This window comes from Episyrphus balteatus, chromosome 4 (genome assembly GCF_945859705.1).
Source record: "Episyrphus balteatus chromosome 4, idEpiBalt1.1, whole genome shotgun sequence".
In the NCBI taxonomy this organism is placed as follows: Eukaryota; Metazoa; Arthropoda; class Insecta; order Diptera; family Syrphidae; genus Episyrphus; species Episyrphus balteatus.
The window spans coordinates 17,181,838-17,253,926 of record NC_079137.1 but is presented as its reverse complement, the minus strand read 5'-3'; the positions used below and the strand labels follow the sequence as shown (position 1 = coordinate 17,253,926).

The following is a 72,089-nucleotide window of genomic DNA, read 5'->3' as shown; positions in this document are numbered from 1 at the left end:
ATCCCGTCTTTTTAGTCACTGGGAATTATCTTTTCTCAAGTGAAAATTGAAATGAAAAAAAAATTATAACCAGTGGCAAGGAGCTGAGTTTAAAAAAATCTTGGAGGCAAAAATAGCCGAATTAAAAAATGTTTTATATAAATATTTCTATTTTTTGCATTCGACCTTATTTTTTGCCCACAATGATTTGAAAGAAAAGTCAAAAAAAACACTCCAGACTCCACCCAAATAGTACACAGATATGCTGGTAGGTTAATAACACTGGTCAACAAAATTTAACATTTTTTTTGCCACAAGAACCAAAATATACTTTTCTAGTAGCTTTTGGGGTGCTGAATCCTAATCTGAAGTCAGAAAAATTTGATTGGCCTTCGTTTTTGAAATATTACCGTTAGAAAATTCTAAAAAACGTCATTTTGGCTGTTTTCGAGCTTCTGTTTTTATGTGGAGTAATTCATTATGAATAAATTTGTAACGGTGCCTATAAGAGCTAGTTTTATTCTTTCAAAAAATGTTTCAATCTTTCCGATATCTCTTTTATTGCCCGAGATATTTAAAATTGAAGTAGCGGTCTTTGAATCAAAAACAGCACTGGCCAACCGAATTAAACTTTTTTTGCCACAAGAATCAAAATATACTTTTCTAAAGGTTTTTGGGTTGCTGAACTCGAATCCACAATCAGAAAAATTCTATTAGCCTTCGTTCTTGAAATATTACCGTTATAAAATGCAAAAAAAGGGTTTTTTTATAACGGTTATATTTCAAGAACGGAGGCTAATAGAATTTTTCTGATTGCGGATTTGAGTTCAGCAACTCGGAAACCTTCAGAGAAGTATACTTTAGTTCTTGTGGCAAAAATTCTGTGACCAGTGACTTAAACTTTAGATTAAGTTTAGTTTCTCTTTGGCTTATTAAATGAAACTTAAGATATCTCGAGCAATAAAAGAGATATCGGGAAAATTTAAACAGTTTTTGAAAGAAGAATATCTGTTCTTATAATAACCGTTACAAATTTGTTTATAGTGAATTACCCCATATAAAAACAGAAGCTCAACAAACAGTCAAAATGACGTTTTTTAGCATTTTCTAACGGTAATATTTCAAAAACGAAGGCCAATCAAATTTTTCTGACTTCAGATTCGGATTCAGCACCCCAAAATCTACTAGAAAAGTATGTTTTGGTTCTTGTGGCAAAAACCTTGTTGACCAGTGTAATATGAGGTGGTCCATACAAAGACAAATGTAAGAAATTCAATAAAAACAATCCATTTTGAATATGATCTTTTAGAATCCTAGGTTTTCTACGGTTTTGTCTATCGTTATTCTTCAATTTAACATACGTTCGTTAAGATATGGGAGATGTCCCTTTATTTTTCTACTGATTAAATCGTGTGCCGTGATCCGACCTCGAAGAATAAGAAGTACTTCTTATTCTTAGTTCGACCCCTGGTTTTTACAAAACTTTGGTATAAAATATTATTTTTCTTTTTATTAGACGTCCAAACCAAAATTTAAAAATGAAAAGTCAGATCCGAATATCTTGTCGACCTGTGTAATTTTTGGGATAGTAGGTATTGTAGACATTGTTACCAAGTTTCTTTTATTTGGGTTACGAACAAAATTTATCTTTATGAGCCCTTAACGAAAATTGAATGGAATTCGTAATTTCGGTGACCGTATTTACATAATGGCAAAAACTAATTTAATTTCTTGTGCCAGTTAGTAATTAAACTGTTGAATGAATTCATGAGCAATTACAATTCAATTATTGCAATGATATTATAAACATTTTTACTATTTGAATCGGTGATTGTTAAAACAACATAAGTGACAAATTTTTTGAAACCACTTTTATAACTGTTTTGCATTGCTTATGGGTAGAGCGTTGAGAGCAAAACCAACATGATTTGATGTTTGGATCATATAAAATTTCGAGCTAAAATACGCATTTAGTGCTAAAACAACATATCTCTTCTGCCAATTTTGAAAATGAGTATTAAAACACCTTAAGTACTTCATATTAATTTGTTTTTTTACATTCAACGCTGGAAAAACGAAGTAAGTAAACTGTTGTTTCTTATAGTTTTCGATGATTTAGTGTCAGTCAGTTGTTCGCGGTCATTCGAATGGAATTGCATCTTTCAAAATGTTCTTGTTAATAAATTAAATTGGTACCAAATGAAAAAAACTATATCTTAGGAAAAAGTTTTACTATGAATTTTTCTCTGCATTTGGATTAAGAATGTAAGATATTGCAATATTAGTATTGGTAATGCATCTTGCAATGTGTGAAGGACATATTGAATTTAATTTTTATTTTGAATATAAAATATGATACTCTGTTATTTTCCCTGAGCCATTAACTTCGACATTTTGCTCTAGAGTTTTCAAGCTATTAATACCAGCAAAGAATTAAAAACGCAAGCTAAAAAAAAAGTTCGTAAATCTTGTCTTAAAGGCTTCTAGTTTGGGTTCTATTGGTTTGATATTCAAAATCAAGGTCTTTAAACTCAGGGAAAATTAAAAACCATCATATTTTTTTCTTCAAATAAACATTAAAATTACATCAATGAGACAATCAATAAAAAGTGTTAAATGCAAAAATGCATTTTATACTACTTTGAAGTACCTACGTCACAAGGATAAAGCTTTTGCACAATATTAGTAAGACTTAACTACGTCAAAAAACAAAAAATTCATTGCTGGCCGTGGAACGTCCACTTTCGCCTATTTGTTTAATGTTCTTGTTTTTTAATATATGTATTAATAAAATTGCTGAATTATGATGGTCTTTTATTCATTTCCATTAAATTTGCTAATACTTTGGATGTAAAATGAGTGTCAAAACAACATTATTTCCAAGTAAGTAAGTAACAAGTAATTTTTGTTAAATCTTCTTTGATAAAGATATTTTTTTAAAACTTTTAGTTAGTTTCAACTCCCAACAAGGACTCTAAACCGAATTCAAAGCTAAAATTATCAATGCGACCGCGTCGTCATAAATACAGAGTTTTTTGTCTCTCCTGAAAAAAAATAAAAATGTTACTTATGCTGTTTTAACAATCACCGATTCATTTATTCTATTTATTATTTTATACATGTACAATTGTACATCCCTTATACTATGTTTCCACCTACCCTAAATCCGAGATTTAGCTTAGTAGATTTAGAATAAATCTCGAGATTTATTCTAAATCTCGAATTAAAAGTTGGTGAAAATCTTGGATTTAGGGTTGGTTAACCTAAATCCGAGGTTTAGCGAAGTGAATTTAGAATAAATCTCGAGATTTATTCTAAATGTAATAAGCTAAATCTCGGATTTAGCTATGATTCTGTTCATAGGGGCTAGTTAAAACGATCAAAAATTTTGAATGTCTCAAACTTCGTTTTTCTACAAAAAAAAAATGTATTTTGTTTAACGTTTAATTTCCTACAAGAATATTTCTATTCATTTGATATAAAATAAGTAAATTACAAAATTAAGAAAAACAAATATTTTTTTTCGTATGATAATATTAATTAATCTTACAGCGGGAATATGTCTTGCTCATTTCATAATAATAACTGCTCAGTTAGTTACAAAATTAAGAAACAAAATGTAATGATTTTTTCAAACTACGGGCTAGGGATGTTGCGAATATTCGCAACCAGGCCGGGGATCGAACTGGGGCCTTTAAATCATGAGTCGCAAACCTTACCACCTGAACCAACCTGCCATAAAAATATTGATAGCAATTTTCGTTCTAGTGCCAAGATGAAGACTAAAATGAATTTTTCACTCAAATTTTAAGAAGATTTTCTCTATAAAAATAATAAGAAATCTCCTTAAAAAAACCTTATTAATCGTTGACTTTAATAAGATTTCCTTATGAAATGTATGGACAGTAAAACAATAAGGCAATCTGTTAGTTTTTAGGGGGTCATATTTTTCTCTGTGTACCACCACCTATTTTTCATTTCTCTTATTAAGTACCTAATAAAAATTTTATTAATAACTATCAGTATTGTAATTCATTTTTATTAATTTTTATATAAGATCTTAAACATCCGAAAGTTAACATCTGCAGATGTTAACTTTCAAAAATCCGCATTCGCATCCGCGGATGCGAAAAAATCCACATCCGCAACATCCCTACTACGGACCTAAAAAATCTATTAAATGATAAGAGATTATACCCATCAATTTTCTACAGAATATGTTAACAATCGAATCGAATTTTTTAAAATTAGAATTAGACTGAACGTGAACAATGCAGTAAAGATGAAAAGCTTCGACTATGATGAGAAGGATCTTCTTTTCTATTAAGAGGTCATATTTGGTAAGTACGTTTTAGAATGGGCAAGCAATCCATTTTTCTGTGTCGGAATTGTGTTTTGTATTAAACATGTGAAATTTCAGCTTTTTATCTAAAGTGGGACTCAAAGTTTTTGTTTGATGTTGTTCTAGCTAGGTACCCAACAATTTCTGTTAATTTTTAATTTTTTTTTTTCAATTTATACAAATTTCACTTCGAGGTGTACATACTTCCGACAGGCAAAAACGATTCGTATGAAATCGGATTTACATACTAGTTTTTAAAAAGCCAGAATATTTCTATCTGTGAAATTTAAATCCACTAAATTGAATCAAGAGTTTTTGAAGGAATGGTTTTCAATTCAGAATTTTTTTTTTTTTTTTTTGACGGGAGGAAATCTTCAAAAGACACTTGGCAGTATTCGACACCAAGTAGTGTGGGACTCTTAACCACTAAAACCACCTCTTTATCAGGACCAATCTTGAGAGATCGACATCAGATTTTTCTTTCTTAACTTTGTAAAATCACTTTGGGGGATGTTTAAACTTTTAATACTTTCCCATGTTTTTTTAGACCATAAGCTCATGAGGCTTGGTTCTTCTTAATCTCCGAACATGGTTTCTAGTATTCAAGACGGACACCATTTCAGAATTGGTATGACATTGCAGTCTCTGATTATGGGATACAGCGTATTTCTTAACAACTTCTATAACCGTTTCTATTTGTAAGTCACGATGTAGATCGCTATTTCTTATGTACCAAGGTGCATTAACTATTCCACGAAGGACTTTGTTTTGGAATTTTTGGATGATTTCGGTATTTGTTTTCTTTGTACAGCCCCATAATTGGATACCATAGGTCCAAACAGGCTTTAGTACTTGATTATACAGCATTATTATGTTTTGGGTTGATAAATCAGAGTTGTTACCAAGTAACCAGTACATTTTTCTATATTTCAAGTTTAGTTCTTCTCTTTTCTTTTTGATGTGCTCTTTCCACTTTAGCTTTGCATCCAAAGTCATTCCAAGGTATTTGGCCGTATTGGCGTAAGGTACAGCTTGATTATTAATGAATATTGGAATATTGTTTATCTTTTTATTTGTAAAGTTTATATGTGAAGATTTTGTTTCATTGAGTTTAATACGCCATTTTTCGGTCCAATCTCTGACTGTGTCGACGGCATATTGCAGCTTTACTGCTCCCCTAGAGACACATTTGTCGGGTACCAAAATTGCGGTATCATCTGCAAAAGTAGCCATTATGGTGTGATTCCCAACTGGGATATCCCTTGTGTATAGTAAATACAGGGTAGGACCTAGGACACTTCCTTGTGGTACACCGGCTTCTATTTTCTTCAATTCCGAATATTCTTGATCGTACCTTACTCTAAACAATCGGTCTGAGATGTACGATTTTAATATTTCATAGTACTGTCTGGGAAGATCCCTTTGCAGTTTGTACTCAAGTCCCTCATGCCAAACCTTGTCAAAGGCTTGAGCAACATCTAAGAAAATAGCTGAACAGACTTGTTTTTCTTCTAATGCTTTTTCTATTACATTTGTTATTCTATGAACTTGGTCTATCGTGGAATGTTTATTTCTAAAGCCAAACTGATGATTTGGGATTAACCTTCTTTCTCCTATAATTTTGCTAAGTCTCTTCAGAAGCAGTTTTTCAAAAACTTTTGCCATAATTGGTATAAGCGATATTGGTCTGTAAGACGTCACTTCTGTAGGTGGCTTACCTTGCTTGGGTATGACAATAACTTCAGCAATTTTCCAATGGTGTGGGACATACCGTTGCTTAAGACGTGCATTTATTATATATTGGAGTTTTATGAAGGCTTTCAAAGGCATTTCTTTCATAACCTGAGCAGTAATAAGATCGTAACCTGGTGATTTTTTATTTGATAGTTGATGTAAACACATACTTTTTATTTCTTTTAATCTTACAATTGGTATTTCACTTTCATCTATCTTATCAACAAGCTGTAAGCTATTTTCAGCCGCGTTTGTTGGGTATGGCTTAAAAACATTCGCAAGATGCTCCGCGAAAAGGTTAGCTTTTTCTTTTGGGTTACCGATCCATTTCCCATCTTGAGATTTCAAGGGGGAGTTTAGTAACTGCGGTCTTTTCAGGCGCTTGGCTGCTTTCCATAGCGAAAAATCGGTTGAAGCATCAGTCGTTAAATTCTTTAGGAATGTACTGAGTGAATCATTTTTGAATTTATAAATTTGTTTTTTAAGATTGTTGCTTATACGGTTAAACGTTGTTTTATCATCTGGAAATCTAGTATTTTGCCATTTTCTTCGAGCTCTTCTTTTCTCTATTATCAACTCTCTTATCTCTAAAGGATATTTTATTTCATTTTGTCTTCTATTAGAAAATGTTTGAGTACTTTCTTCAGCGGCCTGTTGCACATCAGCAATAAATTGTTCCACTTCATGGTCAATTTGCTCGATTGTATCCATGGGAGATCTTAAATTTATAAAACTTAAAAGCCTTTCTCTAAAATCACTCCAGTTTGTTTTCTTATTTACAAGCTTTGGATTACTTTTTTCTATTACTTCCGATTCACTTAGTGTTAGAATCACTGGAGTATGATCTGATGACAAGTCATAATTACCTTCGACACTAATGTGATTTCGTTTGATTCCTTTAGCTACGAAAAAGTCAATAAGGTCTGGTATTTTGTTAGTATCGGAAGGCCAGTAAGTAAGTAGGCGACCTGGAGGAATAGAATTCGCAATTGTATTTACGGCCTGCTTGGAAAAGTCTTCGGCCTTTTGTTGATATAAGTCTTGAACCCCAATGAGTGTGTTTCGCATTGAAGTCTCCACCAACAAGAAAGTTATGCCCAAGAAGATTTAATAGATCTGTATAGTCATCTTCTGTCGGGGAGCGCCTTGGTGGGCAGTATATAGCTGCTATCTTAAACTCTTTCTTTTTCATACCAATACTAATAGTTGTTACTTGCATATTTTCATTAGTAAGCTTGGTTTCTTCATAATGTTTTAAGCTTTCTTTTATAAGAATCGCCGATCCACCTCTTGCCTTGTCAGCTGGATGTGGAGCGTGGTAACATGAAATGATTCAGAATTTTGGCAAAAAAACTTTAAATGACTTTTTTTCAAACTTTATCGTAAGAAAATATAAATTTATTTTAAAAAATTTTTTGGCCATAAATATTATCAGTTGAATTCCGAAGAGGAAAAGGTAATATAAAGGGTGTCCCACAGTCACAGCCCCAAATGAAAACCATAGATTCCTGAGGTTATTTTAAGTCGAAAAACTTAAGAGGTAATTTTCTCGTTTTCGTCCCTTTTTCCTTTTTCGAGTTATGACGGTTTTTATGATTTTTTATCTCTTTTCCATTAACTGGCTTTATCTTTTCCAAATTACGTCTAATTCGAAAGACTTTTGTTTCTACTACAGTTTTAGTTTGTCTCAACATTTTTTTTTGGCGGACAACCGTTTCTCCGCAATTTTGCATCAATCCCAATTTTCTTCGTTTTTCAGGTTGTTTTTTTTTTGCACTTTCATATCATTTTATTCAAAAAAACACGTACATGAATATTAATTTGTTTTGCTTATTTTAAAAGCCCATTTTAATTTCTTAAAAAAAAATATTTTTTTTCATAAAAAGACTACTGAAAGTAATTAAAAAAATAAACAAACTGAGTGAATTAAAAAAAAAAAAAATAGTTTTTAAATACAAAATTAATTTAAATGAATTATAACTTTTTCAGGGCTTCATCTATTTGTTCTTTTCTAAACCACAATAGCTCAGAAAAAGTTATTAATTCAATTTAATTAATTTTGTAATTAAAAATGATTTGTTTTTAAATCCACTCAGTTTGTTTTTTTGTTTAATTACTTTCAGTTGTAGACCAGTGCCGAAGCCTTCAAAAACATTAAAAAGTAAAAAAGCGTAGTTGAAAGAAACCCATTGGAAAAGGAGGTGAATAAAAATGAAAGGAAAAATAAATTTTGGGCGAGCCGAGTTCGGGAAGTGGGTGAGTTGAGTTTTTAATGGTAATAAATGGTATATCTCGATTTCCGGCAAAACTACAAGTCCTTTGAAAATAAATTGTATGACAAAGTTGTGGGTACAAAAAAGATCTACAACTTTTGTATCGACAATTTTTTCACATAACCTCAAAATGTATGTGAAAAATTTAAATAACCGAGTTTTAAGTTTCTTATTTTTATCTTTTTCAAAAAATAAAAATTTTCTACGAAATTTTGTGAAAACTTACCTTTTTATGTCCCAAATACACAGTAATTTATTTGATTTAAAATATTTATTTTTTTATCTTATTTTGACTTAATATAAAAAAACAACCTAATTTTCGAAAATTCACGTGTCAAAATATCTGCTTTTTTTCAAAAAGTCGGTGGGCATTTCGTTCGTTAAAATGTCTACTTTCTGATGGTGTAAAAAATTTACATTAGTATACTATAGTAAATGTTCTCGTAAAATGCAAAAAGTGAAAAAAGCTTGAATTCGAAACATTTTTTTTATCGTTGTTTACAATTTTTTACAATTACTCAAAAACCCTAAGATTTATCAATGAAACATTAGCTGCGTTCCTTTGGGAACTTTTATCTACTGCTTAGTACTTAAAATTACTTTGAACTACTTTTGCTATACTGAAAAAGTAGTTCAAAGCAACTTTAAACTTTAAGTACTAAGCAGTAGATAAATATTCCCAAAGGAACGCAGCTATTAAATCCTGGAAATTAAAAATTACTTCAATTTCATTGGATTTTTTTTGATAAAAACTGAATTTTTGCATTGAAATTGATTTTCTCAAATACTGGCAAATAAGAACTTTAAACTTTTGCTATTTAACTTTCAACAATAAGGGCTATTGAATGAAGAAAAAATAACTTTATATTTAAATGTTGAACCTAAAAAAAAAATAAGTTAGGTACATGTTTTTTCAAAAACCCTCACAAAAAATATGAATAAGCTACTACCTTTTTAAAAATGTATATTTAAATACTGTAGGTGTTGCCGTTGTGTTCAAATATTTTTTTTTGTGTTTGAAGTCAATTTATGAGATAATTGCATATATCGCTTAAACGATGGAAGATAGGTCCTCACTCCCATTTATTGTTTCTCTTTTAATTTCCTAGACAATCTTTTGGCATCAATTAATTTATGAAATTTAAGCAAAATTTTTGAAAACAATTTTTTTTTTTATCACAAAATCTTCAATTAAATTTAAAAAATTTTTAAATTTTTTTAGTTACTTTAGTTAGTTAGTTTACGTAATCGCTCTTTGTCCTGAATTCATCTCTTTTGTTTTTTTTTTTTTTGCTTAAAGTTAAAAAAAAAATAATTAGTCAATTACAACTGCAAAACTATTCCTTTACGATATAATCAGATATAAAGTGTAAAATAAGCTGATATTTCAAAGGTGATGAGCGTCCTCTACTCCTTCGCAATACTTTAGACGCAACGGTTCTCAACCTTTGAGAGTGTGCGGACCCCTAACAAAAAATATTGTCAGTTGGCGGACCCCTTTCAAGAATAAATTGAATTTATTCTTATGTATGAGAATCTTAAATTAACATCCATTAGGCCAATGGGCTATTTGTTAAATATTTTTTAGTTGAATAATTTAGTTTTATATACTTATTTGTTTTTGTTTAATTTAGTTCCTTAATTAATTTTACATATATAATCCTTTTAAGTATCAACTCTATACTGAAATTTTTTTTAAATAAAAAAAAAAAACAAAAATACAATACCTACAGGGAAACATACATTTTTGCATTGCAATGCGCGATCCCTAGCGGTGGGAAATAAATAAAAAAAATATTACATTAGTTTAAGGACTATATGCAACTTTTGTGGGGGGTAGAATTTGAATTTCCAGAAAATTAAATATCGCTCCGGCCTACAGCCCATATTATTACATAAAAAAGCACCTCATTGCCCTTTTGTAATTAAAATTATGTCGAATTCCTTTCAATTTTTAGAATCGCCTCAAAAAATTGGAATTTTTGGTGTTAAAAAGGAACATGAAAACAAACCGAATTCTTTTTGCGATTGTGTGTGTGTCATTTGACAACAATTTTTACACGAACGTCAAGCTGAAATCAAAACAATTTCTGTAAAATAAAACCAAAGGTTCCTTTGATCAATAATTTTGTTTATTATTATTGAAGTTGGTATTCCCAAATAAATAAACAACACGAAGGAATCTTTCAGCTTGACGTTTGAGAAATGTCAAATGTTCCAAGTGTGTGTGCAAATCCGTGTAAATCTCTCAAAAAAGAGGGATTAAAAAAAGTTCGAATTCTGCTTCGTTTGAGGCGAATTTTTTTTCTATGGAACATGATTTTCAGAAAAAATTCGCTTCGAGATCGCCGAAAATTCGATTTTTGCATTGAAAGGAATTCGACATTAGATGCATGTATCTTTTTATTGAGAAGGATAAGAAATCAGTGTTGCCACTTCCAAAAAAAATTTGCGCAGTAGATCCATAAAAAAAATGCAGTAGATTAAACAAATTCGCAGTAGATTTTTTATTTAACAAGCAAAATACCCGTATGTTGAACTAACAGTCAGAATACCTTTCTTATTACAACCAATTTCATGTACAGACTTTAAATTAAACATTTATATGTACTTCCTTTTAGATTTTTTTTCGCAAATCCAGACTCTATCTGTTGGGCCAAAAACACTTTAAACAGTGTTAATCTTGGTGTTTTGCAGCTTTTTTAGAGCTGGTTTGGGGTTAAGAGCAGATTTTGTACATTTCAATGGGAACGTTCAGGAAATATTAGGGACTAGATATTTAGGCAACGTCATTTTCTGAACGAAAATTTGAGTAAATTCCCTAAATTAGTTTGAATGTGATGTTATTTTCAATTTTCGAAATCTACTTAACAACTTATAGATCGCATGGGGCAGATACCAAATTTCACTTCATTTTAATAAATAAATTACATTAATTATAACCGATAATGGACATTTTACTCGTTTTTCACACAAATTATTTTAATTCTGTTAACGAAATTCAATAATTGAAAACAATCAGCTGTCATGTTGACAAAAAAAACTTTCCAAATGTTTAGGGAAAAATTTCTTGCCTAACTTTCCAGTTAGCTTTCCAATAAAATTACCTAAATTGGAAGGATTTTTTTTGACAGTTTACCAATCAGAGACCGAGAAATTACCTAAATATTTAGTCCCTAACGTTTCTGAACCTGCCCAATACTATTTATTACAAAGGAATTGGTTTATTATTTCCTTAAAACGCTTAAAATTTAAGTTGAAGAAGTGCAGTAGATTTAATTAAGTGGCAGTAGATTTATTTTTTGCAAGAAATGCAGTAGATCTACTGCAATTGCAGCAAAGTGGCAACGCTGATAAGAATACGCAATAAAATGGAGTGAGGAAATTAGTAAAAGAGATAAAAAGAACAAAGTTCGTTGAGCGTCACATTAGAATAATGTTAAAGACGTATTTCTGATGCTTTATGGAAAAGCTGCCGCGAACCCTCTGAAATCTTACGCGGACCACAGGCTATAACTTTCAGCATTATATCTGTACAGATGTTTGTAACAAAATAATAGATGCGGATAAGGATGTAATAATGTATGTCTTAGTTTTTTGCCTTATAACGTGGACCACATTAATGTACTTACATACATACTTCATTGAAATATAATTTTTATAAATACATGGCCGCTTTAGAGGGCGTTGTGAAGTTTTTGTCGGAATAAGTTTAAATCACTATCATATCCATATTTAAAGGAGCCAGAGTTATATTTATCTTTGATTAAATGCATTTCTAAAAAATTGTATTTCCGATTTTAAGACAATTAAACAAGCAATAATAAGTTACAGAATATTTTTACTAAAAAAATACAAATACAAATAATAAAAATTTTCAATAATGCATTTTAATGATAGTTATAACTGGCCCCTTGAACAAGTAGTTTAAACTAACGACTGAATCATTTTCCACAATTTATTAATTAAAAAAGGTTTTTATTTTGTATGCTAATTTTGCCTCATGATTTTGATTCATTGGGTTAGGCATTTTTTTTTATCTACATTTCATTTAAAAATGATAAACTTAAAACAAAATAAACGATGATTTTATAAAATTGTAGTACGAGTATAATTATAAAAACTTAAAGTTTTAAGTTAATAATAAGAAAAAATAAACTGTTTAAATACCATATTATTCACTAGTTAAAAAATACATCTGGATGTAAAATTGTCAAATGTCAAAAATAAATCCATATCCAAAATAGTTATCCCGATTTTAACTATGAAAACAGTTAAAAAATATTTAAAATGATTATTTTTTTCTGTGTGATAGTCAATATGATGGATTTGGATTAATTTTTGACAATTCAATTTCTTTACATCCAGATGTATTTTTTAAACTAGTGAATAATATGGCATTTAAACAGATTATTTTTTCGTTTTGGGTTCAACAGAACGCTAATAACCTATATAAACACATATTTACATTTAGTACATAGAAACACGTGTATTAAAAACATATTGTAACGAATTTCAGAACTTCTGTTTAAGATAAATGTCTGAACACACTACCTACTACACCCAAGGTAGAAATGTGAACTCACCTTTAATAATTAAGAAATTACCTACCCTCTGAACACATCCCAAAATATCCCACTAGACTGGAAGTATGAAGGCTTGGCCACACCGGAGGGTACGCGGTAGAGGTACAGGTAACGGTACGGATATTTGTATGGAAAAAATTCCAAACTGACACATCAACGTTCGGGTGTGGAATTTTTTTTAATACAAATATCGTTGCCGCTACCCTAACCGCTACCGCGTACCCTCCGGTGTGGCCAAGCCTTGAAGCGCCCCCTCCTGGAAAGGAAGTTTCGAGAAGCAAAGACGAGAACCTTCGAAGACATTCTCGAATCTCGAAATTCCGGTATAAAAGGGCAGCGTAGACACCGACCGGACAGTTTAATCTTGAAAGTGAAAGAGTACAGTACAAAGTGAAATAAAGTGTTGCGAATTGTTAGTAGTAATAGTGATTTAAAAGTGTGTTTGTTTGAGCGAATAATAAAAGTAAATTGAGTTGAAATAAAGTGTGTTCTTATTTGAACGGAAATATAAGTGGAAATTAAATAAGTTTTATTGTGAACCCGGAAAAAACATTACATTGGTGTCAGAAAAGTGGAATAAAACTTATTTATTTGTGCGAATCAGATAATTTCGCGAATAAAATAAAAAGTGCGCGTGTGTTTTAACAATAAACAAAGTGTAAAACATTTTGAAATAAGTAAAAGTGCTCGCGTTTTAAACAGTTAAAATGGGTAAAATAGTGAACGAGTTAAATGATGCTGAGCTTAAGGCCGAATTAATGAAACGAGGTCTTCCTACTGCTGGATCGAAAAATGAACTTCTTGTTCGCCTACAGGATTATTTAACCCAGAAAAACCTTAACTTGGACACGCTTAAATGCGAAATAGAAATAGCCGGAGACCAAGTAAGTGCTGGTGCTGATACGTCGAATACGATGGCTCTTCTCCTTGCCAAATTGGAAGAACAATGCAATGCACAGAAGAATTTTCTCGAACAAATTGAGAAACAACGCAAAGAGCAAAAGATTGAGTAGAAGAATTTTCTCGAACAAATCCGAAACCTCATTGAAGATAAGTTTAACGCGTTTGAGAAAAAGTTCGTTGCTCTTGAAACTTCCATCCAAAGCGTTGAAAATAAATTTCAAGAAAAAATCGAGAAAATGGAAGTAAAATTCGAGAAAATGGAAGAGAAAATCAAAAGCATTACAGAAGAGCTTGACAAAGTCCGAAAAATAAAGGTCCGAGAATATTCTGGCCAGTACTCAAGGCAGAACGAAATTCATCCTCCAACATTTGATGGACAAACTACTTGGTCGATATACAAGATGCAGTTTGAGGCAGCTGCAGTAGCAAACGATTGGGATGACAAAGACAAATGTATAGCACTGACTCTTGCCCTTAGAGGTCCTGCGGCTGAGTTATTGCAAGCCTTGCCACCAGAAAAGAATGGCGATTTTAACGCTCTTGTGCAGGCCATTGAGAGGCGCTATGGAGATGGCCATATGGGAGAAGTCTTCCGAGTTCAGCTTAGTACAAGAGTTCAGAAAAGAGGAGAAACTCTACAACAACTCCAAGCAGATGTTGAAAGGTTGGCTCACCTGGCATACCCAACAGCAAGTAACGAAATAATAAACCAGTTTGCGACAGAAGCCTTTGTTCGTGCTGTGTCTGACATAAACCTTCAGCGAGCGATTCGAACAGCTGGGAAACGCACCCTTCCTGAGGCACTAGCGTTCGCGCTTTCTATGGAAACGGGAGAACAGGCATCGCAAAGAGTTCATGGGTTAAGAGAAGTAGCATCAGAGGAATGCGAGAAAATCGCATCTCAAGGAAGCCAGCGTGCAGGAACTGTTCGATGTTGGAACTGTAACAAGACCGGACATCTCCAGCGGCAGTGCAGATTGCCACCAAGAAGAACTGCTTGCCAAAACTGTGGAATAAGAATCAACGATGTGGTTCACCGTGTACAAAGGGAGGTAAAAGGCAAACTAAAAGAAGTTCATTGTGACCACTTACATCGCTATGAAGGTGAAAGAGCGATCGATTTGTTCGGGACGAACAATCTTAAGAGGGGGGCAATGTAACGAATTTCAGAACTTCTGTTTAAGATAAATGTCTGAACACACTACCTACTACACCAAAGGTAGAAATGTGAACTCACCTTTAATAATTAAGAAATTACCTACCCTCTGAACACATCCCAAAATATCCCACTAGACTGGAAGTATGAAGCGCCCCCTCCTGGAAAGGAAGTTTCGAGAAGCAAAGACGAGAACCTTCGAAGACATTCTCGAATCTCGAAATTCCGGTATAAAAGGGCAGCGTAGACACCGACCGGACAGTTTAATCTTGAAAGTGAAAGAGTACAGTACAAAGTGAAATAAAGTGTTGCGAATTGTGAGTAGTAAATAAAGTGATTTAAAAGTGTGTTTGTTTGAGCGAATAATAAAAGTAAATTGAGTTGAAATAAAGTGTGTTCTTATTTGAACGGAAATATAAGTGGAAATTAAATAAGTTTTATTGTGAACCCGGAATAAAACGTTACAATATTATGAATATTGAAAATCTGCATTTTGAATAAAACAAAAAAATCTAAATTAATATTGTTGTTTAAGTTTAAATCATACCTGAATGTCTAATAGTTATGTATAGATAGAATTGTGATATGATTTTGTAAGCTTCTGCTCAGCAGGCACACAAGCCTTATATCAAAGATCATATAACTAGTACTAGTATAGTACTTGTTATATGATCTTTGCTGATACTTTGTTCATTTCTTCAGAAAAATGACCAAATGGAATACAAAGTGACCAAATGACCAAGTGAATATAAAATGACCAATTTTGGTCATACTACATTAAGACTATCGATTGTTTTTTGGAAAACAATCGATGTTATCGGAAACTTCAACTATCGATGTTTAAGCTACACTACTTCTAGGCATTGAATAAGAATTACAGGAAGAGGTGTATTGTGACTTGGGAAATAGCTTTCCACGCCATCTACCACTTGTAGCGACAACCCGAAAATGATATAGATTTTTTTTCGATTTGCAGTTCAATGTAGTTTCCATAAGAAAATAACAAAAAAGACCTCGAAAGACATTTATTTTACGAATTAATTTTATATGAACGAGTATCAATTTTATAATTGTAAAATGATAATAATATGTGTTTATATCTAAATCAGGTTTAAAATATATCAAAAAGAATAATAATTCCTATTTAATTTGTCTCCAAAAAGGGAAGCAAATAGCAGGAAAACAACAACAAATACTACAAAAAATATAGAAACTATTTTGGTTTAATTTTCTTTCAAAATTGTTGAAAATAAAAAAAAGGTTACCTACTATTATTTGTGAGAAAGCAAAACAAATAAAAGAATAATTTAATAATTTCTATATTTTTTATAGTATTTTTTTCTGTTTTCAGGCGATTCGCTTGCACTTTTTAAATACAAATTACACAGGTATTATTATACTTTTAGATATATTTTAAACTTGATTTAGATATAAACACATATTATTATCATTTTACAATCATAACATTGATACTCGTACATATAAAATTAATTCGTAAAATAAATGTTTTTCGAGGTCTTTTTTATTTTTTTTCTTATGGAAATTACATTGAGCGGCAAATCGGAAAATAATCTACCTATATAACTTTCGGGGTTTCGTCGCTATCCACCAGGTGTCGTGATGCCAAGTGTCAATAGTATATCACACCTATAGGCATAAACAAAAAATACCAAGACTGGAAACTTTCGTACGTCTTTCCCCCCAAAACCCTTTTGTGTACAATGTTGTCTATGAATATATGTGAAAGCCACCACGTTAGTAAATGACGTTAACACGCACACATTTATAGATTCACGACATTCACCACACAAAGCTACAAAAAAAAAATTAGTATATAATCTGTCAAAAATAGTGTATACTCTGTCAAATTTCTATTTCTAGCCCTACAAAACTTACCAGATTTTGACTAGAGTTTTTTAAAAGCTCGTTTTTGTGTGTAATCTTTTGACACTTTGGGAAATAGTGAAATCTTTGTATGCACATGCACATACAGCCATTTTAAACTTTTTATCTAATTCAAATTTTAAACTTTATTTACTCAACTGAAAAGCCGAAAAATATAAAATCCTATATGAATTTTCAAGTAAACAAACTGGGTTTTTAAACTCAGAGATGACGATTGCGTCACCACTTGTCCAAAATGGCGAAATGGTGTTATAGGTCGTTTCAAATCTAAAGTCCCATGGAAAATTGAGCAAAAATAAAAAAAAAACTCATTCGCTCACTGGAAGGAAGCATTTATGACGCAGCTGAACTTTTTCTAAAACTACGATAAAATAATAAAGAACAGTTCTTGATATCACTTTTTTAATTTATTGATCCGTCTGTAAGACTTGCTGGGTTAGCCTCAGAAGGCGGAGGCAAGTCTCCTCGGCTTGTATCACTCCATATCCGCAGGCAATACAAAAAAGCATACAAAATCATTTGAAGGCAGTTCGGATAATTTTACCGAAGATATTGTTATAGGCCTGGGTGAAGATGAATCAGAAATATCGAATTTGTATGATAGCAATTCATGACTTAAAATTCTATTCACAACTTTTATTTGGGAGCGGGTCATAATTCTGCTTGTCAAAATTCTGTACGACAAAATTCTGTGGGGTCAAAATACTGTAATACCATAATTCTGTACGTCATTATACTGTAAATACAAAATTCTGTACGTCAAAATACTGTATCAACAAAATACTGACATGCAAAATTCTGTTTTGTAAAATTCTGTACGGCAAAATACTGTATATCAAAATTCTGTAAAAATGCTGTAAAAAAATATCGTTTTGATAATGTAAAAAAGTGCGCGGGGGTCATTCCGTAATTTTGAAAACGATAATCGAATAGACGATAATCTTTTCACAGTTTGAGAATCTTTAAAGCTATTTTAAACCATGCCTGATTAAATATTTCCAAAATCTTATATATAAAAGAGAGTTCGTTAAGTGTGTGTGGCCGATAAACTCGCGTTTGGCTGGTCCGATTTTGGTAATTTTTTTTTGTTTGAAAGGTATTAATATGTAGATGGTTTGTATCAATAAAAATACATAGCTGTCAATTTGTACGAGTGAAGAAACACTCTAGCTTTTTAAAAAGTTTAACTTAGCTCTATTTGTAAAAAAAATTATTAAGACAGGCTTTCAAAATAATTGTTATCGTTTATAGTCTGATTTTGAGTAAAACATTATGTGCAACAAACCGTGATTCCTGTCAACGTTTGAATTTGCTTGAAGCAGACACTCATTGGGACTCAACATTTTCTGGTGCATCTGTTTCGTCTTCGCCACATCAAATACGGATATTGTTCTCAGTAAATATAATCACATGTAGTTAGAGATTGCAATCCCGGGATTCGTGATCCCGGGATCCCGGCCCATTTTTTGATCCCGAAAATCCCGGGAGTAATTTTCGAAAACTCAAGCCCAGAAGTGAGAAATTTATTTTCAAGTCCCAACAAAATGACATTAATAAAGCAAATTACACCAATTTTAAAACGTGTGGGTGCTGTCAACGATGACTATATTTATGAAACTGAACCTGTTGCTGTTCCATCAAGCTGCGAAGAGAAACTTTCTTTGAAAGAAAAATTAGAAAATGATGTAAAAAATAGTCTCAGAACCCCACCAAAATATAGAAGCGGCTAATGAAACGACTTTAATCAAGCTATCAAAAAAGCGATGCTGCTTTTTGAAGACGGGATAAGAGGAAAATACTTAGAGCAGGCACATAAATATTTAATGTCCATTAGGGTGTGTCACTTTTGTATGGCCGAAAAAAAGTACCCTAATTTTGCAATGTAATAGTGGTCAAAAGTTTTATTGGGGTCTAAGATTTAATAATATGTAAAAAAAAATTATAATATCGTTCGTCTTTGGCTCGCTCAAATCGGTTGAAGTTGTAAGGAAAAAAACGATTTTAAATGAAAAAATGATTTTTTTTCTTCGCATATTATTTCGCAGCTTCTTTACTAAGTGTAGATAAATATTTCCAAAGGAACGCAGCTAATATTCTTATTATTCTTGTTATTTGTGAAGTGATCCAATCGGGTATGGTTTTTTTAAATTTTACTGCCGAAAGCTACTATCGTAATTAGTATTTTGTGGAAACAATTTCAGAGCTAATGCTTTGAAGTGTTGTTTTTCTTATTAAATATATATTATTCTTCAAATAAAATAGGTTTTAAATAGGAAAAAGATGTGAATTTTGGTAATTTTAAGGGGGCCGGAGATAGAACACAAAAAAAGCTTTGAAATTCAAAAGTTTCCTGTATTCGGCCCCTTTTATTGATAAAAGTTTAAAAAATGGGGAAAAATAAATACATTTTTAAATCATTTGATGTTATAACTTATTAACAATCAAAATTGTTTCTAAATTCTTAAAACACAAAAATTTAAATAAAAAACATTCAATTTATTTAAGCTTGACCTTATAAAGTCAGTGGCCGGAAATGGGACACTAGATGGCCGAAAATAGGAAACAAAGGTCGGATTTAGGAGAATCGGACTTTTTTATACAAAAACTCAAATAAAATATTTTTGGGAACTATTATTAACTATTTTTTTTTAAACATACTGAAAAATTATTATAAAAAGTACATTTTATTTCAAGAATTATTCGAAAATGTTGATATTTGACGTTTCTGTGCTTTGTTTTATGAGACAGAATCCTTAAGGGGCCGGCTACTAGCAACTCTACCCTACATCAAATGCGTCGTGTGCTTTGTATATAAAATCTATAGTACTATCATGAAAAAAAAAACAGCGCCACCAAAATAGTAATGTCGTTTTCGATTGGCTCTCCCGAAGCGTCCGGAATCATTCAGAAGCCTTCTGAAAGTGTTTTATTTCTCCAAATATGACAGGCAGAACGCTTCTCAGAATTAAAATTCTCTTCTTGATTTTAAAACAGAATTCACTCAAAATCACTAATATTTAAATAATTAAATGTCAAACAAAATTTCGTAGTAGAAAAGCAAAAAATTTGTATTTGATTATTCACCAATACAGATATAAAATTTCAGAATTGAGTGAAAAAGATTGAAACTGTTTTATTGCATTTCAGAATGAGTGAATCCTTGAGTGAAACCAATCGAAAACGACATAAGCTAGCGAACGAACTAAAAAATATGTCAAATTTCAAACAGAAATGTATATCTCACCTTCACCTCCTTACTCCCATTATTAATTCGATCTAAGCGCCCTCGCGGACACTCAGGTAACGAACAAACTAAAAAATTTCACTACTACAGATTTTATATACAAAGGTCGTGTGACATTAAATCCACATTTGGCTTACACAAATGAAAAAATGTATAACCAAGTTCTGATCTTTATGTGTTTGATGATTGCTAATAAAGCATTGGCACAATTAGGATTGGTTGCTCCAAATCGTAAAGAGCAAGATGTTCTTGATCAAAAAATACTACGCGAAAGGCAATACAATTGCGTTGAATTAAGAATATTTGTGCAAACCAATTCCCGAAGTATGTGTATGACACCATTATGCAAGGTGTCATCAATCAGAGTTGTGGTTTGTATTTCTCAGATACACCCGATGGTACGGGAAAAACATTTTTGATATCATTACTTTTAGCATAAATACGTTCTGAAAATTAAATAGCATTGGCTCTGGCAATTGCAGCCACGTTATTAGATGGTTGCCGTACAGCGCACTCGGCTCTTAAATTGCCTTTGAATATGCAGGTTAATGAAACACCTATAGTACCTTGTCATATTATTAGAGCCAAGCGAAAAAAATACAATTTTTTGTTTCATGTTGCTGAATTTTCAAAGTTTTTGTCGAAATATCTTAAATTTTATTTGTCCCACTTACTTCCACTTATAATGTAGATACGGATTGACTTAAAAAAAAAGTCGAAGAATTCATACTTTTTGATACAAAATAACGTACAAAAGGGGATAAGCTCCAAAAGACGTTTCCTATGGAATTCACGCCCGGATAATTACCAGACCGGTCCAATACTTAATTTTTGTACCGAAGAATAACGTGACATGCTTAACTTTATGGCAAGGGTCAAATCGTCGCATACGTTAGCGAGTAACTCGTTAACGAAATCTGTTCATTTGGCATGATGTCATACGTACAGCAAACGACTTCGTATTAAACTGAACGGAATGTCATTCGTTTGGTTTGAAGCTTTCGAACAAATTGTTAACGGGTTCAAAAAGTTATTAAAATATAAGATTATCTTATTTTGAAAATAATAAACTGTTTGAAATCACGAAAACATACGTTGGGCATATCATTGACCTATAATAGGTCAATGGGGCATATATTAACAAAATAAATTTCACCAAAAGAGTTCAAAGCACCAGCACCAACCCCCAATGATTTAAGAAAAAATAATTCCTCAAATTAGGATTATATGGAAAAAAAAAATCGATTTTAAAATCGAAAAAAAGACGTGATTAGTCAAAAAAATAATAAAACTCTTAAAATGTATAAAAAAAAAATAAAAAAAATTTCTTGCCAAAGGTGGGATTCGAACCCACGTCATTTACTCTCCCATATCTTTAGAAAGCAACATTGCTTCTTGAGTCAGGCGCCTTAGACCGCTCGGCCATCCTCGCATAGGGGTCGAAGAAGTCAAATTTGTCACCCAATTATATTTTGGCCTATGCAGTTGTAGATTCTACCAAAAATTTCGTTCTGTTTTCTAACGTATACCGTCATCCCAATCGCTGTGCTCGTTTAATGTATCACGAAATTATCTTTCGTACGTTTGAGGTTTCGTCAACGGATGCGACGATTTGGCCCCTGGTTTATCCAATGAATTTAAAAACTCCGTTTGGTAATTTAATACATTGCTTTCATTTGTGATAGGGTCAACCGATTTGTAGACAAAAAATTGTGCATTTATATCGGGTAAATTCACAAACGTCAAATTTTTTGGTAGTGATAACGCATCACTGCTTTTTTGCGATGCTGATCGTTGCTCAGATTAGTGATGTGCCAACCCGTAAATTTTTCAACTCGAGTCAACTCGAGTTGAAATTCAGCTAACTCGGGTTGTAACTCGAGTTAAGTAACTCGAGTTAAATGACTCGATTAAAAAATATAAAATAATTTAAAAAAAAGAACAATAATTAAGGAGTGACTTTTCAAAAGGGGATAAAAACACTTTGTCATTTCTCAGAAAATTGAAGAAACTAAAACCAAAATTTCGATTTTTCATACGATTTTATATTTTCACCGTTTTTGATCCGATCAATTTGTCGTTTTCATTTAATTTGGACTAGTTAAATTAAGCGTTGAAATGTGGAGAACAAAACTGCATACTTAAGGTATAACTACCACGGCCACTTTTTGCAAAAAGTCAATAAGTGAACATTTTCAAATTCATTTTTTGGCAGCTTTTTCTACCACAAATTTAAAAAAAATGATGCAGAAAGCTTATTTTTTGATTTTGTAAAAAAAATTTTGTAGTATTTTTCCAAAAACAAATAGCGCTACATAAAAATAAAAAAATTTCCTTTTGTAAATTTCCCACTATTTTACTTTTTAGGTCTTTGTAGTTAAGGCTTAAAGTTATGGCTTAAGCCTTTAAGGCCCAATTTATTGACTCTCCATTAAACTTAAATCGCCATTAAAAAAGGGAATTTTAAAATTAAAAACCAAATTCGTTTAATTCAGTCTCTTTTAAGGATTTTTTTGAAGTTTGGCATCATTAACTAATTGAGTATTAAATTTAAAAGTCGTTTTAGTTAAAACACCAAATTTGACCTTTTAAGAGGGATTTTTAGAGCGAATGGAGGTTTTAAACAGGATTTCTATTTATTCACTCTCCATTAGTGTCAAATGTCATTTCTTTATTGTTTAATTATTATTTTATTTGAAAAATGTCAAATGAGCTATAGAATTATTAAAACAACAACACAATTATGAATGAAAGTCCAGGCGAGAATTTTTTTGTAGGTACGTACACATATACGTATAATGTATGAATTTATTCCATAAATAAGTTATGCATTATGCATATATAAAATGACTAAAGCTCACCAGAAATTTTATCATTGTTATTTAAAGGGGAGAGACAACACTTCATTTTAGATTTTTAAAAGACACAAAATCCAATGAAATTAATGCATTCTTATTTACTTCCCCAAGCTCAGAAGAGCACATATAGTACTAGATTTCCTAGATTTATCTTCTCTACTTAAAAAAACCACTGCTAGTAAAAACAATCAGGATTGAGATGCATTTTATAATCAACTCAGAACATTTTAGACCACTTCTGTATATCGTGGCTCTCGTCTTGGGATTTCGTCTTGCGTTTTCGGCTACAAAATAATTACGCGGCGTAGTTTTTATGTTTTTTCATATTGTTTATAATTAAAATCTTCAAATTCAATTTGACAAAATCGTAGTTTTTGACAGTTTGAATAAAAAATAAATAAAAATTGCCTAGGATATTTTTAACAGAGTTTTAAATTTAAAGTTTCCAGGTAAAGGCTTTAACTAAAGAAGAGTGAATTAAATGAATTTTTAATGATGTATACTTAAAGGCGTCAATAGTTTAAAAACGCCGTTAACTAAAACGATAAATTTCAAAATTTAATGGAGGCTCAATAAATTGGCCCTAAGTCTTAACTACAATACCTAAAAAGTGGGAAATTTAAAGAAGTAAATTTTTTTTATTTCTGTCTAGCGCTATTTGTTTTTGGAAAAAACTACAAAAATTATTTTTTAGACCAAAAAATAAGCATTATGCATCATTATTTTTAATTTTGTGGTCGCAAAAACTGCCACAAAATGAGTTTGAAAATTTTCACTTTTTGACTTTTTTCAAAAAGTGGCCGTTGTAGTTATACCTTTAGTTTGAAAAACATATAAAGTGATTTCATCCCCTTTTGACCAGTCACTTCTCAATTGATGATCATATTATTGTTATGTATGTATTATTAATTTATTTAAAAGGAAACATAAAATAAAAATATTAAAAAATATTGCAACTCGAGTTGAATTTTTTAACTCGAGTTAACTCGAGTTTGCTCTAACTCGAGTTGACTCGTGTTCGTAACTCGAGTTGACACATTACTAGCTCAGATGATGACGATGCGATGCTGATTGACAAAAAGTTTTACGTTTAAAAACAATTTTTGCTTAATGATAGAAATGTACTAATACTAATAAAAACTCTTTGTTGTAATTAAAATCTGGAGCCACACATTTTATCTCTTAAAGAACTTTCCTCCACAATACTGACTTCGATTTTCTGCCTGCCATAAATTCGCCTTCATAATTTAATTTGGTTTCTATTAGTATTTTAATTTGTGGGCTGGTAAGATATTCCCTGAAATTCATCAAATTAATTAATTTAGAATTTGATTAAATACTTTTCATTGTCCTTTTCCGCCTTTTTTACTCCAAATCGCGTCTGCATCAACAACTTATCAAGAAAATTCTTGATGCTTTTTTGTTTGATATTTGCGCATCAGTTTATCCAAATTTGCAATAGTGAACGATTGACATTTTAAGTGATGCTTATTATTTGCGTTTGGAGTCGATAGAGTTTCTTATGAATTTTTCAAAAACGCTCCACAAGTATTTTTGGAAAATTTAGCAAGGACCTTCTCAAACATACTGCACACAGCTGAAGTACCTGAATCTTTCAGAAAGTCAATTGTATTTCCAATACACAAAAAAGGGGACGTAAATAATGTCGAAAACTGCAGGGGTATATCCTTCTTAAAGGCTTGGCCACACCGGAAGGTATGCGGTAACGATATTTGTACTAAAAAAATTCCACACCTGAACGTTGATGTGTCAGTTTGGAATTTTTTTCATACAAGTACCCTTACCGCTACCGCTACCGCATTCCCTCCAGTGTGGCCAAGCCTTAAATGTGATTGCGAAGATATTTACAGGCATTATATTGTAACGATGAATTACTGAACTACTTTTAAGATGAAAGTCTGAACACACTACCTACTACTGCAAAGGTAGAAATGTGAACGGACCATTAATAATCAAGAAACTACCTACCCTCTGAACACATCCCAAATTATCCAACTAGACTGGAAGTATGAAGCGCCCCCTCTTGGAAAGGAAGTTTCGAGAAGCAAAGACGAGAACCTTCGAAGACATTCTCGAATCTCGAAATTCCGGTATAAAAGGGCAGCGTAAACACCGACCGGATACAGTTTAATCTTGAAAGTGAAAGAGTACAGTACAAAGTGAAATAAAGTGTTGCGAATTGTTAGTAGTAAATAAAGTGATTTAAAAGTGTGTTTGTTTGAGCGAATAATAAAAGTAAATTGAGTTGAAATAAAGTGTGTTCTTATTTGAACGGAAATATAAGTGGAAATTAAATAAGTTTTATTGTGAACCCGGAATAAAACATTACATCGGTGTCAGAAAAGTGGAATAAAACTTATTTATTTGTGCGAATCAGATAATTTCGCGAATAATATAAAAAGTGCGCGTGTGTTTTAACAATAAACAAAGTTCAAAACATTTTGAAAAAAGTAAAAGTGCTCGGGTTTTAAGAAGTTAAAATGGGAAAGACATTAAATCAGTTAAGTTTGACTGAGCTGAAGGCGGAATTAACTAAGCGAGGTCTTCCTACTGCTGGATCGAAAAATGATCTCATTATTCTCCTTGCCAAATTGGAAGAACAACGTAATGAACAGAAGGATGAACAGAAAAATCTTCTTGAACAAATTGAGACACAACGCAAGGAACAGAGAGAACAATTAGAAAAAGAACGCAATGAACAAAGAAAACAAATGGAACAACAACGAACAGAGCAAAAGAGTGAACAACAGAATCTTCTGGAAAAATTGGAACAGCAAAAGAACCTTCTAGATGAACAGAAAAACCTCATCGAAGGTAAGCTTCATGCGATCGAGAACAAGTTCGTTGCTCTTGATGCTTCCATCAAAGGTGTTGAAAAACAATCTCAAGAAAAGTTCGAGAAAGTTGAAGAAAAACTTGAGAAAGTAGAAATAAAATTCGATGACAAATTGAAAGGAATGGAAGTTAAAATGCAAAGTTTTACTGAGGAACTTGACAGGGTTCGAAAAATTAAGGTGCGAGAAAGTTCTGGTGAGTATTTAAAGAAGAAAGAAATGCATCCACCAACCTTTGATGGACAAAGTTCTTGGTTGATCTACAAGAAACAGTTTGAGGCAGCTGCCACAACAAATGGCTGGGATGACGAAGACAAATGTATAGCGCTGACTCTTGCTCTTAGAGGTCCTGCTGCTGAGTTGTTACAAACTTTACCACCAGAAAAGAATGGTAACTTTAACGCTCTTGTCCAGGTCATTGAAAAACGCTTTGGAGATGGCCATATGCAGGAAGTCTTCCGCGTCCAACTCAATACAAGAGTCCAGAAAAGAGGAGAAACTCTGCAACAACTCCAAGCAGATATTGAAAGGTTAGCTCATCTGGCATATCCGACAACAGGAGACGACATTATCAATCAGTTTGCGACAGAAGCCTTTGTACGTGCTGTATCTGATATAAATCTTCAGCGAGCAATTCGAACAGCTGGAAAACGTTCCCTTCCTGAAGCATTAGCGTTTGCACTCACTATGGAAGCAGCAGAACAGGCTTCTCAAGGCGTTCATCGGGTAAGAGAAGTTACAGTGGAGGAATGCTCTTGTCAAAAACTTGCATTCCAAAGAAACCAGCGAGACGGAGCTGCTCGATGCTGGAACTGTAACAAGACAGGACATCTCCAGCGGCAGTGCAGATTGCCACCAAGAAGAACTGCTTGCGAACACTGTGGACACAGGAATATTGCCCAACAACAGGTAAGCGTTACAACTAACACTCATGCTCGGCTTGATTCCCATTCGAAACGAGTAAGAACCAACTTCGAGGGGCAGAAGCTGGTTTCTGGTATCGATGGCCCCAGAACCACAATTCAAGTCTCACAGACTAAACGAGACAACAAAAGTCTGACAGTGGAGGCGACCATAAACAACAAACAACACGTGGCTACAATTGACACCGGTGCCACCGCCTCTATTGTACGAAGAGACTTGGTGAAGATGACATGGCTACATAACACCAACAGCTACCGTCTGAAGACCGCCACAGGAGAAGCAGCAAGGGTGTACGGTGAAGTTCGTCTTACGATCCGTATGGCAGAACTAGAGTTTTCGCATGTGTTTTTGGTGGCAGATATATGTGACGAGTGCATCATTGGAATCGACTTCATGAAGGACCATGGAATCATTTTGGATATAGGTAATCAAGTCCTGAAATACAGAAATGTAGAGATTCCAATGGTCTATGGCAACGAAAATTCAACAACAATTAGAACTGTCATCAAAGAAGACATGTGCCTGCCTCCTTCTTCAGAAGTTTTTGTGTGGACGAAACTAAAGGGGAATATTGGAAGCCATCGATACTTCATGGTTGAGCCAGAAGTTGAGCAAAGTTCCCAAAACGTCCTCATCGGGAAGACTCTTGTGTCACCAAAGAACAACATGGTACCTGTACGGATACTTAACATCAAACCGTTCCCAATCAAGCTTAAGAAAGGAGAAGTTGTTGGGCAATGTGAATCTGTGGCCGCAATAACTAAGATCAACGAGGTGGACACACAGATGACTATGAACTCGGAGAAACTAAAGAAACAAATTCTCAAATCAGACAACTTGAGTCAACATCAGCTTAATGTTGCGGGAAGGTACAACATGGTACCTGTACGGATACTTAACATCAAACCGTTCCCAATCAAGCTTAAGAAAGGAGAAGTTGTTGGGCAATGTGAATCTGTGGCCGCAATAACTAAGATCAACGAGGTGGACACACAGATGACTATGAACTCGGAGAAACTAAAGAAACAAATTCTCAAATCAGACAACTTGAGTCAACATCAGCTTAATGTTGCGGGAAGTCTTCTTCATGAATACGCTGATATTTTCTCTTCACCCAGCGGGCAATACGGCCGGACACAACTGGTGCAGCATCGAATCGATACAGGAGATGCTAGGCCGATTCGTCAACCAGCAAGACGTCTCCCCTTGGCCAAACAAGGTGAAGTTGAAGAAATGATAACAACAATGAAGAAAGACGGGCTAATCGAAAATTCCAAAAGCCCTTGGGCATCACCGGTAGTTCTCGTCAAAAAGAAGGATGGAAGCACTCGATTTTGTGTCGACTACCGCAGGCTGAATGATGTTGATGTGACGAAGAAAGACAGCTACCCACTGCCAAGAATCAGCGATACTCTAGATACAATGGAAGGAGGAGGAGCACAATGGTTTTCGACTTTGGATTTGAAGAGTGGCTACTGGCAGGTAGAAATCCATCCAGAGGATCGGGAGAAGACGGCTTTCTCCACAGGGAATGGTCTGTGGCAGTTTAATGTCATGCCGTTTGGGCTATGTAATGCCCCAGCTACTTTTGAGCGCTTGATGGAGTGCGTTTTGAATGGATTAACCTGGAAATCTTGCCTAGTCTATTTGGATGATGTCATCGTTTACGGAAAAACATTTGATGACCATTGTGAAAACCTAAAGGCTGTATTCCAGAGGCTACGAGAAGCACATCTTAAGTTGAATCCAAAGAAATGTGCACTTTTCAAGACCGAGGTTAAATATTTGGGGCATATCATCTCATCCCAAGGAGTGAAGACTGATCCTGAAAAAGTTGAAACTGTAAAGAACTGGCCAACCCCTCAGGACAAGCATCAACTTCGGAGTTTCCTCGGTCTGGCAACGTACTATCGACGATTTGTGAAGGATTTAGCGAGAATCGCCAAAAGCTTGCACCAACTTACGGAGAAGGGTAAACCCTTTAAATGGTCAGGTGAGTGTGAGAAAAGCTTTCAGGAACTGAAGCTGCGGTTATGTGAAGCTCCTGTGCTGGCCTATCCGACTCCAGGCAAACAATTCATCATTGATGCAGATGCAAGTAATGTTGGAGTTGGTGCTGTTTTATCGCAAGTTCATGACGGAGAAGAAAAGGTCGTTGCCTATTTCAGCAAGGTACTCTCGAAACAAGAAAGAAACTATTGCGTGACCAGAAGGGAACTTCTAGCTCTAGTATTGGCAACAAAGCACTTCCATAAGTACATCTATGGACAGAAGTTCCTTCTTCGCACAGATCATGGTGCACTAAATTGGCTTTTGAACTTCAAAAATCCAGAGGGTCAAGTAGCAAGATGGATCGAGATACTTCAGACGTATCAATGTCAGATTCAACATCGAAGAGGAAAGCTGCATTCAAATGCAGACGCATTATCTCGGCGCCCGTGCAAGCAAGACTGCAAGCATTGCACACGACTAGAAGAAAAGGAAGTTGTCGCTGTTAGAAGAACGAGAGCTGATCCCATTTGCGGCTGGAGTAATGAAGAACTCAGAATGGCCCAACAGGAAGATTCGGACATCGAACCCATCCTTGCATGGAAGGAACATCAAGAGAAACCAGAATGGGCCGACATCTCCGACCGAAGCCCCACTCTAAAAGCATATTGGGCGCAATGGGACTCACTTCATGTGCAAGAAGGGCTACTCAGGCGTAAGTGGGAATCCGCAGATGGTAAATCCTATGTAATGCAGCTAGTCGTACCTCAGTCAAAGGTTAATGATGTTCTCCGAGAGATGCACGAGGGAACTTCTGGAGGCCATTTAGGTATCAACAAGACGCTGGAAAAGCTACGACAGCAATTCTACTGGTTACGTATGAGAGAAGACGTTGAAAAGTGGTGCCGAAAATGTGATACTTGTGCCGCTAGCAAAGGACCAGCTAGAAAAATCCAAAGCAAGATGCAGCAGTACAATGTGGGCGCACCTTTTGAGAGAATTGCAATAGACGTAGCAGGTCCTTTTCCCGAAACCCAACAACGGAAACCGGTACATCCTTGTAGTGATGGACTACTTCAGCAAGTGGCCTGAGGCATTTGCCATCCCAAACCAGGAAACCAAAACAGTTGTGGATAAGATTGTCTTTCATTGGGTGAGCAGGTTCGGAGTACCCTTGGAACTTCATTCCGACCAAAAGGAAGGAACTTCGAATCCAAGATCTTTCAAGAGGTTTGCTCACTCCTTGGCATCAAGAAGAGCGATTTAACAGGACACTTAAGGAACACCTGTCAAAAGTAGTCAATGATAATCAACGAGACTGGGACCGACATATTCCATTATTCTTGATGGCTTATAGAAGTGCAACACATAGTTCTACTGGACATACACCATCGGAAGTCCTATTTGGCTCAACAATACGCTTGCCAAGTGAAATAAAATTTGGAAGTGTTCCAAACGAGCCACATGAAATGGATGAGTACGTAGATAACCTGAAAGGAACACTGGCTGACATTCACCAACGGACAAGGACAAATATAAAAGCGTCTAGTGACAGGATGAAAACAAGATATGACGCACGAGCGACAGCAACAGGGTTTCAAGAAGGAGAACTTGTGTGGTTTTACAATCCCCACCGACAAAAGGGACTATCACCGAAGCAACAACAAAACTGGGAAGGCCCTTACACAGTAATGATCAGAATTAACGATGTGGTTTACCGTATACAAAGAGGGGTAAGAGGCAAACTAAAGGTAGTTCATTGTGACCGTTTACATCGTTATAATGGTGAAAGAAGCAATGGAGTTGTTCGGGACGAACAATCCTAAGAGGGGGGCAATGTAACGATGAATTACTGAACTACTTTTAAGATAAAAGTCTGAACACACTACCTACTACTGCAAAGGTAGAAATGTGGACGGACCTTTAATAATCAAGAAACTACCTACCCTCTGAACACATCCCAAAATATCCAACTAGACTGGAAGTATGAAGCGCCCCCTCTTGGAAAGGAAGTTTCTAGAAGCAAAGACGAGAACCTTCGAAGACATTCTCGAATCTCGAAATTCCGGTATAAAAGGGCAGCGTAAACACCGACCGGATACAGTTTAATCTTGAAAGTGAAAGAGTACAGTACAAAGTGAAATAAAGTGTAGCGAATTGTTATGTCGTTTTCTATTGACAGATTTGTGAATTTGACAGCTGAAAGGGGGGGTGAAGAGGGGAAATAGTGGACAAATCTCAGATTTCATGATCTATTTGCGTCCTGAGATTCAAAAAAATGACAAAAAAAATTAATCTGAGATTCAAGAATCTGATTCTGGATTTTTATCAAGATTCACGCATACAAACACACGCACTTTCACACACACTCCTCTGTTTGACATTTGTCTGAACATTTGTTGTTGTTTTATTTTTTTATACGCACAGATTTCGCACACAATTACAAAACTAGATTTTATATTCTATTTGCAGTGGAAAATCTGAGAATTTTACACAAAAATCTCAAAAGTCAATAGAAAACGACATTAGTAGTAAATAAAGTGATTTAAAAGTGTGTTTGTTTGAGCGAATAATAAAAGTAAATTGAGTTGAAATAAAGTGTGTTCTTATTTGAACGGAAATATAAGTGGAAATTAAATAAGTTTTATTGTGAACCCGGAATAAAACATTACAATATTAAGAAGACTGGAATTTTGGGTCACCCTTCAAGCAAACAGGTCCGACCTCGGTCCGAATCCGCTCCGCCTGAGGCGGAGCTGAGTCCGACTTCGGATCAGAAACTGGTCCGAAGGCGGCTCAAATTAGTATGGAAATTATAATCACCGCGAAGTCGATTGCATATGTATTGGTGTGGTGAAAATCTCCATTCCGAGGAGCAGCGAGAACCTACCAGAAAGAGGAACAAAAAAGGGATGACGTTTCGCATTTGCGACCAAAAAAAGAACTAGATTTTTGTTTTTTTTTCACTGAAACTGTTTTATTTTTTTTTATTTTCTTTATTTTATTTTCACAAACACAATTTTTATTATTATTTTCTGGTGAAGGCCAGCGGCAGGAGAACTCGATGTATTTCGACAAATTGTGGATGTTGAATGTATGTGGGTGCTGGTGGCATCAGGTTGCCGAAGAAGATTTCCTAAGAAAAACACAAAATGATTAGTTTATTATTTAAAAAATCACTGCGCGAGCACACTCACCCATATTTTATGGATGAATTCTTTTTTTGGCTTAAAATGATCCCATATTATATATTTAATATATATAATTTAATATTAAACAAGGCGAGACACGACACGCCACAAACACTGCAAGAAAAAAAATAAAATGAAGTTGACGCTTTGTTTTTCTGTTCCCTTTGTCTTTCCTTCGTCAATTTTCCTTTTCGCACTTTTTCACCACGATTCTCGTTTGACTTTTGTGTTCATACACAAAAAGTTGCAAGTGTGTGAGTGCAAGCCCGATTTTCGCGGTCTGAGGTCGGAGTTTCTTTGTTGAACTCAGTTTTCTTGCTTGAAGTGCAACGACAACAAATTGCTCAATGAATACCATAAACAAAAAATACCAAGACTGGAAACTCGGCGGTCAACTGACGTTTGCCTACAAGCTGCGAGGTGTGGTGAATGTCATGAACCTATCGTTGTGTTGGTGTCCGATGTGTGGTGAATGTCGTGAATCTATAAATGTGTGCGTGTTAACCTCATTTACCAACGTGGTGGCTTTCACATATATTCACAGACAACACTGTACACAAAAGGGTTTTGGGGGGAAAGACGTACGAAAGTTTCCAGTCTTGGTATTTTTTGTTTATGATGAAACCAAGCAGGATTCAGAAAGGGTTATTCAACGACAGATCACATTTTTTCAATCTATAATATTGTTGACTATTACTCAGAAAATGGGAAGAAATTGTATGCGATATTTATTGATTTTAAAGCAGCGTTTGATAGTATTGATCGAAGAGCTCTGTTTTATAAATTAAACGTCTTGGGTTTATCATCTAAGATTTCAAATCTATTAAAGAAACTTTATGAGAATACTATGTCTGCAGTTTGGGATGTGAATGAACTTTCGGAGTGGTTCGTAACTAAAAGTGGCGTGCGACAAGGATGTCTTCTTTCCCCCCTGTTGTTTGCACTTTTTATCAACGACATAGTTGACGCTCTACCAAATGGTATTGTAATGTTTTATTCCGGGTTCACAATAAAACTTATTTAATTTCCACTTATATTTTCGTTCAAATAAGAACACACTTTATTTCAACTCAATTTACTTTTATTATTCGCTCAAACAAACACACTTTTAAATCACTTTATTTACTACTAACAATTCGCAACACTTTATTTCACTTTGTACTGTACTCTTTCACTTTCAAGATTAAACTGTCCCCGGTCGGTGTTTACGCTGCCCTTTTATACCGGAATTTCGAGATTCGAGAATGTCTTCGAAGGTTCTCGTCTTTGCTTCTCGAAACTTCCTTTCCAAGAGGGGGCGCTTCATACTTCCAGTCTAGTTGGATATTTTGGGATGTGTTCAGAGGGTAGGTAGTTTCTTGATTATTAAAGGTCCGTTCACATTTCTACCTTTGCAGTAGTAGGTAGTGTGTTCAGACTTTTATCTTAAAAGTAGTTCAGTAATTCATCGTTACATTGCCCCCCTCTTAGGATTGTTCGTCCCGAACAACTCCATTGCTTCTTTCACCATTATAACGATGTAAACGGTCACAATGAACTACCTTTAGTTTGCCTCTTACCCCTCTTTGTATACGGTAAACCACATCGTTAATTCTGGTTATTACTGTGTAAGGGCCTTCCCAGTTTTGTTGTAGCTTCGGTGATAGTCCCTTTTGTCGGTGGGGATTGTAAAACCACACAAGTTCTCCTTCTTGAAACCCTGTTGCTGTCGCTCGTGTGTCATATCTTGTTTTCATCCTGTCACTAGACGCTTTTATATTTGTCCTTGTCCGTTGGTGAATGTCAGCCAGTGTTCCTTTCAGGTTATCTACGTAGGGGAAAGTGGCCTAAAATGGCACCCCAAGGTAAAATGGCCCCCTGGCTAGAAATCGTAGAATCGAAAATAATTAGAAAGTTTTATGAACGCGATTCTTTAGTTTATCTTACAAAACCAACATATACGAAATTTCAGCAACTTCAAGCCATTATTTGAAATTTGACAGGTCAAACTGTCTCTATCCACCTCAAAAAGTACACTCGTTATAATTTTGTGAAATTTTTTTTGCAAAAAAAAAGTATAAAAAACATTGTATTTTGGAAAAAGAAGTTAATGTATGTACGCATGAAGTATTTCTTATTAATTTACTGAAATAAGTTGGTTTAAAACGATTTTAAATTTTTTGGTGTAAAAATTAAATTGAAAAAACTCAAAATGGGCAAAATGGCCTACCTAGTGCTCGGGTAAAATGGCATACCAATTTCACATGCCATTTTAAATTTTTTTCACATTTTCATTTTTTAAAGTATAAATAGTTGCTATTTATGAACGATGTACAGAGAGGAAGTCCTGGACCGAGGAAAGCCCTTGATTCCGTCAAAAAAACCTGGAAAAAAGCATCCAAAACATTCAAAGTTGCAAAAACTACAAAAACGAGACAAGCAACCAACATGAACTGGGTTTTAAATGACTGGATGAAAGATCTGGGGGGATTAAGCACCACTTGTTCCAAGAAAATGAAAAAGGAACCCTTTGACTCAATTTCGCATTTAAAATAACGTATGTTTGGACAGTGTGCCATTTTACCCGGGTAAATTTGATCAGTGAAATTTGTGGACGTCTTGAAAATTAAAAAAATTAAATACTTTTTGGAACATTTTTAACTCGCTAATAAAAAAAATGTGAGAGTAATATATTAAACTTTGAAAAGTATATAGCATTTAAGTTTGAATGCTACTGTTTTTCGAGATATAGGACATTTTCCTTAGGGGGGCCATTTTAGGCCACCTTCCCCTACTCATCCATTTCATGTGGCTCGTTTGGAACACTTCCAAATTTTATCTCACTTGGCAGGCGTATTGTTGAGCCAAATAGGACTTCCGATGGTGTATGTCCAGTAGAACTATGTGTTGCACTTCTATAAGCCATCAAGAATAATGGAATATGTCGGTCCCAGTCTCGTTGATTATCATTGACTACTTTTGACAGGTGTTCCTTAAGTGTCCTGTTAAATCGCTCAACCATCCCATCAGATTGTGGATGAAGCGGTGTTGTTCGCGTCTTCTTGATGCCAAGGAGTGAGCAAACCTCTTGAAAGATCTTAGATTCGAAGTTCCTTCCTTGGTCGGAATGAAGTTCCATGGGTACTCCGAACCTGCTCACCCAATGAAAGACAATCTTATCCACAACTGTTTTAGTTTCCTGGTTTGGAATGGCAAATGCCTCAGGCCATTTGCTGAAGTAGTCCATCACTACCAGGATGTATCGATTTCCGTTGTTGGTTTCGGGAAAAGGACCTGCTACGTCTATTGCAATTCTCTCAAAAGGTGCACCCACATTGTACTGCTGCATCTTGCTTTGGATTTTTCTAGCTGGTCCTTTGCTAGCGGCACAAGTATCACATTTTCGGCACCACTTTTCAACGTCTTCTCTCATACGTAACCAGTAGAATTGCTGTCGTAGCTTTTCCAGCGTCTTGTTGATGCCTAAATGGCCTCCAGAAATTCCACCGTGCATCTCTCGGAGAACATCATTTACCTTTGACTGAGGTACGACTAGCTGCATTACATAGGATTTACCATCTGCGGATTCCCACTTACGCCTGAGTAGCCCTTCTTGCACATGAAGTGAGTCCCATTGTGCCCAATATGCTTTTAGAGTGGGGCTTCGGTCGGAGATGTCGGCCCATTCTGGTTTCTCTTGATGTTCCTTCCATGCAAGGATGGGTTCGATGTCCGAATCTTCCTGTTGGGCCATTCTGAGTTCTTCATTACTCCAGCCGCAAATGGGATCAGCTCTCGTTCTTCTAACAGCGACAACTTCCTTTTCTTCTAGTCGTGTGCAATGCTTGCAGTCTTGCTTGCACGGGCGCCGAGATAATGCGTCTGCATTTGAATGCAGCTTTCCTCTTCGATGTTGAATCTGACATTGATACGTCTGAAGTATCTCGATCCATCTTGCTACTTGACCCTCTGGATTTTTGAAGTTCAAAAGCCAATTTAGTGCACCATGATCTGTGCGAAGAAGGAACTTCTGTCCATAGATGTACTTATGGAAGTGCTTTGTTGCCAATACTAGAGCTAGAAGTTCCCTTCTGGTCACGCAATAGTTTCTTTCTTGTTTCGAGAGTACCTTGCTGAAATAGGCAACGACCTTTTCTTCTACGTCATGAACTTGCGATAAAACAGCACCAACTCCAACATTACTTGCATCTGCATCAATGATGAATTGTTTGCCTGGAGTCGGATAGGCCAGCACAGGAGCTTCACATAACCGCAGCTTCAGTTCCTGAAAGCTTTTCTCACACTCACCTGACCATTTAAAGGGTTTACCCTTCTCCGTAAGTTGGTGCAAGCTTTTGGCGATTCTCGCTAAATCCTTCACAAATCGTCGATAGTACGTTGCCAGACCGAGGAAACTCCGAAGTTGATGCTTGTCCTGAGGGGTTGGCCAGTTCTTTACAGTTTCAACTTTTTCAGGATCAGTCTTCACTCCTTGGGATGAGATGATATGCCCCAAATATTTAACCTCGGTCTTGAAAAGTGCACATTTCTTTGGATTCAACTTAAGATGTGCTTCTCGTAGCCTCTGGAATACAGCCTTTAGGTTTTCACAATGGTCATCAAATGTTTTTCCGTAAACGATGACATCATCCAAATAGACTAGGCAAGATTTCCAGGTTAATCCATTCAAAACGCACTCCATCAAGCGCTCAAAAGTAGCTGGGGCATTACATAGCCCAAACGGCATGTCATTAAACTGCCACAGACCATTTCCTGTGGAGAAAGCCGTCTTTTCCCGATCTTCTGGATGGATTTCTACCTGCCAGTAGCCACTCTTCAAGTCCAAAGTCGAAAACCATTGTGCTCCTTCCATTGCAGCTATAGAGTATCGCTGATTCTTGGCAGTGGGTAGCTGTCTTTCTTCGTCACATCATTCAGCCTACGGTAGTCGACACAAAATCGAGTGCTTCCATCTTTCTTTTTGACGAGAACTACCGGTGATGCCCAAGGGCTTTTGGAATTTTCGATCAGCCCATCTTTCTTCATTGTCGATATCATTTCTTCAACTTCACCTTGTTTGGCCAAGGGGAGACGTCTTGCTGGTTGACGAATCGGTCTAGCATCTCCTGTATCGATTCGATGCTGCACCAGTTGTGTTCGGCCGTACTGCCCGCTGGGTGAAGAGAAGATATCAGAATGTTCGTGAAGAAGCCTTCCCGCAACATTAAGCAGATGTTGACTCAAGTTGTCTGATTTAAGAATTTGAGTCTTTACTTTCTCCGAGTTCATAGTCATCTGTGTGTCCACCTCCTTGATCTTAGTTATTGCGGCCACAGATTCACATTGGCCAACAACTTCTCCTTTCTTAAGCTTGATTGGGTACGGTTTGATGTTAAGTATCCGTACAGGTACCATGTTGTTCTTTGGTGCCACAAGAGTCTTCCCGATGATGAGGTTTTGGGAACTTTGCTCAACTTCTGGCTCAACCATGAGGTATCGATGGCTTCCAATATCCCCCTTTAGTTTCGTCCACACAAAAACTTCTGAAAAAGGAGGCAGGCACATGTCTTCTTTGATGACAGTTCTAATTGTTGTTGAATTTTCGTTGCCATAGACCATTGGGATCTCCACATTTCTGTATTTCAGGACTTGATTACCTATATCCAAAATGATTCCATGGTCCTTCATGAAGTCGATTCCAATGATGCACTCGTCACATATATCTGCCACCAAAAACACATGCGAAAACTCTAGTTCTGCCATACGGATCGTAAGACGAACTTCACCGTACACCCTTGCTGCTTCTCCTGTGGCGGTCTTCAGACGGTAGCTGTTGGTGTTATGTAGCCATGTCATCTTCACCAAGTCTCTTCGTACAATAGAGGCGGTGGCACCGGTGTCAATTGTAGCCACGTGTTGTTTGTTGTTTATGGTCGCCTCCACTGTCAGACTTTTGTTGTCTCGTTTAGTCTGTGAGACTTGAATTGTGGTTCTGGGGCCATCGATACCAGAAACCAGCTTCTGCCCCTCGAAGTTGGTTCTTACTCGTTTCGAATGGGAATCAAGCCGAGCATGAGTGTTAGTTGTATCGCTTACCTGTTGTTGGGCAATATTCCTGTGTCCACAGTGTTCGCAAGCAGTTCTTCTTGGTGGCAATCTGCACTGCCGCTGGAGATGTCCTGGCTTGTTACAGTTCCAGCATCGAGCAGCTCCGTCTCGCTGGTTTCTTTGGAATGCAAGTTTTTGACAAGAGCATTCCTCCACTGTAACTTCTCTTACCCGATGAACGCCTTGAGAAGCCTGTTCTGCTGCTTCCATAGTGAGTGCAAACGCTAATGCTTCAGGAAGGTGTAGCATTGTTGTTGATTACTTTTGTTAGTTAAAGAGGATGCCGAAATTGCCGCTCAAATAAAACACGTCTGTTCAGTAATAAATATTTAATTCAACTCCTCTTGGTATACCAAAGATGTATACCAATCAGAATGTTTAGTCTTTGCTCAATTGGTATAATGTAAAGTAATGCCAAATACATTAAACATTACATTTCTCTCTTGCTTAATATTGAAAATAAAATGAATGTTAACATGAATTTGTTTTCTTAAAAATTATTCTAATATGTAGTCATCAAAACGCAGTGGTCTCTTCGATCTAGTACTGCGCTTGTGTTCGTATCTTAATTGTGGTGAATTTGGTGGAGTGGTGAAAACTTCAACTTCCTCAGTTACATCTCTGTTGTTTTCATCTATAGCAATGTCAAAATCAGCTGGTGTTGGAAACTGTTGATAATTTTCAGAATTTTCATTTGAATTTGAATCAATTTGATTTTGCTCTTTATAGTTGATGTAATTTTTGCGTGCAGGTCTTCTTGTTGTTATTTGTTGGATGTTGGGCTTGACGAAATTCTTGAAGAACGAAGAGTTTCTTACAATTGTATTGGTCTCTCCTTCTCTTCTGGCCCAAATTTGCGAACCAATGATTTTGGTTATTTTCATCGGCTCAGGATCATACGGTGGAGTAAGTTTATTAATTTTTCTTTGCTTGCAAATTACCTGGTCGCCGACTTTGAATGCTGCTCGTTTGGTGTGTCTTCGTTTATCTGCGTATTGTTTATTTTTGAGTTTGTTGTTTTGTTCTTTGTTGACCAGTTTTGTTGTCTTCTCTTTCAGTGTTGGCAGAAAGTTATTCATCTTCCTGTTGAACATCAATTCGAACGGAGATACTTCAGTTGTTGCTTGCGGAGTTGAGCGATAGTCCATCAAAAACATGTCCAGTTGTGATAAACAATTATGGTGTTCTAGCTCGGATGAAATGAGAGACTTTTTGATTGTCTTCACCATGCGTTCGGCTGCTCCATTTGCTTCTGGCCAATACGGGGTTGTTTTGTGATGTTTAATGTTCTGGGAATCCATGAATTCTTTAAACTCGTGGCTGCTGAATGGTGGTCCATTGTCGGATTTCAAATTCAATGGAGTACCGAATGCAGAAAATATTTTCGTTAATACTTTCTTCACATCAATGAATTTTGTTGAGTGTATCTGTTCGACGAATGGATACTTCGAATACTCATCGACCAAAATGAGTAAGTACTTCCCGTTCGGAAGCGGACCAGCAAAATCCATCGACACTTTCTCAAATGGTGTTGACGCTAGTTCGACAATTGAAAGTGGTTCACGATGGTTTTGATTATTAACCACTTGGCAAATGTGACACTGTGACACGGTTTCTTCTACTTTCTTGTCGAGATCAGGAAACCAAATTTTGGTTCTGAGCAATTGTTTTGTTTTAACTATTCCCATGTGGGATTTATGTGCTAAAGCGATGGCACGTTGAACTAGCTTGTGGGGCAAAAGTATTTGTGAACCTTTAAGTACACATCCTTCTGCTATGGATAGTTCTTGCCGTACACCTTTATACCTGGATATTTGGTTGCTGTTCCATTGGGTGTTGCTGTTGGATGTAATTGCTTTGATGAGAAGTTGTAGAATTGGATCTTGTTGTGTTTCTTCTTGTATTGTTTGCAGGGAGATCGCTTTCGGTAGTGAATTATTGATGATGAAGTTTACGTACTGTTCTATTATGTTGTTTTTGTTGTAACTGTTGTTGCTGTTGTTGTTTGGATGTCGGGAGAAATAGTCTGCAGGATTTGAATTACCTTGTTGATGTTGAATGTTGAAACTAAACTCTTGTGTCTTGAGCAATAGTCGCTCAATTCTGCTTGTTGGCTTGGACAAAGGATTCTTAAAAATACTTATTAACGGCATGTGATCTGTATGGAGCGTGAACTTAGTCCCATACAAATAGATCTTGAAATGTTCCATTGCCCATGTTGCTGCTAACATTTCTTTCTCTATTTGGCTGTATCTTTTCTCGACCGCAGTAAGTGCATGGCATGCATATGCCACGATCTCATATCTTTTGTTGTGGTGTTGCGACAAGATACCAGAAAGACCTTCAGGACCGGCATCGACATGTAGATGTGTTGGCTTGTTCATGTCATAGTAGGCAAGTTTAGATGCATCTCCCATTAGCTTCTTTAGGAAAATTAATGCTTCCTCGTGCTTCTTCTTCCAAACGAACTCGGTGTTTTTTTGAATGAGTTCTCGCAATGGTTGGGTGTGTGTTGCTAGTTCTGGAAGAAAAGGTAAAGCAAAATTTAACATACCAAGGATGCTGCGGACTTCTGAGACGTTGTTGGGTGTTTTGAGTTGTTCAAAAACTGCTACTTTCTCGGGGTCTGGTTGGATGCCGTCCTTTGAGAAAACAAAACCGAAAAACTTCAGCTGGGGTTGGCTGAATACACACTTTTTCTCGTTGACTGTTAGGTTGTTTGCACGAAGTCGTTGAAATACCTCTTCAAGTGCTTGATCATGTTCAGTTTGCGTTTTCCCAAAAATGAATATGTCATCACTCACATTCAGGACGTTTTTGATGTTGTTGAGCGTCTGTCGGATGATGTCTTGGAACTCTTCGGCTGCTGTGTTGACACCGAAGTTGAGTCTTTTGTACCTGTAGACTCCACAGTGTGTGCTGAAAGTCGTGATGAAACGCGATTCTTCATCCAATTCGATTTGATGATAGCCTTCGTTGAGGTCGATTTTGCTGTAGACTGTTGTGCCATTTAAAGATGTTATTATGTCTTGCAGAGTTGGTGTTATTTTTCTGACACGTTGAATGGCTTTGTTGGCTGCTCGCATATCAATGCACATCCGAATAGCTGTTGGGTTGTGGGGTTTTGGTACAATCACCACTGGTGATACCCACGGTGTTGGACCTGTTGCTTTTTCAATGATGTCTGCTTTGAGTAGGCGGTTGATTTCGTCTTCAACTGATGATCTTAAATGGAATGGAATTCGACGGAAACGTTGTGCGACTGGTGGTACTTCTTTGTCGATGAAAAGATGTACTTTGTGTTTGTTGTGTTTCCCGATTCCTCTGAAGACTTCAGGGTACTTCTGTTTGATGTCGAGACTGATGTTGTTTGATAATTGTTGGACTATGTGGATTATGTTGAGTTGTTTTGATGCGTTGTAACTGAGAATGGATATTGCTTGGCTATCTATTACGTAGATTGTCTCGGCTATGGAATGTTGTTTAAAAGTAAGACTGGCTGTGAATTTTCCAATTATCGGCAATGAAGTTGTGGAATTATATGGAATTATTTTTCCTGTGTGTTTTGTTAATGTTGGTCTGTTCGTTAGTTTGTTGAAAGTACTGTTGCTTATGATTGTTGCGGTTGACCCTGTGTCAATTGTGAAGTTCGTTGGTGTTTTGTTGATGGAAACTGTTATAGTTGGCAAATTGTTGTTAGTAGCATCATTTATTGTAAATACGGAGTCTTGTGTTTCATCATTTTCTGTTTGTTGTAAATTGTTTATTTTGAAATTGTTGGAGGACTTCGGTTTCATACACACTTTAGCAAAGTGTCCTTTCTTCTTGCAAAAATTGCAGAGAATATTTCTTGCTGGACATTGTTGAAGCCCACCAGAATGCCAATTGTTTCCACAGTTCTTACAGTTTGGATTGTTGTTGGAGTGTTTTTGTGTTTGCGCGCTTTTTTTGTTTGGGTTTGTGTTGGTGTTGGTGCGCTTTGTATTATAGTGTTGTTTCGCTCTCGCAACATGATTGCATTGTTCTGTTGTATGTTGCTGTTTCGCTTCTATTTTGATTGCGTGTTCCTCAGACATCTCAATCGTTTTTGCTTCTTCTAACAACTTTTGAAGTGTTGGCTTTGTTTGGAAGGCAAAATCTCTCAATCTATGCGATGTTGTTGTGCATATGATTTGAGACTTGATTTCTTTGTCTCTGTCTGAAAATTCGCAATTGGAACTCAATTTCAAAAGCCGTGCATAGAACTGTCCAACTGTTTCATTGGGAATCTGTTTTGCCTGCCGAAAGGAAAATATTTCGAATTCGATGTTTGTTTTGGGCGAGAAATAATTCGATAGCTTTTGTTTCGCTATTTCGAAGCAGTCCATCTCGACTCTTGTTCTCGCGCCTTTTTCGTCGACGCGTTCCTTTGTTGTTGTAGTCAGCTTTGGCAAATTGTGAAAGATCTCAAAAACGTCTTCACCGGCATAATGTAACAATAATGCCTTCTGTCTTTCGACATTGTTGATATCGCTCGCTATTAAAAAATTTTCAAAGCGAGCAATCCATTTCTTCCAACGATCACCAGCGTTGGTTGGATCGTCGTTCAGGTTGAAAAATGGAATTCTTCCACCCTCCATGTTTTTTTTGTTTGTTTGTTTTTCACTTTGATAAAACTCAATTTATTTCTTATAAATTGTACCTTTTATACTCGTCGCCAAATGTAGCATTGTTGTTGATTACTTTTGTTAGTTAAAGAGGATGCCGAAATTGCCGCTCAAATAAAACACGTCTGTTCAGTAATAAATATTTAATTCAACTCCTCTTGGTATACCAAAGATGTATACCAATCAGAATGTTTAGTCTTTGCTCAATTGGTATAATGTAAAGTAATGCCAAATACATTAAACATTACAGAAGGGAACGTTTTCCAGCTGTTCGAATTGCTCGCTGAAGATTTATATCAGATACAGCACGTACAAAGGCTTCTGTCGCAAACTGATTGATAATGTCGTCTCCTGCTGTCGGATATGCCAGATGAGCTAACCTTTCAATATCTGCTTGGAGTTGTTGCAGAGTTTCTCCTCTTTTCTGGACTCTTGTATTGAGTTGGACGCGGAAGACTTCCTGCATATGGCCATCTCCAAAGCGTTTTTCAATGACCTGGACAAGAGCGTTAAAGTTACCATTCTTTTCTGGTGGTAAAGTTTGTAACAACTCAGCAGCAGGACCTCTAAGAGCAAGAGTCAGCGCTATACATTTGTCTTCGTCATCCCAGCCATTTGTTGTGGCAGCTGCCTCAAACTGTTTCTTGTAGATCGACCAAGAACTTTGTCCATCAAAGGTTGGTGGATGCATTTCTTTCTTCTTTAAATACTCACCAGAACTTTCTCGCACCTTAATTTTTCGAACCCTGTCAAGTTCCTCAGTAAAACTTTGCATTTTAACTTCCATTCCTTTCAATTTGTCATCGAATTTTATTTCTACTTTCTCGAGTTTTTCTTCAACTTTCTCGAACTTTTCTTGAGATTGTTTTTCAACACCTTTGATGGAAGCATCAAGAGCAACGAACTTGTTCTCGATAGCATCAAGCTTACCTTCGATGAGGTTTTTCTGTTCATCTAGAAGGTTCTTTTGGATTTCGAGAAGATTCTTCTGTTCATTCTTTTGCTCTGTGCGTTGTTGTTCCATTTGTTCTCTCTGTTCTTTGCGTTGTGTCTCAATTTGTTCGAGAAGATTCTTCTGTTCATCCTTTTGTTCTTTACGTTGTTGTTCTATTTGATCTTTCTGTTCTTCAATTTTTGCAAGGAGAACAGCCATCATGGATGACATATCGGAATTAGTACTTACTCGTTCTTCTATCATTTCAACTTCGAATTGAAATGTATCCAAATCTTCGTTTTTCTGGGTTAAATAATCCTGTAGACGAATAATGAGATCATTTTTCGATCCAGCAGTAGGAAGACCTCGCTTAGTTAATTCCGCCTTCAGCTCAGTCAAACTTAACTGATTTAGTGTTTTACCCATTTTAACTTTTCAAAACGCGAGCACTTTTACTTATTTCAAAATGTTTTACACTTTGTTTATTGTTAAAACACACGCGCACTTTTTATTTTATTCGCGAAATTATCTGATTCGCACAAATAAATAAGTTTTATTCCACTTTTCTGACACCAATGTAATGTTTTATTCCGGGTTCACAATAAAACTTATTTAATTTCCACTTATATTTTCGTTCAAATAAGAACACACTTTATTTCAACTCAATTTACTTTTATTATTCGCTCAAACAAACACACTTTTAAATCACTTTATTTACTACTAACAATTCGCAACACTTTATTTCACTTTGTACTGTACTCTTTCACTTTCAAGATTAAACTGTCCCCGGTCGGTGTTTACGCTGCCCTTTTATACCGGAATTTCGAGATTCGAGAATGTCTTCGAAGGTTCTCGTCTTTGCTTCTCGAAACTTCCTTTCCAAGAGGGGGCGCTTCATACTTCCAGTCTAGTTGGATATTTTGGGATGTGTTCAGAGGGTAGGTAGTTTCTTGATTATTAAAGGTCCGTTCACATTTCTACCTTTGCAGTAGTAGGTAGTGTGTTCAGGCTTTTATCTTAAAAGTAGTTCAGTAATTCATCGTTACAGTATTAAAATTGCAGGGCTTATTATAAAATGTCTCCTTTATGCCGATGACTTGGTTTAATTTGCTGATTCTCCCGAAAGTCTTCAGCTCATGATAAATAAGGTCGATAAGTATTGTAAATTGTGGAATCTGGTCATAAATACCTCCAAATCGAAGGTATTGATATTTAAAAAAGGTAGCGGACGACATAGCAGAAATGAAAAGTGGTTTTTAAATGGAGAAAGTATTGAGGTTGTAAATGAATTCAATTACTTAGGAATGATTTTGACACCCCAACTTAATCCCAAAAAACACTTTCAGAGTAAGCTAAAGAAATCTTTATCAGTTATTAACTCAACTTGGGTAAATTTATTTAGAAATAAAAATGTTGTTCATAGTGCAAAATTTCGAGTGTGGTGCTGCGTTGAGGTCTATGATGACTTATGGATCACAGGTATGGGGATATCAGCAACATGACGAAGTTGAGAAACTGCAACGTCTTTTCTTAAAAAAGACATTTAGACTACCACTTTCAACACCTAACTATATGCTTCAACTTGAAACAGGCCTTCCTCCCATTTATGTTTTCACCTTGAAAATGCACTTTGATTACATAAGTAGAATCTTTTCGTATGATGATAATCGGATACCAAAAATATTAGCAAAGCATAGCATACAAAAAAACATCAGCTGGTTTAAGAACTGGGAGGATATAGCTTTGTTGAGCGGTGTTTCGGTGTATTCTTGGGAGATACCCAGTACATTTATGAGTGAAAAATTCAATACTGTCCTTGAAAAACTTGAAATAAGAATAAGATCAAATCTTATTGAAGAAGCAAGGGGCTCCTCACGCAGATCACTCTACCCAAAGCTAGAATATAATCTTAATAAGTTAAACTATTTTACTGATAAAATGAGCTTAAATGAGATTTCATTCATTTTCAGAATAAGGGGTGAGCTATTTGACTTAAATTATAGGCCATATTTTAGCGACCGAACAACATACTGTTCGTTATGTAACTTGCAAGAACAAGAAAACTCGTACCACTTCCTTTCTATATGTCCAATGTTAAAAGAAATAAGATTTGTGTACTTTGAGGAATCAATATTAAGCGAGACAGACTCCATAAGTATTTTGAAAGGAAGAAATTGGAAACTTCTTGCTCAATATTGCATTGAAGCCCTAAATTATAGAAAAGATTTTATTTATTAGTAAGATTTGAGCCCAAAACTTTAAAATTTATAATAACACTGGTCAACAAAATTAAACTTTTTTTTTGTTACAGAAACCAAGGTATACTTTTCTATAGGATTTTGGTGTGCTGAGCTCAAATCCGAAGTCAAAAAAATTCTATCACATCACGTTTTTGAGATAATCCCGTTAAAAAATTGAAAATGCCGCTTTTTACCAGTTTTCGAGATTATTTCTTAGCTTTTGGTTATTTGTTTTAAATAAATTTGTAACGGTTTCTAATAGAACTAAATCTTGTCTTTCTAAATCCGTTTAAATCTTTTAAAAATCTCTTATCTTCTTTGAGAAATCTGAAATTGAAATCAACGTGTTTGGTATATCTCATGTTTATTTACTTTTAATAGCGAATCTCGAAAAGTTCTTTGCCAATCGCTTTCAAATTTTGACACAACGTTCCATTTAGAATCTTTCAAGTTTTTATATTTGCGAAGGTGGTGAATCGCAGTGAGATACATCAAAGCGTGACCGTGTCAGATACTTATACCAAATAATTACTAGTGAGAAAAATATAATTTTTTTTCTTGTTAAAAACAAGATAAGAACTTACTGGAATGTAAATGAAACGTTGTGTCAAAATTTGAAAGCGATTGGCAAAGAACATATCGAGATTTACTATTAAAAGCAAATAAATATGAGATATACCAAACACGTTGATTTCAATTTCAGATTTCTCAAAGAAGATAAGAGATTTTTAAAAGATTTAAACGGATTTAGAAAGACAAGATTTAGTTCTATTAGAAACCGTTACAAATTTATTTAAAACAAATAACCAAAAGCTAAGAAATAATCTCGAAAACTGGTAAAAAAGCGGCATTTTCGATTTTCTAACGGGATTATCTCAAAAACGTGATGTGGTAGAATTGTTCTGACTTCGGATTCAAGCTCAGCACCCAAAAAACCTATAGAAAAGTATATCTTGGTGTCTGTAACAAAAACCTTGTTGACCAGTGTAGTGTAATTATTCAAATTTAGGTACTATTTAAGTAATACTCATAGTTGTGATGCAAATTCGTACATTAAATTGAAAAAAAAAGAAAAAAGAATAGATAATTATGATTATTATTAAAGATAACTCTGAAATTAATTGTATGTATCTAAAAACAGAATAAAATTCCATATGTTTGTATTTATTTAGAAACAAAAAAGTTAAACATTATGAAAATTAAGTGTAAATAATGAGAAATATAACTCTAAACAGAAAAAAAAAAAAAGGTGGCATCTGGCAGACGGTTTCAAACCAAGGCCATAATTTATTTAGAATATATAAAATTGTTAAAACATTTACATTTTGAAAATAAAATTATTATTATTATTTATTTGCATTTATGAACGTGCTACAAGAATGATCGCAAATCATCTCTGCAGTGATGCGTTTGTGAATTTACACATCGTTCAAAATTGTTGTGTTGATTTCAGAAACATTTTTATTTGTACCAGCCATTATTGCACTTTCACTTGGAAATACACTTTTAATCAATTCATTTTTTTGAATTTATATTACAGTAAAAATTGTTTTGAAGTGTAATTCGGCCTTCAGAATCAAGTGTCATTATTCCATTGACAATGTCCAATAACTGCTTAGTTTACAATAAATTGGTCAATGTTCATTGCAATAAACAAGTTTTTTTTCGGTTTTAATTTATTTTCAAACAGGTTCTATTTTTTTAAGTGCACTCAGCGAAGCGGGTGGGGGTTAGCTAGTAGTTTATATAAATAAAAGTTTTCATATCCTTTGAAGTCGTCCAGGTGAGCTAGTAGTTGCCTCTTAATCGGGTGGCCGATGTTCGCCTGCCGAAAATGAAATTGTCTTTTTTTACATTTTTATTTCTGTAAGTCAATAATCGTCAATAAATAATAGCTAAATAGGTCTCGTTTTAGGGAGAAAATAAACTCAGTCAGGACTTTTGAAACAAGCTATAGCAATGAGCATAACTTGCTTTTTCTATGTCATGGTATGTACAAGTACCTACATATGTACATACTAACTTGCCAAATTTTAGTTTAAAGCCTGGTACGCTGCTCGCGCTAAATTTTAGCTCCCATACAAATTATCGAAAATTTTTAGCCGAGATAAAATGGATCCCATACAAGTTATCGATAACTTGTATGGGAATTTTATCTCAGCTAAAATTTAGCGCGAGCTGCGTACCAGGCTTAAGGCATGATCGTGAATCGCATGAAAAAATTGTTGAATGTGAATTTTTCCAATTTTTATTAGTGATTCACTGTCCGGCAATTCTAAAAAAGCTCAGATGCAGTTTTATCTTATAAATATTTTTCCGTCAAATTGCAAAAAAAACGGTTTCAATATTTTTTAATTAAGTTTATTTTTCTTACAAAAAGGAAACTATCATACATTTTCTACACTTTTTTGTTTCGAATAAAAATAAAGTGGAGATCCGTAACGTATACCATTTAATTTTATTTCCTTTAAACATAAAATTCAGTCGACTCAAATAAACCGCCGGTGGGCAATAGCAAACGAAAAATAGAGGAAAGTACAAAGTATTTTGATAAAAGAAAAACAAAAAATTATTTTTTTTTCTAATATGTATTGCCCCTTCGTAAAAATCGAAAGGGCTATTCTTTTATTTCGCGATTTTCTTTTCTTTGTCTATTGAAACAACTCTAAATTCTTCATTTTAAGTCAGTCGAAAATTTTGACTTGATTTATAATTTTTTTTTTTATCATTAAACAAAAACATTTAAAAAATGAAGAAAACTCTTAGAAGTAAATCAATAAATTAATTTAAATTAAATTACAAAAAAACATATGATCTTAGTTTGTGTTTTGAAATGCCTTAACTTAGTGGAGAATTTTCTTTTGTGTGAGCGCTTTAATTGGAGAGCTTGGGGTTCATGGTTTCTTAGACGCCCTCTCCATTATTTTCTCCCCTTCAATCTTATCTCTCCTTTATCTCAATGATCGGAACACTCGTCTCTTACAGCTCATCCTTTAAGTCGTCACCTTCTTCTGTTGGTGGCACTCCTCCTTGTCCTTGGTACAGTTTGGCAATGATGGGTTGCACTATGCTTTCCAGTTCTTTCTTCTGTTTCTTGTATTCTTCTGGATCGGCATCGGCGTTTTGTTCCATCCATTTGATTTTTTCGTCGATTGCTTCTTCCATTTTGGTCTTTTCATCATCGCTCAATTTGGCACCGAGTTTTTCCTTGTCGCCGATTTGATTCTTTAAGCTGTAGGCGTATGATTCGAGTTCGTTCTTGGCTTCAACACGTTCTTTGAGTTTCTTGTCTTCGTCGGCGAATTTCTCTGCATCCTTGATCATGCGATCAATGTCATCTGGTGTCAGTCGGTTTTGATCATTGGTGATCACAATTTTTTCCTTGTTTCCTGTACCCTTGTCCTCAGCACTTACTTGCAGAATACCGTTGGCATCAATTTCGAAAGAAACTTCAATTTGTGGAATACCTCGTGGTGCTGGTGGAATGCCTGTGAGATCGAATTTACCAAGTAAATGGTTGTCCTTTGTCATTGGCCGTTCACCTTCGTACACTTGAATGGTAACAGTGTGTTGGTTGTCAGAGGCAGTTGAGAAAATCTGTGATTTCTTTGTTGGAATGACAGTGTTACGTGGGATCAGTTTGGTCATAACTCCTCCAACTGTTTCAATTCCCATAGTCAAAGGATTTACATCAAGTAATACAATGGCATCAGTATCTTGTTCACCGGATAATACACCAGCTTGAACAGCAGCACCATAAGCAACAGCTTCATCGGGATTGATTCCTCGTGATGGTTCCTTTCCTCCAAAGAAGTCCTTCACTAATTGTTGTACCTTGGGAATACGGGTGGATCCACCGACCAAAACGATTTCATGGACATCCTTCTTGTTCATGTCAGCATCTTCTAAGACTTTTTGGACTGGCTTCAATGTTGATCGGAACAGATCCATGTTCAATTCTTCGAACTTGGCACGGGTCAAGGTCTCAGAGAAATCCTCACCTTCAAAGAACGATTCAATTTCAATTCTGACTTGATGACTGGATGATAAAGCACGCTTTGCCTTCTCGACTTCACGACGCAATTTTTGTACGGCACGGTTGTCTTTGCGGATATCCTTTCCACGTTTCTTCTTGTACAGCTTAATAAAGTGATCCATTACACGCTGATCAAAATCTTCACCACCCAAATGGGTATCACCGTTGGTAGCAACGACTTCAAATACACCATTATCAATAGTCAAAAGGGATACATCAAAGGTACCACCGCCCAAATCGAATACCAACACATTCTTTTCACCTTCCTTCTTGTCCAAACCGTATGCAATAGCAGCGGCAGTTGGTTCGTTAATGATACGCATAACATTCAAACCAGCAATAACGCCAGCATCTTTGGTGGCTTGACGTTGTGCATCATTGAAATAGGCTGGTACAGTGACCACAGCGTGTGTTACCTTTTTGCCGAGATAAGCTTCAGCAGTTTCCTTCATTTTACCCAAAACCATAGCTGAGATTTCTTCGGGGGCAAATACCTTGTTACCCTGCGAGGTGGCTACACTAATATGTGGCTTTGAGTTCTTTTCAACAACCTTGAATGGGAAGAATTTGATGTCATGTTGAACGTTAGAATCCGACCATTCACGTCCGATCAAACGCTTAGCATCGAACACTGTATTCTCGGGATTTGTGGTCAATTGATTCTTGGCAGCATCACCAATGAGACGTTCTCCGTCGGCAGTGAATGCAACATACGATGGTGTAATACGATTACCCTGATCGTTGGCAATAATTTCAACTCGACCGTTCTTATAGACTCCAACACTGAAAGTAAAACAAAAAAAAAAAACACATTTATTTTCATTTATTTCTTATTTAAAACTTATAGCTGATAATTATGTGGAATGTATTCTGATAACACGGTTTTATCAAAACATAAGGCTTTATATAAAACAAAAACTAAGTTGTTTAAAAAAATTGAGTCAAGATTCCAAAATATTCTCAGTCGCAATGAAAACATATCTAATAAATCTAGTAATACCACTTTTTGGTATAATCCATGAAGAGATATTTGCTGTTTATTCAAAATTCTGCAATGTTGCTGTCTACCGTTTGAAATACATAGTCAAGTAGGTACTAAAGAGGATAAGAGTATGATACCCAATTGATGTTTTAAACGATACCAGTGAAAAAAGATTCACTAACGCCAAGGCGGCAGTAAATGGGTATTTTGGAAAAAAAGATGTAGACATTTGTTGAAGGGTATTAATAAACGTTAATTAAAAGTTCGTTTAAGAATATCGAAAATACTTAAAACTTCTTCCCATCTTATTCTAACAACCAGATGAATTGCTGCATTTTAGAAGTTAATTATGGCCAGTAACATTTTTAAAAAATTCAATAATCAGCGTTTCATTCAACTGCAACAACAAAGTGTGTTCAAAAACTGAACTTTAACCTGACCTCAAAAAGAATCTTAAAGCAAAAACTGATTAGATCAAAGTTTAAGATCTTATAAGGTGTTCTTCATTTGTTTCAAAAATGTCATCTTCATCTTTTTAGTAACTTTAATTAAAATTAATGACATAGCAACTTCAAATGTATATGTAATTTTACTTAAGTTTATCATAAATTAATCCGTGATTTTCTACTGCTTATGTGAATACAAAATAATAATTTAACTTACCATGAGTATGTGGTTCCTAAATCGATACCGATCACTGTTCCGAGTTCCTTATCCTTTTCTTTCTTCTCTTCTCCAAGAGAAAGGCCAACAAAGGCCACTACAGCCAATACTATGCATAACCTCATTTTGAGTGTTTATATCTGCAAAAGAAAAAAGAAAATAATATAATTAGTCGAATAAAAAAAAAACAAAAAAAAAAACTTGAAAATAAGAAACTTGTTTATAACTACTATTCTACTTCATATACTTTATAACAACACAGAAATATTTATACGACCTATAAAAAATAATTAACTCTGTAACCATTTTGACCTACTTAACACGCTTCTTGCGTTGCGTACCTATACTACCTTCTTCTTTGTGAAAGCCAAATCTTTACGTGATTCAAATAAAATTTAAACATAGAACATTTTTTTCACATTGCAAAGCCAAACGCATAGAACATTGACCGGCATTTCAAAGTCTACACAAGTTCAATTTGTGGAGATCTGGTTTTAACTTGAAGAAAGGGCTATAGAAAGAAAATATTTTTAAGATCATCATTTTAGAAACCTGTTTCCATGTACAATTTGTACATAATACCGGCCAATGACACGTTGTGAATCATGAATGGAATTTTTATGCTTTCATTCAAGCTTGTCTTGTTTTCTTTTAGGCAAATGAATAAATGAAAACCGCCGGAAATGATAATCGATACAAAATACATAGAAATAATCAATAATGTCATTGTTTTACAGGGCGTATACGTGTTTAATTGAGTTGTGATGTGTCCAAGTACATCTACGTCATCAAATGCCAACTACCAACATTAATTTACAAATAGAATTCGAACAGGTAGTTAGGGCTAAACTTTTACAAAGTTTTTAAATTGCATAGGAGCATAAATGATTCTTATAAAACAAAGTCTTTTGTAAATTAGAATCATTTAAATTCAATGGAAAAGTAATGTAATAATTGTATCGGTATTGGGAATTGAAAGTTAATCAATTTTGTTCAGACACAATGACGTGTACCTATCCCTACATAGTTTCATCTTTCTTGGTGCAAACTTTGGTAATGAGTTTTGCAAGATTTTTTTTTAAGCAAAAAAATGATATCGAATTGGATCTAGGCAAACGCCCACCACCAATCGTTTTTATCATTCATAAAATAGTTTGTTTCAGTTTGTTGTAATCATAACTTATTTTAATGTTTAATTTTGAGACACGTCACACGTTGTAACACATTTTTTGTTTGAATATGTATATTATATTAAAGAAATGAAACCAAGTAGTTTTGACCACTGTACTTTTTCATCAATTTTGTCTTTTGTGAAATATGAATGTAAAACCAAAAAAGAAAGCTCTACAATAAAATGATGACGTCGCATCTCTCCAAACTCATACACTCTTTCATTTAAAGAAAAAAATCGTTGCTATGGAGAGAATGACGGGATAATTCTTCTAGAACATTTATATATTCAGCAGATTAATTTTATAACAAATTTAGTAAAACAATCATTGCAATAATTTTAATTTCTATGAAAAATAATCAAAAAAAACTATTAAGATGTAGAAATAAGGACACATTCAATTTTTTCTTATTTTTTCCAATATGGGTAGATACACGTAGGTATATTTTTTCAATTTTTGTTAAAATAAAAACACTTGAAAATTTTCACAATAATACACTTTTGTCTCGAAAATACTTACATTATATTTTTAATTTAATGTTTGATGTATATTCACAAATTTTTAATAATAAAAAAGAAAATAAATTATCCGTTTCTTCCAATTGGAAAATCACAAATTTAGTTTCACGACTGATTCAAATAAATGTATGTTCTTCTCTTTGTGGCGTATAAAATTGAACTGAATGCTCTCTTCGAGCCGGCCGCCTATTTTTACCCCTTAAAATCTAGCGTGGTGGTTTTTGATTGGTGCATTAGCTGTCATTTTTGCTCAATTGTGATTGGCCCACGTTAGAATGAAGTGGCTCTCTTTTCGAGGTGTTTCTCGAAAATTCTTTTATGTGAGAGTAGCGTCATCTGTGAAGCTATAGATAAGATAGAGTTAGACCCTAGTTATACTTGGACTTTGTATATAAAATCTATAGTACTATCATGAAGTGCAATTTTTTAGTTTGTTCGTTACCTGAGTGGTCGCGAGGGCGCTTTGATCGAATTAATAATGGGAGTAAGGAGATGAGATATACATTTCTGTTTGAAATTTGAAATATTTTTTAGTTCGTTCGCTAGCTTACTTTTTTGGTGGCTCTGTTTTTTTTTCATGATAGTACTAGGTGTGTTTTTTTGTTTATCTATATAGATTTTGTGCAAAAAAACGACATCGAGATTTTTGAAATCAAAACAATTTACGTGTTAAAAACAACAAAAACTTTATCTGTATAGATTTTTGAAAAATCCAGATAATTATCCAGATTTTACTTTCTCTCGATAAAAACAGTAGTGCCAAGGTACTTTATTTGTTGTGTTCATACAAAAATATCTGAAAATATTAACAAAAAAAAAAAGCGGAGAAAACGAGGTTTGAAAAAAACTCCCATAGAAAAAAATAATCAAAAAATTTGTTTGACATGGTTGTATTGAAATGTTAATATCTCGAGATATACGCAATGCACTTTTCAGATAAAAGTCTTAAATGGATCCTGATAAGATTGTTGAACAGATATGTATACATAACTACCAAAGTTTTTTCGAAAAATTAGAAATAAAAATAAAAAAGTTTTCACATTTGATTTTTAAAAAATTGAAAAAAAAGAGTCTCAGAATTTTGACCCACGACTCTCCGGTCGGATAATTTTTTGTTTGATCTTCTATCTCTTTTGCACTCATTAGTTTTGAAAAGAGGCGCGCCTCTTGAGGCTTCATGTAATAGCTGACTTAATGGTCATGGTCTTAAAATGTAGCTAAGAATATACAGATCATTTTTGGTTTTTTGTGAAAAAAACAATTTTTTTGAATCCAACATGGATGCCATGGCCTTATGAAAATTTTTGTTTGCATCCAACATGGATGTAATGGACTTCCCACTTCGGAGTTAAAATAAAAAAAAAACAAAAGCAACATTTTTGACAGACAGCTGTCAAAGTATATGTACAGTGGTGCCAAATGTTTGCATGGATTTCAAAAATCCCGATGTCGTTTTTTTGCACCAAATCTATAAAAAAAAAACACACCTACTATAGATTTTATATACAAAGTACTTGGATTAAGATGCTTAAGGTGTAGGTTGCACATATCAGAAAGGGAGAAATTGTTCAAATAAAATGTGTGTTTTTTTTGTTACTCTATATAGATTGTGCACAAAGTGCCAGGCTACACGGTGATTTTTCAATCGCCTAACCAATCAGGTTGTAGGCAAGAGGGGTTTACTTTTATCTCCATAAAAACAGTAGTGCCAAGGCACAGTACACATAAGGTGTGTTTTTTTGTTTATTTATATAGATTTTGTGCAAAAAAAACGACATCGGAACTTTTTAAAATCCATGCATTGAAGGCCATTACATCCATGTTGGATGCAAACAAAAATTTTCATATGGCCATGGCATCCATGTTGGATTCAAAAAAATTGTTTTTTCACGAAAAACCCAAAATTATCTGTATATTCTTAGCTACATTTTAAGACCATGACCATTAACATTAGTTGCGTCGTTCTTGTGTTATAAGCGTTTGAAGGTAGCCATATTGAATTTTTTTTCGATTTTTTAAAAATCAAATGTGAAAACTTTTTTATTTTTATTTCTAATTTTTCGAAAAAAAACTTTGGTAATTTTATATACATATCTGTTCAACAATCTTATCAGGATCCATTTAAGACTTTTATCTGAAAAGTGCATTGCTTATATCTCGAGATATTAACATTTCAATGCAACCATGTCAAACAAATTTTTGATTATTTTTTTCTATGAGAGTTTTTTTCAAACCTCGTTTTCTCCGCTTTTTTTTTTTTTTTTTGTTAATATTTTCAGATATTTCTGTATAAACACAACAATTAAACTACCTTGGCACTACTGTTTTTATCGAGAGAAAGTAAAATCTGGATAATTATCTGGATTTTTCAAAAATCTATACAGATAAAGTTTTTGTTGTTTTTAACACGTAAATTGTTTTGATTTCAAAAATCTCGATGTCGTTTTTTTGCACAAAATCTATATAGATAAACAAAAAAACACACCTATTATCTGGAATTTTCAAAAATCTATACAGATAAACTTTTTGTTGTTTTTAACACGTAAATTGTTTTGATTTCAAAAATCTCGATGTCGTTTTTTTGCACAAAATCTATATAGATAAACAAAAAAACACACCTATAATAAGGTAATATCTTCCGAACGTTGTCAAAATTTGCTTGTCAAAAAATAACAAATTTTCTTCGTTTTCTTCTCGGAAAATGGTCAATTATTGTTAAAAAAATTAGTCGTGTGTGTGGTTTTTCGGTTTTTGTGCGTTTTTCGTCGGCAATTTAAAATAATTAAGAATTACAGTAGCTGACATTGGTCATGTTTTGACAATTTGGCGACCAATGTCAGTTTGGAAGATATTACCTTATTATGTGTACTGTGGTGCCAAGGTACTATGTTTGTTGAGTTATCGATAATAGACCTGTTCCATTGGAGGTAGTAGTCTACTATTAGTAGATGTTTTGATTAATCTAGTACTATCATCTACATCTAAACTTTACAGAAGTCTTACAGTGTTCTTCTTCGCACACTTATAGGATTGAATCACAGTACAAATAATAAGGTAATATCTTCCGAACGTTGTCAAAATTTGTTTGTCAAAAATGGGCACCAATCTGTCAGGTTGGCTTTTAATTTTTATATTTCAATCGCAGTAAACAAGAAATTTGTTTTAATTGATAAAATGTCATTTGAAAAAATTATAAATTAAAAAATAACAAATTTTCTTCGTGTTTCTTAGCGGAAAATGTTAAAGAATCTTTAAAAAATTAGTGGTGTGCTTGGTTTTTCGGGTTTTGTGCGTTTTTCGCCGGTAATTTAAAACAATTATGAATTACGGTAACTGACATTGGTCACCAAATTGTCATGTTTTGACAATTTAGCTACCAATAATGACAGTTCGGAATATATTACCTTTTTATGTGTACTGTGGGATCGAATACCACTTTCGGCTATTGATGAGACATGACAGGAGTCTTACATTATACTTCTCATAGGTCTAATAGGAGTGAAAAAAGGGGGAAATTAGTCATGACGAGAAGCTTCTCACCATCGTTATAAAAGCGAAGTTGTTAGTTAGGGTTTTTTTTGTGCAAAATCTTTATAGATAAACAAAAAAAAAACACACCTAATATGTAAATTACTAACCCGGCTCCAGTATTTACTGCAAAGCACTTTTTAGTACACGGAGAAAAATTAATCTAGTATTTTTTACTCCATCTGACTAATTCTGTACGTCATTATACTGTAAATACAAAATTCTGTACGTCAAAATACTGTATCAACAAATTACTGACATGCAAAATTCTGTTTTGTAAAATTCTGTACGGCAAAATACTGTATAATTCTGTACATCAAAATTCTGTAAATCAAAATTCTGTAAAAATGCTGTAAAAAAATATCGTTTTGATAATGTAAAAAAGTGCGAGCGCACTTAAGTGCATCTTGTGTGTCTTAAGAGTAAAGAGATAATTTTTTGTTGTTTTTACTATGAGGTGTGAGGTAATCTTACAGGGCTATTCTGGAGTTGTGATGCTCACAAGTCACAATTTTTTGTGAGGTTATTTTTGTGAGGTTTCTTATGAGGTTGTCACAATTTGGTATTCTGCGAAAAACCTCATAAGAAACCTCACAGCAAATTCACCAAAGAAGAGGTGAGTTTTTATTTTGACAGCCAGCTGATTTGTCAGAACAATTCAGATAAAAAAAACAACAAATTTTGAATATAAATAAAAATCTACTATTTTTTCATATATTTTCGATATATACATTCTTCCAAGGAAATATAATCAATTCCCGAAAGGCACGACATGTATTCAATATGCTCTATTCGCTGGATACAACACGCAAGCAGCTTGACTTCACAGTACACAGTACAGTGTACTGTGGCTTGACTTGGCAACCGAATGTCTGCAAAGATACATGGAAGGCAATACCAATCATTACAACGTAGACAAAATGCTAGAGTTGTAGACCTTCAACAGAGTTTTGGCCCTCGAGAGTGTCGCTCACAATATCATTGCCAACGAAGACGCCAAAAAAACATAAACTATTACCGCAAGTTTACGGTCATGTGCAAGTCATTTTTGCTGTTGATGGATTCCTATGTAGAAACTCCACAAAAATCTTTGAAGGTGCTTAGGGTGTCTTCTTGGAATTGGTTATATTGATTTTGATTTTTTTCTACAATAAGATGCAACAAAACAAAATCTAATTCAATTTTTGTTAAATCAAAAATAAAAACAAAACTTAAAATTGTTCCCAAAATATTCATGGAAACAAAAAATATCAAAACTCTAGTAATTTGTGAGTAGTGACCTGCTCTGAAGGAGATCACAATTTTAACAATTTTTATGAGGCTCACAAGTTGTGAGGGTATCCCAGAATTCGAAAAACCTCACAAAATCAAACTCACCACACCTTATGAGGTTCTTGTGACTGTGAAGTTTTCGTTAGAATACAAAAAAGTCACAAAATCGAGTTCAACTCAAGTTATGAGGTTATCAGTGAGGTTGCCCAGAATAGGGCTGTTAGAGGATATAATATATGGAGTGCTTGTTCCTATACCTAATACATTGTAACGCCATATACAAGGAGGGTCGCTGCCTTCGTTTTTCAGTGCGAGTCCGGTTCCGCAGCTGTAAATAAACACGCTTGTTGATGACAGTCATCAAATGAAAATAATATGGAGGCATGCACTCATCGAAAAACTTAAAGAAACTAGAGCCCTCTTTAAAAGCTTCACGGAACTAACAGCACAAGCACTCCATATATTATATCCTCTAAGGAGGTAAGACACATTGACCTACTATATATGGACTGCTAGTCGTTTGACTTTTCCATACAAAAATTGAAAAAAAAAATGATTCTAGTTCTTTCTAGCTCCACTAGCGGTATAAACTTAAACGGCGAAAAAAGGAAAGTTTTAATGAATGATATTTGCTGTCAAAAGGTATTGCTTTCTCTGTTTTTCTATATTTGTTCCTTTCGCACTTCGTCAAAAATGTTGCACTTATTCTCTGCTTTTTTTTAGGGCGCTAGTATCGCGAAGAAACAAGTGGAACCAACTTAATATGCTTCTAGCAGTCCATATATATTAAGTCAATGGTAATAGCCTGTTTTCACTAGAGCAAATGAGATGATTTCGATCAAAATTGCCAAATGAGGTTCGAAATGAGATAATTTCCCATACAAATTTCAAATTTGAAATGAGATAATTATCATCTCATTTTAACGAAATTAGCTAGGAAATTAAGTCAAATCGCCTGAACGCACATAAAACTTCATTGTGAATAGGCCACAATTGTGGCATTTTACGAAACGTCAATCTAAAAAAAAAAATCATAGCGGTAAAATTAAATTTAAATTTGTGTATTTCGCGTCGGTAAACAATAAATAAATAAAAAAATATTATAAAGCATAATACTTTGATTTCCATCATTAGTTTCTACCTCTATTTCATTCTATGAAGCAATTAAATGTTAGAGGTAAGTTTTTGAATAATAGAAATTTGATGATTGAATAGAATTGACTTTGTTTTTTTTTTTTAATAGATCTTTGTTAAAAAAGCTGGACGTGACCGAGCAATTAACTAGGAGTCGAGACTATCCAATATCATCCCAAGGATGTAAAACGTGTATATTTGTTTTTCGCGAAATTAAAACAGAAATATTTCATTACGAAAAACTGAAAAAAATGTTTGCCGACAACAGTCCTCAGCTGCAAGTACTGCGCCACGACAAACCACTGAAAGTGATGAAGATTCATTCCCATTTGTCATATGTACCGAGTATATTATTTCAAAAGCATTGAAGCACTTGGCGTGCAAAACAATGTACAAATCAACGAAGCTCCAAGCAGTTCAAGGGTTTTCTATGCGTGTTAGATCAACATATGAAACCAGGAGAAACCATTGCTCTGTTTGGATACTGACTACACCAAGAATCGTGTAAAAATAAAATAAAATCTTTTCTTTTAATTAATTTTTTATTAGTTTCAATTTTATTTTGTCAAAAATTATACTACATTTCGTTGGGCCTCGATTATTTTAAAAAGATTATTTTGAGGACATGTCTTGCTGCTGCGTTCTTCCCTTGGTCATCGCCGTCGTCGAACGTCGCCTCATAAAAGTGATATACCTAGATCTGCTGTATGCTTTTCTTGTGTTTCTTTCGCTTCTTTGTGATTGTTTGTAGATTATCCTTGAGTTGGGTCAGTGAATGTTCGAATACAGCATTACCCACTTCTGTTTGTACTGTCGTCTGGTTGGTGAGCATGGCATAATAGATTATATGTAGCTTCGTCTTCATTACCTGATGCGAGTTTTAACTTCAGGAATAGCGATGATGTGTGTCCCACTGACTACGATTAGTTTCTTCGGTGGTGGTTTTTGGGCTGGAGTCTATTTTTTAGTTTTCTTTTTTTATATTACTTCCAAGGAGTCGTATTTGTTTTTATTCTGAAAAACAATTTGTTTGTATTGCAATTATTTTTAATAGATAATTATTTAACTTACCATTTTTTGCTGGCATTTTGATTTCCGTTTTATTTTAATATTTTTTTTTCCATATGAATGACAGGCCTGTCAACAAAACTCATACTTCAGTGTTGACACTTGTCAGTCCAAATGAGATAATTTGTAGTGAAAACACTTTTTTGGAAATTTGCTAAATTACCTCATTTGGGCTGTAGTGAAAACAGGCTATAAGACATTTTTTTGCTTTGAGGTGATGATGATGTATGTGGTGCGTTCTTTTATTCGACAATGTTAACTATTGTTAACAATAGTTAACTTTCATCGTTCCTAAATGAGAAAAAAGTTACAAAGTGTAACATCGTGACGTCACAACATCGTTCCTAAATCCAGTGTTGAAGTGTCAAATAGTTACATTTTGTTACTTTTTTCAACTCAGCTCCTGGACTTGAGTTTCAATGTTAATCTGTCAAACACAACTAAATGGGGAAGAGAGGGGATGATGTGAGAAGAGAATTTCTTGTTTGTTTCCGTATTTGAAATTATTGAATGCATATTTTTGTTTCAATTTGCTTAGAATTCAATTAAAAAGAATTATTTCAGTACGAAATAAATTTTTTCTTGTTTATTCATTCATAAAATTAATCTCAAAAATTTTTCTTTTGACAGATCAACAAAATGTAACATTTAGTCGTTCCTAAATCAAAGTTGACATTTTGTAACAAAATCTAACAAAAACAAATACAACGATTTTTTTGACATAACAACAATAGTTAACATTGTTCAATAAAAGAACGGACCAATGAGGTACCCATCACTATTATAGGAGTGGATCAACTTTGGTTCAAGGATGGATTTAGCATTGACTTAATATATATGGACTGCTAGAAGCATATTAAGGTTGGTTCCACTTGTTTCTTTGCGATACTAGCGCCCTAAAAAAAAGCGGAGAATAAGTGCAACATTTTTGACGAAGTGCGAAAGGAACAAATATAGAAAAACAGAGAAAGCACTACCTTTAACGACAGATGTCATTCACTAAAAGTTTGCTCTTTTCGCCGTCAAAGATTATACCGCTAGTAGAGCTAGAAAGATGTGGAATCATTTTTTTTTCAATTTTTGTATGGAAAAGTCAAACGACTAGCAGTCCATACATAGTAGGTCAATAGGGAAGTTCGAACATTTGTCCTTGTCTTCTCTTTCTATTTACAGTTACCATTTTGACGTTTTAAACTCGGCGAAAGTCAAAACAAACCAGCAAAAACAAACCAACAAAACAAAAAAGCAAAAAATACAGCATAGAAATATATTTTAAATTCCGTAATTTTTTCGATTTTTAGACACTAAATTAAGTTATAGTAGAACGTTACTACCAAAAAAACACTTGAAATCGATTTGTATGAGTTTTTTTTTTACAAACAACAGTTCTTTAAAAATGCGCGCGTCCTTGAAAAATTTGGTTTGTTTTGATCTTCACCCAGTTTAGGAGATATTTTTTTCTATTTTCTTTTGTTCTTTTGGTACTGACAGATGAGCGAAATTCCGAATGGGATTTAGCTATTTCAACCTATATGGACCTAGAATGAGTGCTAAAAACCAATTTTACCACCGAATTAAAATTTGATGAACTACGGGTTAAATATTTGTACAACTGGCCCTTCGCATGTCGCATCCCTACCTTAGAGGATATAATATATGGAGTGCTTGTTCCTATACCTAATACATTGTAACGCCATATGCATGGATAGGGGTCGCTGGCTTTCGTTTTTCAGTGCGAGACCGATTCCGTAGCTGTAAATAAACACGCCTGTTGATGACAGCCATCTAATGAAAATAAAATGGAGGCATGCACTCATCGAAAAACTTAAAGAAACTAGAGTCCTCTGTAAAAGCTTCACGGAACTAACAGCACAAGCACTCCATATATTATATCCTCTAAGATCCCTACTAACAATTTTGCTTCTATAATGCTTTACAGAAGCAACAATTGCATCTGTAAAGCTTTATAGAACCAAAATTGTTTGTCGGATATCCCTATGAATGGCACTTTAGGTGGGCCCTATTTTGTTTTGAGAGTTTGATAATTGCATGCAATAAAAAAAATGCACATGGAGCTCAATTTAATCTCTCTATTAACATGTAGCGCTTAACGGAAAGTAGATTAAGTAATTTTTGACATTTGAAACAGATGTTTAATTTTTGAAGATATAAATTTGTTTATGTTTCTTTTTATCGTGTTTGCGTTTTTTTTTTGTAAACTTTTTAACAAAGTAATAAGTAATAAAGTTGCTGATATGAGTGGAGCCAGGTCATTACCACAATCAAAGGAAGCTCTTCTCAAATCCTACAACACAAGGCTTAAGGAAGATGTAAAAAGTATGCTGGAAAACTTTGAAGGTACGTTTGCAACGAAAGCGCTCCAAATTCCAGAAAATTTTCCGATCGAAAAAAAAAAAAAAATGAGTAGCTATTATTTGAAATAGTTAAGAATCCATTATGTACTCATTTCTTTACCTAATTTTTATTCAATTTCGTTTATCGATGTTTCTTTGCCAAAATTTTTTGCAATTTGTCAAGTCCATCGCAAAATACCCTTTTCAAGCTTCGCACTTACTCCCTGGACTCATTGAATTTGGTAGGTCTTGTTTGTTGGCAAACACAATTTTTTGCAACGATTCACAGGTCATAAGATGTTTCAATAACAATTCAGCCTCTTCCATCCGCGTGTGGTCTGAAGAATCAACAACAAAGATCATAGCATCACAATATTTGTCAATATAATTCTCCCATTTTCGATTCACTACTCCAGGAACATCCCAAATCATGTATTCAATATTTTTGAAATTTACTTTTGCTATATAAAAGCCATAGTAACCGGGCGATGTAATGTTATCCAAAGATGTTAGCTTATGTATAATTCTTGTCTTTCCAGAAGAATCTAATCCAAACATAATAATGCGTTTTTTCTGCTTGGATAAGGAGTTTTTTTTTGTAATTTATTCATTGCGATAGCAATTTAACTTTCGAGATGATCAAAAATTACAACTACCTTCCTTTATAATTTGTAAAAGGATTTATAAATGTAAAGTGGAAGAGAGATAAACGTTCCATTGAATAGTTCACTTTGCGACTAATTGACACATTTTGAGAAATTACGAAATAAGATTTCTTCAGAGTTACTTTCAATAGGCCACGTCATGCTTTTTATATAGACAACCACGTCAGTATTATACGTGTTCAAATTTGAATTAAAGATAGAATGATGCATTTTGTAAATTACATACATAGTTTCATTCGAATTGTCATGAAAGTATTGATCGCCACAGTAGATTTTTTTAAAAGCTACCTCTGGCATGGTTAGTTTGAAAATTATCATTCTCTTAAATTATGGTCATAATTAATCTACTGAGCATTGCAATATAAAGTAGGACCAGTATCTTTTTTCCAACGCAACTATGTCCTTTTGTCAATTAATTTGAAAATTGATAAAGATGGATAAGGATGCCATTTTGGTAAACTGGCGTAATTTGCACTGAAGCTTCTTTGAATTAGATTTTCTTATTCAATTTCAAAAAAAGACATCCAGCGTTGCATTAATTTATTTGAATTATAAACTTTAATAAATTCATTTTTAACCCTCTACTGCATGAATTATGAACGAAATGAAATAAAAAATTTTTTAACAAATTTTTAGCTTTATTAGGGGTTGAAAAAAGGTATTACATAACATTTTTTAATTTTTTACATATATATATAAATTTTTAGAAACATAAACCATATATGGGTTAGTATGCAGCAAGTCGATTTCCAGCAAAAAATTAATAACCCATATATGGTGTAGTATGCATTCAAGGTATGTTTTGTAAAGTATGTTTTTATTACATTGGACTTTCCTTATTCAAGGAATTTATTCAAACTTTTTCTTTTATCATTGCTGCAGAAGAACACCTTCCATTTTCTACACGTCACAATACGTTTTCAGTCTGCAAATTTGACATATTGGTGTTTTTGTTTGCCATTCAGGGATATGGTCGATGTTTTCAGTAAGCACTGAATTCAACGGCTTTTGCCCTTGGTTGTTGTGAGTGAATTGGAGTTTCGGGATAAGATGGGGCTGGACTTCCGTGACTTGTATATAACTCCCTCAGCTTCGTTTTGTTCCATCTCTGCTTTGATCACCTGCCAAAGCTGAAGGGCATCCTCTTTTTCGTGACATTGTAGGTGTTACAGATTTGCAAAAGTGCTCCGAGATGGCTTGTTTGATGTTAAAAAAGGCCAGGATCTGAAGCTAGATCGTCATCACTTCAAAAGCCATCACGAGTATTAGCATAAACACACTTATTTTTTCCATAAAAAGTCTTCGAATTCATTTTACAAAAAAAATAAAATTCTCACAAAAATCAGTAATGTAAGTCGCCAACGCATGATAACCCATAAATGGTGTTTTGGAAAAAACGCAAAAAAAGACAAAAATTATTAAAAAAACAAAAAACAAACTTCGTAAACATATAAAAGTATAATAAATTCATACGAAACTTATTTTTAATTGGATGTAACTTACTTATTTATTATAAAAAAACACTTGAAAAGTTCACACTTTTATTCGTTGGTTTGCACTTTAGACATGCTCTTTAAACAATGAGTTTATTTCAGAATCACGACTCTCTTACTGATAATAAAAACCGGTTAGTTATAAAAAAATAGACATAGTTTTATTAAAGTTTTTTCTTTTTGACATTTGGTGCAATATAACGGGAATAAATAGATATGAAATCGATAAACCATATATGGGTTAGTATGCGGTAGAGGGTTAATTCAAATAAATACTTATCTCAATTACGTTTGAATTTTATTAAAATAAAATTAAAATAAATCAGCCAAATTATCTTATTGAATTAAATTACACAAAGAGATGTTCTTAAAATATACATTTTTATTTGTCAAAAAATATTAAACCATTTATTTTTGTAAAACATTGAATGCAAATATTCCAATCCTTCTAAAACTCCATCTCCAGTAACACCAGAAGTCCCTTGTATATGGAAAATTCCACTTCTTTCTTTTAATTTCATCTTCTCAGCTATTTGTGACGGATCTAATGCATTGGATAGGTCTTGTTTATTTGCAAATACCAAAAATATAGCATTCTTGAGTATTTCATTTAATAACATATGAGTTAATATTTCATTTATTTCCCCTATACTCTCAGGGTCTATAGAATCTACAACAAGTATAACTGCATCACATTTCTGTACAAAGTAATTACCACTGTAACGAGCAGTAAGTCGTCTTGCAATGTCACAGAAGTGAAATTTAAAATGTTTTAAATTCACCCAACCCTCACAGAAATCGGGCATTGGCATTGGATATATTTGGCAATCGAGTTGCATTTTATTAAAAACTGCAGTTTTCCCAACATCAGCCAATCCGTAAAGTAAAATTATTTTTTCTGGTTTCGAGAAAAAATATTCTTTCATTGATGAAAACTTTTGACCCATTTTAGTTTACACAACAATCTTTTCTGTTTTAATTTTAATAATTTGCTTTGTAGTATCTTTTTATTAATGATCGATTTTTTCTGATTAAACGTTCACTTCATTTTACTTACATTTTACAAAAATATGAGATAGATATGTGTATCTGACTTGTGAAATCTGATTGTTTGTCAAAACAAATCAGCTGTTCTTTATTTTTCTTATCTAAACCTGAAAGCATGCATCCCCACTAAAGCAGGTATACATCATAATGATGATACGTGTTCTATCTGACCTCTGAGGTGTGATTCATATGAATTTATTATAATATCTATAAGCGCTCGGAATTTTAGTTTTAAATAATTCTCTTGTGTTTTTTTCTTTCTGATATGTACATAGGTATATGATAATGTTAAGGTTATCAAGGATTGTGTATATTTTAGCCAACTATGGTAGATGTAAAAAAGAGATTTAAAAAAAAAAAATAAATAGTATACCCCTATTTATAAACGTAAAAATTAATAAAACTTAGCCAAATAATTTAAAACGCTGTTAAAATGTATATATTTTTTTTATTTTTCAAAAGATATTAAACCATTTATTTTTGCAAAACATTGAATGCAAATATTCCAATCCTTCTAAAACTCCTTCTCCAGTAACACCAGAAGTCCCTTGTATATGAAAAATGCCACTTCTTTTTTTTAATTTCATCTTCTCAGCTATTTCTGACGGATCTAATGCATTGGATAGGTCTTGTTTATTTGCAAACACCAAAAATATAGCATTCTTGAGTATTTCATCTGATAACATATGAGTTATTATTTCATCTATTTCTTCTATACTCTCAGGATCTGTAGAATCCACAACAAATATAACTGCATCACATTCATCTAGAAAGTAATGACTGTAACGAGCAGTAAGTCGTCTTGCAAGGTCATAAAAGTGAAATTTAAAATGTTTTAAATTTAAAAAACCCTGACAGAAATCGGGATTTGGCATTGAATATTCTTGGCTGTCGAGCTTCATTTTGTTAAAGACTGCAGTTTTCCCAACTCCAGTCAATCCATAAAGTAGAATAGTTTTTTCTGGTTTCGAAAAAAAATATTCTTTCATTGATGAAAACTTTTGTCCCATATTTGTTCACACAACACAATTCTCTGCCTGAATTTAAACAATTTAATGACTGATGTCTTTTTTTCTCATTTAACGTAAACGTTTGAATGCACTTTATTTCAATAACTAATATGATGTAGTTATGTGTATCTGACTTAACTCTAATTGTTTGTCAAAACAAATCAGCTGTTCTGGAGGCATGTATCCCCACACTAACAGGTATATGTAATGTTAGGTATAAAGTCTAAAGTCTATGGTGTGAGTCATATGAATGAATTGTTAAAACATTTCGTAAATTTCTGCAAACGCTAGGAATTTTATTTATTTAAGACCCTAATATTTCTAGAACGTGCTATAAATTAAGGATATTGTTTTCACTTACCGATTTATTCCACTTAAATTTATTTTATTGTTTCAAATTAAAACCAACCAAAACTTCATTTGCAATTAATTTATTAATTTATTATTTCAAAAGAAATATTTTAGTATACTACCCACAAAAAACAAATACATTTTGAATACTTAAGTACTTAAGGATTTTTCTTTGACAACATATTATGTAAATGTTCTAATCCCTCATAAAGTCCAATTCCAGAATATGCAGAGGTTCCCTGCACATGATAGTTATGTTTTCTTTCGTCTATTTTCACCATCTCTGCTACTTTCTCTGGGCACAGTGCATAAGGAAGATCTTGCTTATTAGCTAGCAAGAGAATGGGGGCATTTTTAAGCTCACCGGACCACAACAAATCTGTCAATGCCATTTCTGCATTTTGAATTCCATCATAGTCTGTGGAATCAACAACAAAAACAACTGCATCTGAATTTTGTAAATAATGTGTAAACTTCCGACGTAAAGAATCGCTGCCAACAAAATCCCAAATAGTTAACCGAAAATTTTTAACGTCTAATGTCTCTACATTAAAACCAATTGTTGGAATTGTATGGACAAGTTGATTAAGTTTGAATTTATATAAAATTGTTGTTTTTCCAGCGCCAGCCAATCCAAACATTATAATACGCTTTTGTTGTTTTGGAAATAAATACTGAAATATCGATGAAAAGGAAAAGCCCATATTGCTTTATTTTGTTAATTACACTCGAATTGCTTTTGTTTTCACACTTAATTGCTTATGGTAACTGTGTTTATCTAAAATGTAAAATGTGATTCATCCTATTTGATTTATAAAGTCGTATAAATGTTCACTTGAGATACTGTCAATTTATCTTTCATTAAATAATTGAAAGTTCACAAACGTACACGTGTTTTGCAAGTTGTTGGAAGTTAAATTTTCTTTTTACAGTTTGAGAATAAAAATTATTTATCTTATGAAGTGTCCTAACTTAGAAATATCTGGCTAAGTGTAATTTGATAAACTTGGCCCTTTATTAAATTTTCGCTTACAAAAATACTGTAGGTCAACTTGAAATCTTCATGATTACTTTAATTAGAAAAAAAACATACATTTTCTGACAATTCTTTATTTGTAATTTTATTTATTATTATTTTTGTGTTTTTAATTTTTCTTCGATAACATCTTATGCAAATAGTCAAGTCCTTCATAGAGTCCACTTCCAGTTTGGGCACATGTTCCCTGTACATACCACTCATGTTTTCGATTGTGCATTTGCATTTTGTTAGCCAACTCCGACGGAGTAAGTGCGTTTGGTAAATCTTGTTTGTTTGCCAGTACCAACACTTTCACATCTCTAAGCTCATCGCTCTCCAATACTGCTGACAACTCTGATTCTGCTCTATCAATTCGTTGTCTATCTGATGAATCTACAACGTAAATGACTGCAGCAGAGTTTTGAAAGTAATGCCGCCACATCTGCCGAATTGTTGTCTGACCACCGACATCCCAAACAGTAAATCGAAAGTTTTTATACTCAACTGTCTCTACATTGAATCCAATAGTGGGAATTGTTGTCACAACTTCGCCAATTTTAAGTTTATAGAGAATTGTAGTTTTCCCAGCTGCATCCAGTCCAATCATCAGAATTCTCATATCTTCTTTGGGAAAGAAGCGTGAGAGTAAATACGATATTGAGAGACCCATTTCAAATAGTTTTAATCTTAATTTATTACACAAACAATAAACTGGCAACGATGAGTCACTACTAGTAATAATTTGTTTTTATTCTTTAATACTTTTTTTTTGGGACGGTTTACTTCGATCTGTGCAAAAACTTTGTTTGTTTGTTTGTTTTCTTTACCAAGAGTTAATTTAATCTGCGGTATAGGAATTGCTTTGTTGCTGTTTATATGCAAACTCTTTAAATGACGTGTTCTTCCCGAGTGTCATCCAAAATTGTATGATGAAACCAATGAAATTTCATTTCATTATACGTGGAGAAAAAACGGTTGGAATAAAAATCATTTTAAATTTTACAGTTTGAAAAGCCATGTATAAGATTTAAATTTTGAATTTTTGTTTTATAGAAATCGTTAAACTTGCTAGAGGAGAAGGAGACTCACAGATATCGAAAACAACACAGTGCGAACAAGATACATATGAAATGCAAGTGAGAGCTGCTAATATAGGTTTATATTAATATTGATTTTTTTTATGGCTAAAATTTAGTAATAATGTAACATTTTATTATTTACAGTGCGTGCTGGAGAATCTTTAATGAAATTAGTGTCCGATATTAAGCAATATTTGATTTTGAATGATTTTCATTCGGTGAATGAAGCAATTACGTCAAATTCACAATTATTTCGGGCAACACAAATTGAATGCGACAAGAAATTGATGAAACTGAGGGATGAAATGGCAATGGATTTGTATGATTTAGAAGAGGAATACTATACTAGCATCAACAAATAATTATAAAATAAAATTATATTTACATTTATGTATATGAAAAGTGTATTTTAATTATTTCATAACTTAAATACATAGGTATAATATTCATACTGAAGCTTCAAATAAATTCATTTAATAGCGCAACATCTAGATGTGCTTGTTGTTAACCGGTAAAAATCGAGGGAACTTACAATCGAGAATCTTATACATATTATGTAACATACATAAGATGCGAACGAAAAAAAAAAAAACAGACTGAATTGTATTTTGAGTTTGAAAAGTGTTTTGATATTAAAGTAAACCTAAGAACTAGTTAGGTGATTTACATAAAGTGCGACGAAAAGCTTTAGTATCGGTTGGGTTAAATTAAGAAAATAATTTTTTGGGAGAGGGAGTTTATATCCCTTTGTTTTTACGTAAAAAAAACAAGTTTAAATAAAAAGCAAAATTTTAATAAAAAAGCCCACATAATTTCAATATTATAATCTTATACAGGGTGTCCCAAAGTCACCGCCCCAAACGAAAACCATGGATTCCTAAGGTAATTTTAAGTCGAAAAGCTTAAGAGGTAATTTTCTCGTTTTCGTCCCGTTTTCGAGTTACCACGGTTTTTATGATTTTTGTTCTCTTTTCCCTTATCTGGCTTTATCTTTGCCAAACTACGTTTGATTTGAAAATTTTTTTTTACAACCAATTAAGAATTTATTACAGTTTTAGTTTGTCTCAAAACTTTTTTTTCTGCGGACAACCGTTTCTCCACAATTTTGCATCAAACACAATTTTCTTCATTTTTTAAGTTGTTTTTTACACTTTCATATCATTTAAGTCAAAAAAACACGTTAATGAGTATTAATTTTGTGTGCTTTTTATTAAAGCCCAGTTTATTTTAAAGATAAAGCCAGATAAGGGAAAAGAGAACAAAAATCATAAAAACCGTGGTAACTCGAAAACGGGACGAAAACGAGAAAATTACCTCTTAAGTTTTTCGACTTAAAATTACCTCAGGAATCCATGGTTTTCGTTTGGGGCGGTGATTGTGGGACACCCTGTATATAAAAGAGAGTTCGTTAAGTGTGTGTGGCCGATAAACTCGAGTTTGGCTGGTCCGATGTTGGTAATTTTTTTTTTTTATTTGAAAGGTTTTAATATGTAGATGGTTTGTATCAAAAAAAATAATACCTTTTCTTCCATCTTTACCTAGCTGTCAATTTGTACGAGTGAAGAAACACTCTCGATTTTTAAAAATTTTAACTTAGCTTAATTTATTAAGACAGACTTGAAAATAATTATTATTATCGTTTAAATCCTGACTTTGGCATTATTATTAAGATTACATTACTCAGGATTAGAAAAGCGTCGTGTGACATTTAATCCACATTTGCAATACTCACATGAAATGTATAATCAAATTCTGATCCTCGGTCTTATTTTTACGAATAAAACACGGGCACAATTTGGAATGTTTGCTCCAAATCGTGCAGAGCAAGATTTTCTTGAAGTGGAAGGACGATTGCATTGAATTAAAAATGTTTGCGTAAACTAATGTGCCGAAGTTAAACGGTCAACAAAAGTATGTGCACGAAACAATTAAACAAGTTGTGATCATTCAGAGGTTGAGTTTGTGTTTTTCATATGCACCTGGTTCCTGATGGTACGCAAAAACATTTTTGCTTTATTCATTGCATCATCTAAAAAAATAAAGAAGTACTGGTTCTGGCTTCTTCGGGAATTAAATGGTACCCGTAAAGTTCACTCTGCTGTTAAGATGCCTTTGAAACCTAAATATTATAGATATTTCAAAAGAATTGGCAATGATCAAAGTTTTGTAACATGTCAGGTTATTTTGTGGATGAGAGCACAGTGGCGCACTTAAATCAGTTGAAGCTTTAGATTTCACCTTGATGGATTTGCGAGAAAGTAAAAAAATTTTAGTGGAAGTGGGGGCAAGACCGCCTATGGGGGCAAGATAGGGTTGCCAGACGTCCCGATTTCGGCGGGACAGTCCCGACATTTGGACCTGTCCCGATTTACAAAATGTCCCGATATTGTACCGACATTCTGTTTTTTAATCCGTCATTGTTTGAAATCGTCCGGCAAGAAAAAAATGTGACTGCGTAATGAATCACTATTGATGTGCAGCAATTTCAATTGATTTCGAACAATAATCATATTCATCAAACATCTTTTTTTTAAACCGTTAAAACAGAAATACAATGTTGAAATGTCAATAAAAAGTACATTTTTGAAACCTTTTTGTGGAAATATGTTGCCACTTTTATTATTACACGTGTATAAATGAATAGTAAAATGAAAATGAAGTGGATAAAATGGATTTTGAAATTAACCACAGATTTTGTAGTCTGGAATAAAATGTAATTAGGGACTCAAACTTGGGCGCAACGTATGTATTTGAATAATAGAAACAAAACCTCATACCTAAGTCATTTTTTGAAAAGTGGATATAATGGGTTTTGATTCTGATCCACACACATATCCTTTTTTATATTCAAAA

At 34.1% G+C, this 72,089-nt stretch overlaps 6 protein-coding genes across 6 annotated transcripts; 2 read left to right on the top strand and 4 right to left on the bottom strand.

The window, feature by feature from the left end:
- Positions 1-13,621: 13,621 nt before the first annotated feature.
- LOC129918224 (uncharacterized) lies at positions 13,622-18,608 on the top strand. Its single transcript, XM_055998628.1, has 3 exons — positions 13,622-13,798; positions 13,991-14,869; positions 18,438-18,608. The coding sequence occupies exons 1-3, from the start codon at positions 13,622-13,624 to the stop codon at positions 18,606-18,608; spliced, it is 1,227 nt and encodes a 408-aa protein (XP_055854603.1).
- A 19,915-nt stretch (positions 18,609-38,523) lies between these two features.
- Positions 38,524-42,645, bottom strand: LOC129918223 (uncharacterized protein K02A2.6-like). Its single transcript, XM_055998627.1, has one exon. The coding sequence runs from the start codon at positions 42,643-42,645 to the stop codon at positions 38,524-38,526; it is 4,122 nt and encodes a 1,373-aa protein (XP_055854602.1).
- A 5,540-nt stretch (positions 42,646-48,185) lies between these two features.
- On the bottom strand, positions 48,186-53,387 carry LOC129920180 (endoplasmic reticulum chaperone BiP). The gene is made up of 3 exons (XM_056001413.1): positions 53,219-53,387; positions 51,528-51,667; positions 48,186-50,665 (listed from the first exon to the last, which is right to left on the bottom strand). Exons 2-3 carry the CDS (start codon positions 51,650-51,652, stop codon positions 48,826-48,828), a joined length of 1,965 nt encoding a protein of 654 aa, XP_055857388.1. The 5' UTR covers positions 51,653-51,667; positions 53,219-53,387; the 3' UTR covers positions 48,186-48,825.
- Positions 53,388-62,383: 8,996 nt separating this feature from the next.
- On the top strand, positions 62,384-69,687 carry LOC129920197 (mediator of RNA polymerase II transcription subunit 22). Its single transcript, XM_056001446.1, has 3 exons — positions 62,384-62,577; positions 69,211-69,312; positions 69,381-69,687. Exons 1-3 carry the CDS (start codon positions 62,400-62,402, stop codon positions 69,596-69,598), a joined length of 498 nt encoding a protein of 165 aa, XP_055857421.1. The 5' UTR covers positions 62,384-62,399; the 3' UTR covers positions 69,599-69,687.
- LOC129920195 (ADP-ribosylation factor 4-like) lies at positions 67,204-67,977 on the bottom strand. Its single transcript, XM_056001443.1, has one exon. It carries the CDS (start codon positions 67,841-67,843, stop codon positions 67,298-67,300), a length of 546 nt encoding a protein of 181 aa, XP_055857418.1. The 5' UTR covers positions 67,844-67,977; the 3' UTR covers positions 67,204-67,297.
- On the bottom strand, positions 68,230-69,111 carry LOC129920196 (ADP-ribosylation factor 2-like). The gene has a single exon (XM_056001444.1). It carries the CDS (start codon positions 68,825-68,827, stop codon positions 68,285-68,287), a length of 543 nt encoding a protein of 180 aa, XP_055857419.1. The 5' UTR covers positions 68,828-69,111; the 3' UTR covers positions 68,230-68,284.
- Positions 69,688-72,089: the final 2,402 nt, after the last annotated feature.

Coding starts and splice junctions, on each gene's coding strand:
- LOC129918224 (XM_055998628.1), top strand. CDS start 13,622: ATGGGTAAAATAGTGAACGAGTTAAATGATGCTGAGCTTAAGGCCGAA. Junction 13,799..13,990: donor TAGAAATAGCCGGAGACCAA/GTAAGTGCTGGT, acceptor TTTGAGAAAAAG/TTCGTTGCTCTTGAAACTTC. Junction 14,870..18,437: donor TTCACCGTGTACAAAGGGAG/GTAAAAGGCAAA, acceptor ACATTAATAAAG/CAAATTACACCAATTTTAAA.
- LOC129918223 (XM_055998627.1), bottom strand. CDS start 42,645: ATGGAGGGTGGAAGAATTCCATTTTTCAACCTGAACGACGATCCAACC.
- LOC129920180 (XM_056001413.1), bottom strand. CDS start 51,652: ATGAGGTTATGCATAGTATTGGCTGTAGTGGCCTTTGTTGGCCTTTCT. Junction 50,666..51,527: donor TTAGGAACCACATACTCATG/GTAAGTTAAATT, acceptor TTTTACTTTCAG/TGTTGGAGTCTATAAGAACG.
- LOC129920197 (XM_056001446.1), top strand. CDS start 62,400: ATGTTTCTTTTTATCGTGTTTGCGTTTTTTTTTTGTAAACTTTTTAAC. Junction 62,578..69,210: donor TATGCTGGAAAACTTTGAAG/GTACGTTTGCAA, acceptor TTTGTTTTATAG/AAATCGTTAAACTTGCTAGA. Junction 69,313..69,380: donor AGTGAGAGCTGCTAATATAG/GTTTATATTAAT, acceptor TATTATTTACAG/TGCGTGCTGGAGAATCTTTA.
- LOC129920195 (XM_056001443.1), bottom strand. CDS start 67,843: ATGGGCTTTTCCTTTTCATCGATATTTCAGTATTTATTTCCAAAACAA.
- LOC129920196 (XM_056001444.1), bottom strand. CDS start 68,827: ATGGGTCTCTCAATATCGTATTTACTCTCACGCTTCTTTCCCAAAGAA.